The following is a 60,948-nucleotide window of genomic DNA, read 5'->3' on the forward strand; positions in this document are numbered from 1 at the left end:
GTGGTGGGATTCCTCCTGGTGGCTCATGTCTGTGTGAAGATGCATGCAATAAATAATACCTAGATCGGGGCCTCCCTGGTGGCGCAAGTGGTTGAGAGTCCGCCTGCCGATGCAGGGGATACGGGTTCGTGCCCCGGTCTGGGAGGATCCCATATGCCGCGGAGCGGCTGGGCCCGTGAGCCATGGCCGCTGAGCCTGCGCGTCCGGAGCCTGTGCTCCGCAACGGGGGAGGCCACAACAGTGAGAGGCCCGCATACCGCAAAAAAAATAATAATAATAATAATACCTAGATCGTCTCAGAGGAGGGCAGCCTCTGGATGAGTTTGTCTGAGCCGCCTGCACCTGGTGCTTACAGGGTCCTGCGACCTGCAAGGGATTTCAGAGGACTGAAGGGCAGAACACCTGGTAAGTGAATCTCTGTCCTGTGCTTTGTGTATATCCACGTTTGTTTCAAGGGCACACACACACACACACACACACACACACACACCCCACACTACCTTCCATTTCTGCTGTCAGAGAGGGATCGGGTGTCCTGGGAGCTTTGGGTTTCTCAACCACGTCCACATCTGAGGAGAGTGGGGTCCTCCCGTGAAGGGTCCCCCAGTCCTGACTCCCCAGACTACACGTCAGTCTCAGTCAACTTCTCACTGGCTCTCCAAGCATCTCAGAACCAAGAGGCAACTCTTGACCAGTGACCCTGGCCTACTTCACATTCTCCCCCAGCGACACCAGCCTCCTCTGCATTACCACCTCCACTGCACAACTTCACGTTTCCCTCTCCATGCCAGCCAGGAGGCCAGCAGAGTCATTTTGCTCTACCCGGACTTCCCCTGGGCATCCTTCAGAATCGCTGTGCTCATCAACAATATACCATGTTTTTTTTTTACTCCCATCACTTAGGAATTCATGCCCAGCTCTCCGAGAGCCACCCGTGTCACCCAGCTACTCTCCAGCCATCCCCAGATTTCTGTGTGAGTCAGTCCATCACTCAGGAAACCCCTGTCGGCTCAGACCTCGGGGGTTACTCCTTTTGCTCCCCCATTTATACAGCAGTGCCTCCCCGACGTCCTCCAGTTCCCATGCTTATCTTTCCCACTTGACACACCCGGGACCTCACAGCCACGCTCCATAATTCTCCTTTTACTTCAAGATGTGACCAAGGTTTGGGCCAACATAAGCCAGTGTCATGCCTATTTCTCCATGTTCCCGTCACAGTCACACACCCACCTGCAGAAGGAACTCTCCTGCATCCCGCCCTCACACACACTTGCTCTCAGAGGAGACCCAGCTCATGGCTGACTTCACCACCCTGGCCTTTGTCACCCTTCCTCTGTGCAGTGGGACCCTCCTGCCTGCCGACGTCCTGGCTTCTGGGGTCCATGCCAGCGTGACTCCCCAGCTTGCCTGTGTCCTTTTGGGTGACACTGCAGATGATGGGGACCCTGTATCCCCAGTGTACCTGCGTCACTGCTGCAATGATCCCCTCACTTACATATGAGCAACTGGTAGAAAACAAGACCATTACTGAATCACCCTCTTCCTTCACACCACCTCTCAGCCTCCCAGTGTGTCTCGACGATCTTAAACCATCTTTCCCTCCTCATTTGGTTTCTCGCTGTCTGGCCACTGCCCCCTCTTCTGTGCGCTGCCCTTTCCCCGCCTTTGCACCTCTCTGATGTCATCCATCACTGCTTTTGTTCTTCCTCTCCGGAGGCCGGGCTTTCCTCTGTGTTTTCCCAGGAAAGGGGCTAAAAGCCCAGCTCTCTTTTAGTGGCCCCTTCTGTCCTGCCTTCCTCTTCCCCTCTGTGTCTGCATCTCCTCTCCATTCTTCCTCCAGCTCCAGCCTCTCAGGGAACACGTTGTCTCTATTCATCTCTCTCTGAGTCCCTGTCTTAGGTTCATATCTCTTTCTTCTCTTTTCTCACTTTCTAGCAACTCTCTCATCGTTTTACTCCCTTTCTACCCTTCCCTTCTCCAACCTTCCGAGGCCCCCCTTTCTCTCCCCCGTTCTTGCTCCCTCCATCTCTTGCTCTCTAATCCTTTCCCCCATTTATCACTCACCCACCCCATACCCCAGGTCTTCTAGTCCCTGTTCTCCTTAGTCCCCTTTCCCAAGTCCCACCCCTTGTTCTTTCAATAAAGCCCCACCCTCTTATTTCCTTCCTCCACCCCATGACCCTGATCCATCTCCAGATCCATAGGTATCTTTATGCCCTTTATCTCCCACATTTGTATTCACCCTGGTCCTCCCTCCACCCATCTTTGGCCTTTATCCAACCCCACCCTGACTTTCATCTCTGCACCAGCTCTTTTCCCCATGAGCTCCATCCCCTCAGGAGCCAACCATCCCACTCTGCCTCAACCTTGTAGGGTCTTCCCCCCACTGTATGGTCTGTCTCCCAGCCCAGCTCAGACCCCCTACTAATTCCACATCTTCTGCCACCTCCCCTTTTGCTCTCTGTCCCTGGGCCACCTTTCTGCCCTGTCCCTTTTATCTATCATACCAGCTACACACTGTCCCCTCCTAACCCCATGTATACATTTCCGCTCAGTACTAAAATTCCTGAGAGTTAAAATCTCTGTTTTCTGAACGCTGACTGAAGCTGAGTATCACCACCGTGGAATGCATCTGAAAGACAAGGGGGAATGTAAAATCCTATCGGACAATTTAAAACTATCCGTCCATTTTATGATTACTATGATGAGTAGTCAGTTTTAAACTTTGAGCTCATTGGGAAGATCAGTTCCTCTCACGCTGTCAGCTCCTCAGGGACCCTTTCCCTGCGCCCAGGGCACCACACTGAAGAGATGGGCCCTCTCGGGCTTCCCTGGTGGCTCAGTGGTTGAGAGTCCGCCTGCCGATGCAGGGGACATGGGTTCGTGCCCTGGTCCGGGAAGATCCCACATGCCGCGGAGCGGCTGGGCCCGTGAGCCATGGCCGCTGAGCCTGCGCGTCCGGAGCCTGTGCTCCGCAGTGGGAGGGGCCACAACAGTGAGAGGCCCGCGTACCGCAAGAAAAAAAGAGAAGAGATGGGCCCTCTCAGCAGACACATGGAAGGCTATCACTGGTCTCTGGGTCCAGGGCCATGAATTCCCAGACACACTTTTTCGTAATATGTTCTCAAGATGGAGCTTTTACCCAGGATTCACAATTTGGGCAAACTTAAAACGTCCTTCCTTTTCAGCTACTGAAGTACTTGCATGAACAGCAATAACTATAGCACGTTGCTTGTACAGCGCTGTAGCCTGAAGACAGGAAATAGTACAGAAAGTATGTACCTAAAGCTTTTGCAGGATATCCATGGTTCTGCAGTTTGATTGGCGAGGACAAAGGATCATGTGGTTCCTCCTTTTCTCTAAATCTTCCTTCATTTTCTAAATATGCCCAAATAAGATATTTTCCTAAAAGACTCCTAAAAGAGGAAATGAAATAACTGAAAACTATTATATTCTTAAAGGTTATATTCTTTTTTTTTTTTGGTTATATTCTTATTATGAATTTTATGATTTGTTATGAAAGCTAGCAAACCACATAATGGTACAAGTAGTGGAATTAATGCTACTGCTCTATTGCTATCGTTTAATTATTTATAATCATTTGCTCGAGAAAAAATGATGTTTCATCCAAAGTTATCACTTTTGTATTAACCATCTATTTATTTCCTTAGTTTTGATTTCTTTGAACCTTCTTGTTTTTAATACAGTTGACCATGTTCACAATAATTATTAAAATAGGACTGTGTCTTGCTCCTTTATAGCAAATATACGTTTATATTTCAAGTGACTGATAGACTTTCAACCAACAGAGCCCACAAGAAGATATTCACTCAACCGTCCTGTAGTGACAACTTTTAAATTTTGCCAACTTTTAAATTTTTATTTTTCTAAGGCCTGTAGGCTTTTGCCAATGTTTCATGATGACTTTTAGAAGCAACCAGTAAAGTGAAATACAGGCCTTGTTCATACCCCTGATGAGGTGCGACACTGACAGCATGTTCACATATTGGCAGGTCAGGCCAAGTGTGGCTGAAAATAACCGAGAGAAAAGCGCTTGGTTCTTAGGACAAACAAGGCCATTGTAAGCTTTTGCTTATGTGTGAATACATGACACAGGAGTTTCTTAAAATAATTCTCATCTTTAACACCAGAGGGACACGGCTATAGTTCTCCCTATTCTTTATTCTATTTTACTTATTTTATTTACTTACTTATTTATTTATTTATTTTTGGCCACGCCTCATGGCATGTGGGATCTTAGCTCCCCGACCAGGGATCGAACTCACACCCCCTGCAGTGGAAGCTCGAGTCTTAACCACTGGAACACCAGGGAAGTCCCCTATTTTACTTATTTTAAACAATGCTCCGTCTCATTTACCTTTTTTTTAAAAAAATAAATTTATTTATTTTATTTTTGGCTGCATTGGGTCTCCGCTGTGGTGTGCGGGCTTCTCACTGAGGTGGCTTCTCTTGTAGTAGAGCACGGGCTTCAGTAGTTGTGGTGTGTGGGCCTAGCTGCTCCGCAGCATGTGGGATCCTCCCTGACCAGAGATCGAACCCGTGTCCCCTGCATTGGCAGGCAGACTCCCAACCACTGCGCCACCAGGGAAGCCCCTCATTTACCTTTGATCGTCGACTCCCACCCTCATCCCCACTCTCACTAATATTTCGAGTCCCAGTGTGTTGCCCCCTTTCGGAGCCTCCTCAGCCCCCAGACAGCCATGGAGGAGACATGCACTTTTCCAGCACGCGCTCCACGGGCCAGGCTCTGGTATGGGTCTCAGAGGAGGCAGGTGAGGCCATAAAGGACCCTGGCCTTCAGCTCCTCCTCTGTCAAATGCAGTGATTAGTTCTGATCACTCAGAGCTGCTGTGAGGATTCAGAAAGATGATCCATGTGAGGGGACAGGGTGATGCTGGTGCAGGGTCACCTAATCCCCACATTTGTTCAGACACAGACCTGCTCCCTCAGCTCCACTGCCACAACAAATCAAAAATCTGATATTCCACTGAACTTGTCTGACTTTCATTAAAATAAAAATAGTAATAATAATACCTAATTGTTTTTTTCCAGCCTTTACTCCATTTTACCTGCATTCAAGTATTCAACCGTCATATGAACCACCTTACAGATGGGGAAACTGGGACACAGACGGAAGTCCCTTGCCCAAGGTCATGCAGCCAGGGAGTGGCAGAGCTGAGATTTGAATCCTAACACTTGCACTCTAAACCACAGTGATGAAAATGATAGCAATAAAACTGCCAGCCAGTGTTTCCAGCGTCTGTTACAACTGTCTTCAGTCTATCTGCCAAACATATCTGATAAAGAACTTGTATCCAGCATATATAAAAAACTCTCAAGATTCAATAATAAGAAAAGAAGCCAATTTAAAAACGGACAAAAGATTTGAATATTGTATATCTTCACTAATTAATATCTGTTGATTGTAAATAAGTGCGTGGAAAGAGGTTCAATGCAAATTAAACCACAATGAGAAACCAGTAAACACCCAATAGAATGGCTAAAACCTAAAAGACTGGCCGTACCAAGTGTTGGTGAAGACACGGAGGAGCTGGAAGCCTTGTGCACTTCTGGTTGGAAGGCAAAATGGTGCATCCTCTTTGGAAAGTGGTTTGACGGTTTCTTAAAAAGTTAATAATATACTCATCATTCAGTCCAGCAATTGCACTCCTGTATGTTTACCCAAGAGAAACGAAAACATATGCCCACACAAAGACTTGTCCATGTCTGTAGCAGTTTTATTTGTAATCCAGCCCTCAGGTCTCTTCCATGGAGGCCACCAAACACATGTCTGTATTAATGCCTGGAATGCTCTAGAAGGACCTCTACCTAAAGGAATTCTTTCCCACCCCAGGCCCCAATTTTTCTTTTTTTTTTTTTTGCCAACTTTTAACTTTTAATTTTTCTAAAAAGCCTTTTTGAGAACAAAAGGATTAGATAAGGACCTACGCAGTTAGACAGGTCTGGGTTCAAATCCCTGCTCAGCCGTTATTACCTGAGGGGCACCTTGGGCAAATGCCTCCTTCCTCTGAGACTCAAGTCTCCTCAGCTTTAAAATAGGGATGTGATAGTAAGAGTGTTTGCATCTTCCAAGGGCTGTTGTGATAACCTCATTGCTGGGCTCTAGAACCGGCTGCTCCACCTTGGTCAAGATCCCCGAGGGCCTCTGCCCTTCCACAGGCCTGGGTGAGGAGGGAGAGAGTGAGTGAGAGAACTCAGCCTCCCTCCCTCCGAACCCCTCTCTGGCTCCCTAGTGCCATACTCTCCGCCAAGGTCATCCACAGCCTTCTGTAATTAATTCACCACATGTTTACTGAGAGCCTGCTATGTGCCAGGCACCGTACCAGGCGCTGCTCCTGCCCTCTCAGAGCTGCTGTCTGGTGAGAGAAGCTCACTGAGAAAGGAGGTGGGACCAGGGGAGGGAGGTGAGGGGGGAAGATCCGTAGAGTGCAGGGGGCTGTCCATTTGGTTGCTAGTGTGAGGCATGGCATCGAAGGTCAGGACTCGGTGAGGAAGAACACGGAGGCGGGGTGGGGGCTGTAGCGGAGATGGCTGGGGGAGGGTCCAGCAAGAAGACAATTCTAAAGACTTTCTCCATCTTCTCTCCACCACCCCTCTTTTCCAGCCAGTAGGGCTGGAATCCCTCCTCTGCTCATCGTCTCATTCAGTTGCTCTCCAACCCTACCCAACCCACGCACAAAGACACCTCCCACCCATTCTTCCTTGGCCGTCTCTCCAGGCGGAAGCTACAGCCTGCAGGTGCCTCCTCTCTTGTCTCCCACTTCCTTTCAGTCCCCTCAGTCTATTTCCCACCCACAGCCAGGGGGAAGTCTCGCCTCCGCATAAAATCCCCTGGCAGCTTCCCATGGCTTAGAATAAAACCCAAACACCTGGCCTACAAGGCCCTGCGGGGTCGGCCCCTGCCCACGTCTCCCACCCCCTCTCCCATCTCTCCCCTCCAGCCACACTGGGCTCCTTGTCACATCATGAAGACACCAAGTACATGCCCACCCCAGGACCTTTGCACTTGCAGTTCCCTTTGCCCACAGCTTCCTCATCCCCCTCAAGTTCTCTTTGCCTGGCTCGCTCCTGCTTTTTCACCATCTCGGGACGGCCCCCCAAATACCTCCACAGACCGACTAAGCTGGCGCGCCTCCTGCTGTCTCTCCGCACCCTGCACCCTTTCCAGGCAAAGTCACTCCCCTCCCTGGACTGTCAGCTCTCTGAGAACAGACCTCGACTATCTGTTCGCTGCCTGGAATGGGGCCTGGCACACAGTAGGCGCTCAGTGTACGTGCTGAATGCAGACAGGACTGAGCTCCAGTCGCGGGCGCTCACGTCTGGAGCCGCAGACCTTCTGTAGACCTGCCCTCTGCTCAGAGAGAAGACCCAGATGGCAGTCAGGGCTGAGGCCCATCGGGGGCACCCCAGCCTCTCCTTCCCAAGGCAGTGGGCCCCGCCAGCAGAAATCCCCATGGCCTACGGGCAGGGCAGACATCAGTTCAAATACCGGTGCCTGGGGGCTTCCCTGGTGGTGCAGCAGTTGGGGGTCCGCCTGCCGATGCAGGGGACACGGGTTCGTGCCCTGGTCTGGGAAGATCCCACATTCCGCGGAGCGGCTAGGCCCATGAGCCACAACTACTGAGCCTGAGCGTCCGGAGCCTGTGCTCCGCAACGGGAGAGGCCACAGCGGTGAGAGGCCCGCGTACCGCAAAAAAAAAAAAAAAAAAATACCGGTGCCTGAACAGGGTTACCACATGACCCCAAACTCATTTATTTCCCAAGAGACTAACTTATCAAAATGTGTACTTTATACCTGGCAGTTGATTGCATGTCAGTTACATCTTGAGAAAACTCTTACACTCATACACACACCTTTATGCACTAAAATGGCTAAAATAAAAACTAAGAACCCATAATAACAAAACGTTGACAAGGATGTAGTACAGCTTGAACTCTCCCATAGGTTGCTGTGGTCACACAAGACCTGCACAGGAATGTTCACAGCAGCCCTCTTCATTAGAACCAAAAAGTGGAAACAACCCCCATGTTCGTCAACGGATAAACAATATGGGGTATATCCATCCGTGGAATATTACGGGGTCATAAAAAGAATGAAATACTGACACATGCTACAACATGGATGAACCTCAAAAACCATCTGCTAAGTGAGAAAAGCGAGTCACAAAAGGACACGTGCTGAATTGTATGATTCATTTATATAACATGTTGAGAATAGGCCAATCCATAGAGACAGAAAACAGATTAGTGGCTGCCAGGGGCCAGGAGAGGAGGAAATGGGGAGTGGCTGCTCATAGACACGGGGTTTCTTTTTCCGGTGATGAAATGTTCTGGAATTAGATGGTGGGGTTGGTTGCACAACCTTGTGCATGTACAAAAAACCACTGGATTGTACCCTTTAAATGGATGAATTGCATGTGAATTATATCTCAATAAAGCCGTTGCAAAAAGAAAATCCTGGTGCCACCAATTATCTCACAGCTGTGTGTCCTTGGGAAAGTCCCCTGAGCTTTCTGAGCCCAGGATCTGCCTCTCTCACTCAAAGGATTGACCAACTCACAGCCGGTAAACAGCCCTGCACGGTAACCATCCAGGCTGTCGGTGAATAACGGCCCCACCGGGGCTGGAGGATGGGCTGCCTATAGACACAGAGGCCGAGGATGAACTCAGCTCACAGGCAGTGCCCGGGGTTGGGGAGGCACCCGATGACACACAGACATCACCCTGAAGCCCTCGAGAAAGTGACAGGGTGGATGTGATCACCATGCGTGACTTCCTTCACCTGGGGACATTGCCAAGTCTTGAATGTCGTTCTTCTGTGTGTGAGTGTGTGTGTTTCTGTTTAGAAAGAAAAACACACGCTCATTATAGAAAATTCTGAGATCTATGAAGAAGAGAATTGAAACCTCAGCAACTCCGCCCTCCAGACAGAACCACCGTTGACCCCCAGGGCACACATGTCCCTCTCGGTGAAGGCAAAGATGGATAAAGGTGGAGGAACTTTTTACCCAAATGGGAGCGTACTTTTTTTTTTCTCAGGCTGACCTGTGAGCCGCTTCTTGCACATGTTGGCTCCTTTTCAAGTCAACCTGTGAGCATCAGGTTTATCCATGAAAATATTCATTGATTGACTGCAAATCAAGAGATGCTCACTGGGGGGAACAACAATAACACAGCAGTGGAAAAAGTTAAAAATTATGAATGAAATGCCCTCCACTTCACCAGCACATCAACCTACCCCCAGAGACAATCATGATGAGCAGTGGGTATACTTCTTACAGATCCTTCTTTTTCTTTTCTCTCTCTCTGTTTTTTTAAATAAATTTATTTATTTTATTTATTTATTTTTGGTTGCGTTGGGTCTTCATTGCTGCATGCAGGCTTTCTCTAGTTGCGGCGAGCAGGGGCTACTCTTCGTTGCAGTGCGTGGGCTTCTCATCGTGGCTTCTCTTGTTGTGGAGCACGGGCTCTAGGTGCGCAGGCTCAGTAGTTGTGGTGCATGGGCTTAGTTGCTCCACGTCATGTGGGATCTTCCCGGACCAGGGCTCGAACCCGTGTCCCCTTCACTGGCAAGTGGATTCTCAACCACTGAGCCACCAGGGAAGACCTTTTTTTTTCTTTTCTTTTCTTTCTCTCTTTCCTGTCAACAACTATTCAGTGAGGACTAACCACTCATGCCTTCATTCATTTCATCATTCGAGAAATATTTGAAGTGCTTTTCGTGTGCCAGACATTTGTCTTTCTCCACCCATGTGCTACCTACACAATATATATTTTAAAGATTGTATGGACATTTATAGTAGCTGCAAAGTTCTCAGGATACGCAAGGACCCAGTTAACACATTCAGTCTCCTGGCGCTGGGCATTTGGGTTGTTTACGGCATCCTGTTATTCTGAAAAGCTCAGGGCGTAATGTGTTTATGTACTTTTTATTTGATGATTGGGTCAAAAGTTGAACACGTTTTACTGCTGTGCAAAATGAGGGCTAGAGAGGACAGGGACTCATCCAGGGTCACAGAGTGAGGTATTGGTGGCACTTGGACCCACAAGGCAAGGACCGAGTTTCTTAGTAAATCCCTAGCCCAGCCCCAGCTCATCTCCCTAAGGTAAAAATGAGTTTCCTTGGGGGATTCCCACCCTAAGCACCCTCCTGGGTGATACACGGCGTTCCTTTCTCCTTGCTGTCACCTTTTCAGCACCTCTAAAATGTTTCTTCAGGCCACAGCTCCAGCTAAATAGAATCGGGTTTGGGACCACTGGTTCCCCTCACCTGAGGCCCTTCCAGCTTGTACCCACAGAGGGATGGGGAACATAGGACTTCACAGAGAGTCTTCAGCTCCCCTGGGCCCTGCCATCTGGCCATTCAAGGCTCCAGGGGAGGGAATTCCCTGGTGGTCCAGTGGCTAAGACTCTGCACTCCGAATGCAGAGGGCCCTGGTTCGATCCCTGGTCAGGGAACTAGATCTCACATGCTACAACCAAGAGTTTGCATGCGGCAACTAAAGATCCTGCATAGCGCAACTAAGACCTGGCGCAGCCAAATAAATAAATAAATATATATATATATTTTAAAAAAATAAACAAAAACTTTGCAATATCTTATTTATTTATTTATTTATTTATTTATTTATTGGCTGCGTTGGGTCTTCGTTGCTGTGCATGGGTTTTCTCTAGTTGTGGTGACCAGGGGGCTACTCTTTGTTGCGGTGCACAGCCTTCTCATTGAGGTGGCTTCTCTTTGTTGCGGGGCACGGGCTCTAGGCACACGGGCTGCAGTAGTTGTGGCTCATGGGCTCTAGAGCGCAGGCTAAGTAGTTGTGGCGCACGGGCTTAGTTGCTCCGCAGCATGTGGGATCTTCCAGGCCCAGGGCTTGAACCAGTGTCCCCTTCATTGGCAGGCGGATTCTTAACCACTGCGTCACCAGGGAAGTCCCAATAATAGCCAATGTTTACAGAGGCTTTCCTCTATGCCGGGCCTGAGGCCAAGCAATTTATAAATATTCATTCATTTAATCTGTACAACAACCCCCAGAAGAAGGGGCTGTCCTTCAGATGAGGAAATGGACACAGAGAGGTTGAGCAACATGCTCTAGATCACACAGCAGGTAGACCATGGAGGAGACATGTGAACCTAGGCAGTCTGGCTCCAGAGCCTTATACCTGTATGACCTACGGTTGTTCTGCGGATGAAATCAGGTAATCTGTGCAAAACAGATAGTGAACTGTCATGAGCTGTTTATTGTTGTTATTATTATCATTGTTATTATTATTATCTGCCCGACTGGTTGCTCTTTGCCTCACTGAGTCTTTTTTTCCCTCAGTTGCTGAAAAATCCGGACAAGGCGCTGTCCTGGCCCCGCTCCCTCGTTCCCAAATCTCTCTCCACTGCATCCTTTCCTCTGCCTCATCTGACACCAAGAGGGCAGGGAGTCTGTACTGCCGGTTTTGCTCCCTACACAGCTGCCCATGGGATCTTCCCAAAGAATGTATTCATTCATGTTCCTCCCCTGCTCAAACCCTCCCACCCCTCCTGAGTGCCCCCAGGGTAAGTCCACAATTGCCCCCCAGGGACTTCCCTGGTGGTCCAGTGGTTAAGAATCCGCCTTCCAATGCAGGGGACACGGGTGTGATCCCTGGTCGGGGAACCAAGATCCCATATCCTGTGGGGCAACTAAGCGGGAGCGCCACAACTATTGAGCCTGCGTGCCCCCAAAGAGAGAGAAGCCCACGTGCTGCAACTGAAGACCCGACACAGCCCCCAAATTAAAAATTAAATAAATAAATAAATAAATAAAAATCTTAAAAAAAAAAAAAATTTGCCCCCCAGGCCTACATGGCCCTGGTCCTAATCCCAGCAGACCTCTCTCACCTGGCTCCTTCTATCCCCCTGCCCCTCTCACACAGTAACTTCTGAGATCTGGGGTGGGCAGAGATTTTGCCTAAAGACCTCTCTCTTCCAAGAACCACAGAGACAAAATCCGACTCCTCAGATCTCCTCCTAAGGGTCCCCCTCCTCCAGGCCAGCTTCCCAACTCTCCCTCAGGGTTTGTTGGGTGAATAATAAAAAGTCCCCAAATCCATTGAAGGCCCTGAGAAAGACTTGTCACACCCTTGGCTGTAACCACCTGCAGGGGGTTAAATTGGGTCTCCCCCACCACCACCCGCTGTCACCAAAAAAAAGATATGTTCAAGTCCTAACCCCCAGATGTGTAAATATGACCTTATTTGAAAATCATGCTCTTGTAGATGTAATCAAACTAAGATGAGGTCATCCTGGATTAGGGTGGGCTTTAGATCCAGTGACTGGTGTCCTTATAAGAAGAGTGGGCTCACACTCAGAGAAATAAAGGCACAGAAGGCGGCCACGTGAACATGGAGGCAGAGACCAGTGACGCGGCTACAAGCCAAGGCTACCTGGAGCCTCCAGAAGCTGGAAGAGGCAAGGAAGGAGTCTCCCCCTAGAGCCTTGGGAGGGGGTATGGCTCAGCTGAGGCTTGACTTTGGACTTCTAGCCTCCAGAACTGTGACGGAATAAAGTTCTGCTGTGTTAAGCCACCCAACTTGCAGTAGTTTTTTATGGCAGCCACAGGAAACTAATTTTTCACCCAACTGTGGGCACCCAGAGTGGGTCTAAGGCCCTAGGTACAGAGGGAAGTCAGACCAAACAAGCTCTTGCCAGGTGGGTGGTCCTGCCCTCATGGAGCTCCTAGTCTGGAAACTTCTCCTGGTCTTCAGGGACCACACAGGATACCCCACCCCACTGGGTACCGTTGGGGACTGAACTCTCTTTTCCTGGTCCTACACCACCCCTTTATCTACGCACACCTTTGGCTGCCTACCTGGCTGGAGAAGGATGTGTGGTGTTTCTAGAAGACATGTTAAAGGACAGAACGGGCCCCTCTATGTGAGAGAGTCTAGGCAGGCGAGTGTAGTAGGTAGAGACCCAGACGCTGTTCTACTTCAATTAAAAAATTTTTAATTACACCCACTGCAAAGGGAGAAGGAACAAAATGACAACAGTAATAAAAGAACTCAGGGTTTCAATCCCAGCTCTGCCGCTTCCTTGCTGTGTGACCCTGGACAAGTTACTTAACCTCTTTGGGTCTTGGTTTCCTCTTTCTTGAGTCAGCTGTGAAGGTTTAATGAGTTAGTCTATACGAGGCACTCAGCACAGGGCCTGGCACATAGAAAGTGCCCCGTAAGAATGGTGACAACGTTGTACTTCCTAGGGGCACACATATATTCATTCATCATTCATTCAGCAAAGTTTTACTGAGTGTGCTCCTCCTGTGAGAGGGACTTGAGGCACTGGGAGACTGGACTATGAACAAAGCAGACAAAATTTCCACCTGCGTGGAGCTGCCATTCTAGTGGGGAAGACTGTCAACAGAGAAACTGTGGATAGTGAAATATATGGATTGACAGATGGTGACAAGTGCTATGGAGAAAGAAAAACAAAACAAAACAGGGCAGGGCATGGGGGCTGGAATGTAAAGGGGAGAGGGATGGTGGGGGAAACCAGTCACGTGAGCTTCTCTGGGGGCTGAGTCTTCCTGGCAGAGGAACAGCAAGTGCAAAGGCCCTGAGGTGGCAGAGGACCCCTCGTGACTGGAGGAAGTGAGGCGGGTAGGGAAGGGGATGAGGCAGAGGTGATGGGGCCGGATCGTGCAGGCCCCTGTGGGCCAAGGTGAGGACTCTGGCTTTTCCTGTGAGTGCGATTGGAGCCATATGTGCATGTAAATATTTATTGTTTTAATCTAGAAGATACAAACGAAGCCCTTCACAGCGGCACGCTGGAGACAGTAAAGGCATCAGGATAGGGTGTGTTGATCACATATCACTTGAGCCTCACATCTAATCTTCTCATTTTTCCTTTTTTAATGAAAGAATAAATTTTCCTAACATTTGTGAAATTGACAATTTGAAAGCAAAAAAAGAGCAAGGAAGACCCAGATCCCTGCTCGCCAGAGTACCCCTCCATCCCAGCTCAAGGGACATCCATGAGTAAGCCACCAGATCACTAATGGGGCCCAGATGTGCCCAGAGGTGGCCCTGGCCCCAGACCTGCCTGCCTGGACACTTGCACGGAGACCAGCTTTACAGCCAGTTTATTTCCTGGACTCCTTTTAAAGAAAAACCCAGGGGAGGATCTAAGGGCCTGGCCAGACCCTTCTCCTCCCCACCCAATCTCTCCCAACCCACAGCTCTGAGCTGCTGCCCAGACAGAGGAGGGTAGTTCTTCCCTACAGTAGAGAGCAAACCAGTAAAAATAGAAGGAATGATGGAGCTAGAAAAATCACCATTTGGCAACCACCATAATAACAATTGATGTAGGCAGAAAACACCAGCGAGGGCTAAACCTCGTGGGTGGAAGTTTGAGGAGTAACGTGATATTCACGTGGCCTTGGAAGGTCTCCCCACAAGATACGGATTAAGTACAAAAGGGGAAAAAGAGGGACTTTATCCAGGCGAAACCTGGCAGACACCACCTTAACCAAGTGGTCAAAGTTGACGTCACCAGGAATGGGACAAACTGACGTCATGTGCCCCATGATACGTTGCACTGAGAAGGATACAGCCCCTCCACTGTGGTTCTGCCAAAAGTGCACAGCTCGGATCTCATCATGAGGAAGCATTGGGAAAATCCAAACTGGGGGACGTTCTATAAAATACCTGGCCTGAACTCTTCAAAAATATCAGAGTCACAGGGGCTTCCCTGGTGGCACAGTGGTTAAGAATCCACCTGCCAATGCAGGGGACACAAGTTCGAGCCCTGGTCTGGGAAGATCCCACATGCCGCGGAGCAACTAAACCCGTGCGCCACAACTACCGAACCCGCGAGCCACAGCTACTGATCCCGCGTGCCACACTACTGAAGCCCACAGGCCCCAGAGCCTGGTCTCCGCAACAAGAGAAGCCACCGCAATGAGAAGCCCATGCACTGTAATGAAGAGTAGCCCCTGCCCGCCACAACTAGCGAAAGCCTGTGCACAGCAACGAAGACCCAATGCAGCCAAAAATAAATAAATAAATTTATTTAAAAAAAAAAAAGTCAGACTCACAAAAGACCAAGGAAGGAGCTGTTCCAGAATAAGAGAGACTAAAGAGGACAAGTAAATGTAACGTGGGATCTGGATCTCTCCCCACCCCCTAAAGTGTTACGGAGGGCATCACTGGGGCAGTTGGGGAAACTTGAGTATGACTGTGGATTGGATAATAGCATTGCACCAACGCTAAACTTCCCGATTTTGATCACTGAACTGTGGTCATATGAAAGAACGTTCTTATCCTTAAGAAATACCCGCTGAAATACTTCGTGGTAAGGGGGCATCATGCCTACAACTTACTCACAAATGGTTCAAAAAAAAAAAAATGTGGGTATGTGTATGTGCGTATACAGAGAGAGAAAATGCAGACTTGCATTTGATAAGATGCCAATCGAAAGATTCCAGTTTATTGTACTTTTCTTGCAACTTTTCTGTCAGGTTGAAACTATGGCAAAATCAAAAGTTTTAAAGAAATCTAAAAAACCGAGCTCCCTGCTCTCTCCTGCCCGCCTCCACCCACCCCATTCTACCCCTTGCACCCGCCTAGAGATGGCTTTGGTTGTTTTATTGTAAATCCTTCCAGAGTTTCTGTATGCAAATACAAACAAGAATGAATAACAGGCTCAATTCCACCCTTCTTCCCACAAAAGGGAGCATGGTCTGCATGTTATTTTTCTCACTTAGCTAAATGTGGCTGAGTGGGGGCTTGTCCACATCAGAACACAGGAACCATCCTTCTTTTTATCCCCACCCCCGCTACCGGGTCCAACATCTCCTTTAAATAATCCCTAGTAACGCGCACCCACCAGCGCTCAGGTGTGCCTGGCACAGAGCTGGAGGCGCAGCGGCCACAGATTCTTCAATCCAACCATCCCCGGAGGCCTCCACCCCTCTGGGCCAGGCCAGCAGTCATCCCTCTACCTTGGGCCTTTCACTGGCTCCCAGCTCTGACTTGGCTAACTCCATTCTCCACCAGGATGGGGGGAATCAGTGTAAAAGTAAAGCAGGCCTCATGGCTCCCCTGCTTAAAATGTCCCCGTGGCTGCCCTCTGGGCTCAACAAAATACAACTCCTCGCCACCTGCACAAGTGCTGCAGGATCTGGACCAGCTCATCAATACCACCTGGGCCCCCCAGACTCTCTGCCACCCTGGTCCTTTTCGGCATCGTGGCAAGCTCATTCTAGCCCCGGAGCCTTTGCACTTGTTGCTCCCGTGAGAGGCTGGAGCTCTCTCCTCCTCCAGGTCTCCGCTGCAATGGGCGCTGGGCTGCAGCTCTCCCGCCTTATCGGAGGGTGCCCTACCCCATCTCTCTCTAGTAGGCGCTCTCTTTAATTCCAACTTGGCACATCACTGTAGGAAAGCGGCTTATTTAATCACTTGTTTGTTTTCTGTCTCTCCTGCTAAAACATTAGTTCCCTGAGTGCAGGGACTATCTCTCTGTTCAGGGCTGTAATCCCAGGGCCTAGAACAGGGCCTGGCACACACGGGGCTCATCAAAACCGATTGGATGGACATCCCTTTACAGTCTCCGGGGAGGAAGGCGCCGTCATCACCCTATTTTAGGGGCAGCAACTGGGGGTCCGAGAGCAAGGCGGAGAGCCTTGCTCCAAGGCCTTGCGAGCCAAGGGCATGAGCCTGGTACCTGACCCCCAGAATGATCGGAGCCTCGTGCACCCACGTTGAATGCCAGCTGGGAGTTTCCACGAGGCCCATCCCTCTGGGAGTGTGTGAAATCAATTATACATTCACCATCAATGTCAGCACCTACTACGGGTGGATGTATGACACCCAGGGACGTGGGACACAGTAGGCCTTCAGCAAATTGACGCCCAAACCCCCAGCCCCCCACCGACTCCCTAACTTCCCTTCAGGGAGGCCAGCTACAATTTGGCGATTGTTAGAGAACTTTTTTTTTTCTTTTGGGAGGAAAGCTGCAAGTCATTAAGGGCTGCTCCTGGCCTGTGGGTCACCATTTCCTGTTTAGAAGAAAGAATCATCTCTCCTTTGGAACATGAAGCTCCCCCGCCCCCGGCCTGACTCTGGGGCTCTGGGACGCCCGCTCAGCTCCCCGCAGGAAACTGGCACCTTCGGCACCTTTTGTGCTCAAAAAGGACACTCATTTTCTCCTGGCCCCAGGAGGGCCCCAGAGGTGAGGTCACCATGACAGCCTGCCGTGAGTGAATTATCTCAGGCCGGGACGGGACGCAAGCTGACCGTCTTCCCGTCCTGTCCTGTCCTCGAGCAGGAAGCAGAATGACCCCTACCCTTTGGCCTGGCTTCTCACCCTCCCGACTCCAGCCAGCCAATTTCCTTGCATCAAAGGCCATTTGGTACCCAGAGGCCAGACAGAGGTGTGGGTCTGACAGGGAGGCCGGAGCGGGGCCTGGAGCCCTTGGAAACAGGAAGGACGTCCTCCGTCCCCTTCTTGCTCATTGCATTCCACTCCCTCATCTGGGGGCAGCAGCCGCTCCCTCCCCGAAAGACCTGCAGCGCTGGGGAAGGCCCCACAGCAGGCCTAGTTGATAAGACCCAGGGAGCTGGCTTCTCACCCTGTGGGCCTGGTCGGCTTCAAAACGGGAGCACGAGAGAATGAGTGAGGGCCGCAGTGTAGAGACTATTAAGAAATCTGCACACGCAGCCCTACTGCTCACTGGCTCACAGGTGTTTCCCAACCTCCGCATCGGACAGGACATCCAGGCTCCGAGGAGAACCCATCTGCACAAACAGGGTCCCTGACAAACCCAGAGGTCCAAAGCCATGTGATGTTTAAGAGGCCAAGGCTTAGGGCTGTGTCAGGAGTATCCGAGCTCCACGAACCCCTGCCCCCTCCTCCCTCCCTAAAGGCCCCTTAGAATACCCACTCCACATAAAACCAAGTAGACTTTTTTATATATAAATTAACCACTTTATTGAATATCAATAAACCGTACATATAACTATACAAAACGTTTCCTTAGTACAAAATGTCGCTTGCAATATAAATACCAGTGTACCTTTAAAAATGTAAACATCTTCCTCCCGGGCCCACCTGTCGGGCCCCCGAAAATAGTTCCGGGAGACACATCAGTGGAGCCGAAGCACCCCACTTGGGCCCCGGACAAGTGAAGGCAATTATTCACAGTCCCTTTGGAGACGTTGTTAAATTGCCCGTGAAACAGGTGCCACCATGACAAACAGGAGGCTGAAATAGCTGCCCAGGCCCTGGGGCATCCTGGGGTCTAGACGGTGTCCTTGTGTCAGGGACCACCCCCGCGAGTGCACCTGGGGGTGGATGTTTGCATAGTTAGTTGCACCTTCTGGAGGGGGTGGCCTGAGGGTTCCTGTAGGGGAGGCTGGGGTCCCCTGAGTGGGATGGGAGCTTCTCATCAGTCTGCTGGCTTTTGTCCTGGAGCTCAAAGCAGCTGTATCCAAACAGCTCTGGATACACAAACCCACGCAGAAAGGCCAACTCCAGAACACTCTGGAGCAGCGGCTGCCAGGAGGGGGTCTCTGCTGCAAGCCACCCTCCCATCAGCCATCCACAGAAAGGCCCCCCTGAGCCCGGTGAGGCGCTCAGAGCAGAGGACTGGGAAATGGTCCTCAGAGTCCTGGGGGGCCAACGCAGCCAGAAGGCGGAGCTCAGGAGGGAAATCTGGCAGGGAGAAGGATGCCGGGTCCTTCCTTCTGGAGTTGGGGGAGGGCCCGGAGAGGCGCAAGGAGCCTTGAGAGTCAGCGGGGCCCCCCTGAGCAGCCTGACTCTTGGTGCTTGTGGAGCAGGGACATTCGGGAGAAGGTTCTGGAGCACGTCTTGCACTGGTACTTTTTGACATCCGAGTGGGTCTGGAGATGGGCCCGCAGGTTGGAGCGGTCAGCGAAGGCACGGCTGCAGTGGGGACAGGAGAAGGGCTTTTCGCCTGGGGAGACAAGACAGGAGGGAGCTGAGTGAGACTCAGCCACTTGGGAGAACAGCTGATGTCTACTGATATCCCCACCCACCCCCGGCTCACCCCAACCTTGAGGAACTCCCGCGACCCAGAAAAGCCAGGCCATACAGTGTCCAAAGGCCTGGATTTGGCAGGGAGCGCTGCTGCTTCCCACCGTGTGGCCCTGAGCACGTCAGCTGGCTTCTCTTGAGCCTCCATTTGCTCATCTGTAAAATGGAGCTGTTCATCCCCCACTCATAGAGGCTGGTGATTGAGAGAAGGTTGAATCAAGTACTTCTGCCCTGCCAGCAGGAAGTGCTCAACAATGATGACAGTGATGGCAACTGTGTTTGCTGAACACTTTGTGCCAGGGACAGTGGAAGCATTTTACACTATCTCATTTAACCCCACCTTTGTCCTGAGTTTAGAGACGGTAAGTCTGAGGCACAGGGAATATGCAGCATCTCAGCAAGAACCAAATAGCCCGACTCCAGTGCCCTTGATTTTTTCTTTTTTCTTTTTTTTAAAGAATTATTTATTTATTTATCGGCTGTTTTGGGGTCTTCGTTGCTGCACGTGGGCTTTTCTCTAGTTGCAGCGAGTGGGGGCTACTCTTTGTTGTGGTGCGTGGGCTTCTCATTGCGGTGGCTTCTCTTGTTGCGGAGCACGGGCTCTAGGCGCAGGGGCTTCAGTAGTTGTGGCGCACGGGCCTAGTTGCTCCACGGCATGTGGGATCTTCCTGGACCAGGGATCGAACCCGTGTCCCCTGCACTGGCAGGCGGATTCTTAACCACTGCGCCACCAGGGAAGCCCAGCGCCCTTGATTTTAACCACGACACAGACTGCCCCTCAGTTAAGGGGGCTGTAATGGGTGTTCCTTATTAACTCCTGGATTTACTTCCTCTTGGGGACAAAGCTTAAGAGTCAGCCTTAAAGGCCCACCCCACCCCCACCCCCCAGCAGGTCACTCCTTTATCCTGCTTCCCCATCAACTTGGATCACACTCAGGGTAGTTTCAAGTCTGTCGGTCCCCCAATCAGACTGAGTCCCATGAGGGCAGGATCCCCCCCACCGCCGACCCAGAATCCATTCCAAGCCCAAGGCCCAGAACCCCCAAGAGGCTACAGAAACCTTTTACCTTATGACTTATTTTTTTTTAAAAAACCCCACCTGTGAGGGCCTCCCTGGTGGCGCAGTGGTTGAGAGTCCGCCTGCCGATGCAGGGGATACGGGTTCGTGCCCCGGTCTGGGAGGATCCCATATGCCGCGGAGCGGCTGGGCCCGTGAGCCATGGCCGCTGGGCCTGCGCATCCGGAGCCTGTGCTCCGCAACGGGAGAGGCCACAACAGTGAGAGGCCCACATACCGCAAAAAGAAAAAAAAACAAAAAACAAAAAAACCAAAAAAAAAAAAACCCCACCTGTGGCCCTCATTCACCTGCCGGGCCAGGCTGTATTGAGAAGAGTCTTGCACTTGGGGCTGGGTACACAGTGAGAGCTCAATAAATGCTTGTACAACAATAAGTCTTTTTTTTTATAAAGGTCTCAGAAGAGCCTGACTCCTCAATCACCACCAGAAAACACCATTCACCAACTTTTCATAATTCCTGCCCCAATCAAGAGACTATAACTCACATTCCAGAAACGTCAAATGCTGTTTCGCTTTTTCCTGGGGCTGCAGCATTTCCCAAATAAAGTCAGAAGGGTAACGCATTAAACAAATACTAATCAGGCTCCTACCACAGGCCAGGCACTATTCTGTAATACTGAATAGTCTTTTCCAGAAGAAACTACATTCTCCTATCCTTCCATTCCCAGCCTTATATGCCCCTAGGCCAAGGCCCTCTAGTTAAATCCCAGTGCTGGAATTGAGAGCTGGGAATGAATGAATTCCAGCTGCCTCCTGGGTGCCTGGGGCACTACCCTGAGCAGGGAGGGCGGGGTCCAGAAGTCAGATGCCTGCGGCCCACTGTGGAACCACGTTCATGGGCTCAGTCTCCTGGGGCAGATATACAAGGAAACAGGCCACGGGCAGAGAGCGGGGACCTAGCCAGAGGATTGGGGAAGGGACACCTGAGTAACCTGCTCTGCCGTATTGAGCTGCCTCTGCACACCAGGCCCGAAGGGTTTGATGACCGCAGTCTACAAGGTCCAAGGGAACTTCCTCCTCACACACTCCCTTGTGAACTCAGGGCCCACGCTATGCAGGTCTGGAAAACGGGATGGAGTCCTGTAATCCCCACTGCCCCCTCACCCCCTTGGCTGAAGTGAAGGAGCCCTGGCTCCAGCCCATGGTCTGTGACTTGGGAAAGTGACTTCCTTGTCCATGCCTCAGTTTTCACACCTGTAAGATGGGGGTTATGATGGCACCTCTCTTAGGACTGCTGGCGGATTTACCTACCGCCTTGACACAGATGAAGGAAGCTCTGAGCACCACGCCTCCCCCCACCCTCCCGCACTGCCAAGTGCTCAGTGGACGTTATCTTTATGTTTCTTATGATTAGACACAAACCTGAACAAAGGGGCAGGCTTGATGGGGCGTGAGGGGTGCAGCAGGGGGCAGCAGACCTCCACCCCTCGCGGAATCCCCCTCCCACCCCAGCCACGTCTCTATGGTGCTCCTGGAGTGTGAAATCGGCAACAGATCGGCGGGACAAAGGCCGCCGAGGGGGGCAGTGTACATGCGATACTCCCTGGATTAACGCGGCCTGACACTGCGGGCCAGCAGCTGCGGCCCGGAACAGGTGCTGGGCACCGCTGCCCCGTGCACCTGCTCCACCCCCCAGCCCTGCCCCCTGGGCGCACCATTAAGGCACACAATGGGAGCTGATGAGGGTGGCACTGGTGCATTTCAACAGGCTTTTTGTGTCTGAGCCATGCCTTTACATTAAAATAATGTCCGAGTGGGAGGGGAAGGAAGCTGGGGGGCCCAGGGGAGCATCTGAGGGCTTCCACTCCACCCAAATAGAGACCCTATCAGCTGGGCAGGCACCCAGGACAGAGGCCAGGCAGTTGGACCCTTCCATGTTAAAATCAGGGCTGTCTGTGCACCAAGTAAGAGACATGGGTAGTAGCCACAGTCTGCAAGGTGTGGAGGATGCCCCCGTCCCCCCTAGGAGTAACGATGACACCAGTAATGCCTGCAAAATGCCAGGCTTCACAATCCACCTCACTGACCCTCACGGCTCACTCAGAGGTCAGCCACCGGATGAGGAAATGCCAGAACTGAGTCTCCAACCTGGCCAACCTGACCCCCAAAAACCAACAGTCATGACCCTTAAACCCTCTTCTCCCTCAACAGACACTCTCCAAAGAGCAGCCCCAAGCAGGGTGGCCTCCACCATCCATGTTCTGAAAAGGTGGAGTGGCTACCTTTTCTGCATTTCCAGAAAGCTAGAGACTAGAACAGGCTCCATTTCATAATTTTCTATACATTCAGTATTGCATTTTTTGAAACACCAAGACATAATTGTGTTTTCTGCCAGCAAAGGTGTTCCCGGGTCTGCATGATAGGATTAAGATTATCTATTCAGCAGTGTGAATGGGGGTGGGGAGAGCAGATCTGAGAACCATGATGATATTATAAAGCGATTAAGGAGCCACTGAATCTAGACAGCCCCCTATGAAATGCTACCATAACCCACCCTATATGATTATATTATAATCGGAGAGGCTCAGAGCATTAAATCACTTGCTCAAAGACACACAGCCTGGAAGCAGAACGCACACCAACTATGATTCTTGTGTGTACTGATCGTGTACCAAGCACTGTCCCAGGTGATTTCTGTATGCTTTCTTTCATTTAACCAGAGCAAAAACCCCACAAGGTGTTTCTATGCTCATTTCACAGAGGAGGGTACTGAGGATAGGAGAGGTGAAACCGCGGCCCAAAGTTTGGGAAGATCCCAGAGCAGGATCCAGAGGCAGGTGGGGAGTCTGACAACATCCTGTCTGGCTGGGGGGCGGGTGGGGGAAGTGGAGCAGGGTGAGCCCCTTCACACCTGGCCCCAACAGCAAGGTGTCGGCTACACCTTTCCCATACCCAGCTCCAACCCATTTGGCTGAGGAACTGAGCCTGCAGAGGGACGTGTAAAATTATCTCCTTAGCCCATCTGCTTAGCTGGTGAATGAACGAATGTTTCTGCCAAACTTTTCGGAGCCAGGCCCCTGAACTCTTGAGCTAGGAGTCAGGAGACTGGGCGGCGGGGTGGGGGTGGGGGTCAGTTTCCACAATCTGAAAATAACAGCAGCCCATCTTACAAGTGCCGGTAGCAAAAGCAGTGGGACAGTGAGAAGAGCAGCCAGCCTGCAGGGGTACTCACCAGTGTGGGTCCGGACGTGGCCCTGCAGCAGCCAGGGCCTGGAGAAGGCCTTCCCGCAGGTGCTACAGACGCAAGGCAGCGTGTGGCTTCTGATGTGCATCTTAAGGGCACCCAAGCTGATGTACTCCTTGTTGCAGTATTTGCAGTTGAAGGCCTTGCGAGACTGGGGGTCCTTGGCCACGGAGAGCCCAGCCAGCTGCTTGGGCAACTGGCCCAAGCCTGGGAAGGCAGCATAGCCCTCGGCCTCCAGGGAGGAGGCTGAGGTGGAAGAGAAGGACGAAGGAGCCGGTGAGGGTGGGCTGGGGGGCTGGGAGCCTTTCCCGCTGTCCTCGTCAGACAGGGAGGTCAGCTCGACGGCCTTGGGGATCTCCTGGGGCAGAAGAGAGGCCCAGCCAATCGGCTGGGCTTGCGGTGCCAGGAGAGAGTCCCAGATGAGCGTAGGCAGTGAGGCCGTGGGATTGAGGACCTCGGGTGGCGGGATGGCTGCCAGCAGGTGGGCCTGGTCGTAGGGCTGTTGAAAAGTGAACTCTGTGGGGAGACAGGGAAAAGCGCAAGGTCAGGGATTAGGTCATTCAGTCAGTCAGCAAACATGAGCCTGATGTGGGCCAGGGGCTGAGTGGGGCTCGCACTCAGTGCTTAGTAGATGAATAAAAAAGATTCATGACCAGGACAGCCAAGTTCCTGCCCTGGCAGAGCCCCCTGCTCAGCCAGGTCACCTGGTTCTCCCACCTCAACCTCCAGATCTTACAGGAAGGACCCCCCCCCTTCCCCAGCTCCAACTCAAGGAGGTCATTCTCAGGTCTCCTTCCTCCTGCGGTGCCCAAGTCCCCAGCCTGAGACAAGACCCCCAGCTCCCTGGCCCCTAATCTCCCCAGCTGCCGAGGCACCACCCCTGTCCCCCTTGATACACATCTCTTCTCCCACCCCCTCCCCCAAATCCTCTGGACTCCGGACTCTTTCCAGCCCCTGGCCGGCGTCTATCCAGACACAAGCCGCCTCCTCTCACTTCTGTGCTCTCGGGGCGCCCCGCTTCTCGGCGGCTAATTAGTCCCCTCAGCCCAAGACCACCGGCCTCTAAAAGCCCTCTCCCAACCTCCCGGATCCACCTGCCCCGGCCTATTCACACCCAGACTGTTATCTTTTGACTCGACTTTGGCCCCTCGACTTTGGCCCCTCGATTTTGTCCCCAAGCGCCCTGCCTCTCAAGTTCCCCCCTTGCAGCCTTCGCCTGCCTCCCCCTAACTCCCTGGGGTCCGGCACCCCGTCCACTCACCTGGAGAAGAGTCGTGGAGCTCGCTGTAATTGGGTCTCCGGCGGGAGCAGGCGGACTTCCTGACGAGGAAAGAGCGCGGCATGGTGGCCGAAGCAGCGGGGGTAGCCGGGTCGTGCAGGGATCCCAAAACTCTCCACCCGCGAGGCCGTGCAGCTGCGCTGGGAGTGGAGCCTGGCCGCCAACTGCCTTAAGTACGCCAGCCGCGGGTGGGCGGGGCCGACTACGGCTGCGCCCCTTTGTCACCTCCGCGCCAATCGAGGCGCGCCTTCGCCGGAGGCCACGCCCCAAGCAGGTGCGCCGGGGTCTGGCGGGGCTCGCGCCGCGTGGCGTTGGGAGCCGGGAGGGGCCGCTCGGGCGCTGCGCCTCGGGGCTGCACTCATCACCCGGCTGCGGGCTGCCGGGGGCGGGGCTCCGGGAACCCCGGACTAGGCGGGACCCCCTTCGGGACCTGAGCTCCAGCCAGCTCGACGCGGCACGGTCCCCCGCCTCTGGCGCCCCCTGGCGCCGCGCGCCGCGAGTCTGGACACCTGACGTTCCGATAGTGCCACCTCCTCGGGTTTGGGAAGGGGGTGCCTTCGCCCGGAAGGTGACTCGCAAAGAGTGTGGGAATGAAAGGGACAGTACACAGTTCGGGGACGGGGAAGAGCAATGGATTTCTGCACGTGGTTGCTGACTGTGCAGTGCCACAGCCTTTTTTGCAAAGCAAACAGGCATCATCTAGAAAAATGCATTCGTTCCCTCAGTGTTTACTGAGTGCCCACTAACATGCCAGGCACTGTTACCGGAGTTGGGGATACAGCCCCGAACAAAACACTCGGGATCTCTGCCGAAGGGTAGCTCCCTGCCCGGCGGAGGAGACAGACGAAGTAAACAGACAATTCCAATGCAAAGGGAAGTGTGCTTTGATGGGGGGAGACCACAGGGCACTGTGACAGGCAAGAGGTGGGTCACTTGACAGGGGGTCGGGGGGGCCACTTACCAGAGGAAGTGAAGAAATACCGAGGGGAAAGGCCTGAGGTTAGAATCAGTAACTATTTCAGAGCCACTGAGAGCAGTTCTCAGGGCTGGGGGTGGGGTGGGCAGGGCTGATGGGTCAGATCTGCCTGGCCTCCAGGGCCTGGAGGAGTTTGGACTTTGCCCCAAGGGCACTGGGGAGCCAAGGAAGAATTTTCAGCTGAGGAGGGACCTGTTTAGAATGGTTGAGAAAGAGTACTCTGGGCAGGTGGGAGAAAGAAGTGGGGAAGGGTGGGGCTGAGGTGGTCGCTTCACTTGTCTGGGGTCGTCAATACTGTGTCTAAAGGACCTAAGGCTGCGCTCCAAGGGAGGCACTGACTGATTCATTGTGGGGTGGGCCCAGGGGAGGGACACTTCATCCTCAGCTCTCCTGTGAGCCCACCAAGTTTGAGGGCCAGGCCCCGCCTGGAGTGGGGTTGTGGCACAGAAATAAATCCACAGGTCTTGCCCATGGGTTTCTACCTGTGAAGCAAGGACAATGAAAACCTGTAAGTCCCTCCACTCACCACCTAGAATGAGGGCAGGGAAAACCGTCTATTTTGGTCATCAGGTGCTGGGGATAACAGCTGTGAACAAGACAATCCTTACCATGTTCTAACTGGTGAGGGGACGGTAAGGTGGGGGAGACAGGCCATGCACAGTCATTACGAAGAATATAGCCTCTTCTACATCTGTTTACTTTCAATCACGATTTTCCACATGCATCCAGAGGGAGGAGTAAGGCTGTGTCCCTCTGCTCAAAACCTCCCATGTTCCTATCTCACCCAGAGCAAAAACCAAAGTCTTCACCACGGCCCCCCACCCTGCTGATCTGACCTCTGCTGATCTTGTCTTGAGCCACCCTCCTCCTTCCCCCTGCACAATGATCCCCCCTTCTTTCTGTTCCTCCACATCCCAGCCCTTGCCTACCACAGGACCTTGGCACCTGCCGTTCATCTTCCCTGCCCCCTAAATCTCTCTCCCCAGATCTTCACCATGTCGGCTCCTTTGCTGTCTTTGTTTCAGCATTAATTTCACCAACTGCTCAGCCTCATTAGTAATGAGAGAAATGCAAATTGAAACCACAGTGAGATACCATTTCACACCATCAGAAAGATAAAAAGTTAAAATTTGGTCACTAGCAAGTGTTGAGGGTATGAGGGCAGCAGGACTTGCGTTCCATGCTGGCGAGAGTGTCCCAGGTACACGCCACTTTGGAAAAGTTTGGCATCAGCTAATAACAGGTGACTCTCCTCCTAGCAATTCTACTTCCAGGCCACCTGCATCCCAGAGGTTCTCAGCCCTGGCCGCAGATTAGATTCCCTCAGGGAACACCCTAGCCTGGGCCCCACCCCCAGAGCCATCCTGATTTGATTAGTCTGGGTGGGACCCTCTGGTATTAGTATTTTAAAAAACGCCTCAGGTGATTCCAGTGAGCAGCCAAGGTTGAAAACTGCTGCCCAGCCCTAATCCCAGAAGAAACAAGAGAATATTCATTGCACCGTTGTTCCTAATAGCAAAACAAAAACAAAAAACAAAAAAAAGTGGAAACAACCCTAATGTTCTAATATCTATCAACAGTACAAAGGATTAATAAACTGCGGTTCATTCCCATAATGGAACATATACAGCAATAAAAGCAAACTGCAACTCCATGCAACAACAGGGATAAATCTCAAAAACATAATGTTAAGCAAAAAGAACCAACTCAAATGCATACGGTTAGTTGGATTTACATAAGGTTCAAAAGCAAGCAAACGAAACCCTTTATTGTCTAGAAATGTATATGGAGGCAGTAAAACTATAAAGAAAAGCAAGGGAATGTTTAATACAAAATTCTGGAGAGTGGTTAGCTGGGGGAGAAGGTGCTTCTAGAGAGTTCTTGATAATGTTGTTTTAAGCACAGAAAGATATTTATTAGTAGTCTTGAAACTGTACAATAGACAATTTAAACACTTTTGGTAAGAATGATATATTTAACACAAATTTTATGTCACCTCAAGGGAGGCTTCCCTGATCATCCCAGCCAGAGTAGCACCCTGCCCCACTCACAACATCACTGTTTATTCCATTACCCTATTCAATTATCTTCAAAGCACTTAGTAGGGGCTCGAGTACTTGGTGAATGACTGATGACTGGCTGTACCTCCTCCTGGGTCACCCTGTGCGAGTTACCCAGTCTCTCTGAGCCTCAATTTCCTCAACTGTAAAAGGTGGGTGTTCTGTCTCCTGGAGATGTCGGGATGGGCAGAGTCCAGAGGCTGGTACTCAAAACACCATTGCCTGGGCCTGCCGCTCTCCATTTTCCTTCGGTCGGCCACCTGCGCCCTGGAGGAGGTGTAAGGTGGGGGAGGGGCCTTTCTCAGATCTGGGCTGTCCCCTCCCTTCCGACTGAACTGTCTCGGCGGTTTCTCCTCCCGGGTCACCCTCACAACCCTCCCTCCAAGAGGCGGCGGAGACAGCGAGGTGGGAGGGGGCTTTGGGCGAGGCGAGGCCCTGGACAGCGAGCCACCTCCCGGAGGTGCGGTCCCGGCCTCCTCCCGGCGAGGCGACACTTTTGATGCTGTGGTGTCAGGTCCTCCCGGAAATGGACTGGCTCTGCAGCTGGGCTGCAGCGGACACGGCCGGCCCGCCCTGCCCTGCCCACCGCCCTACGCCCCGGGGCGCGGCCCTGCGGCGCCCTCTGCTGGCCGTCACGTGGGGCCGGGTGCACACGCCTTCAACGAGGAAGAAAACTGGTACAGCTGCCTTGGAGAGCAGTTTGGGAATATCTAATGCGGCCAGCAAAGGCCTCTGAGAGAAGATAAATTTGAATAAAGGCCTGCAGTTTCCACGGGTGTCCATCCCCCACTAAAAGGACGATAACTAAAAATGTGATTTACAACCCAAGCAAACAAAAAAGAAAGCGTCCCTCCATCCCAGATCTCCATTTCCCTCTGCAAAGGTAACTAAACATTTTTACCAGTGTCTTGTATGACCTTCCAGAGATGGTTTTTATAGAGACAAGGAGATATATGCATATGTGAGTATAATATGTACCTCCCTTTTTTATGTAACACAAATGGGAGCCTATACGCTAGCCTACTTGCTTTCCTCCCAAGTAACTATACTGCGTGTCTTGATGTTGTTCCATATCATAACATGTAGCTCCCATCATCTGTTGCAGGGCTGCAGACTTTTTCATTGCATGGATTATACCATAATCACACAATTTATCTAACAAGGGGACTTGTGATAGGCATTTAGATTAGAATATAATTTTTTGCTACTACAAACAAGGTGGCAATTTCAATGAATGTCTTGTACACACATCTTTGACCTGAAGTGCAAAGATATGTTACAAAAAATGTTGAGGGAATTCCCTGGCGGTCCAGTGGTTAGGACTCTGCGTTCTCACTGCCGAGGGCCCGGGTTCAATCCCTGGTCGGGGAGCTAAGATCCCAAAAGCCATGTGGTGTGGCCAAAAAAAAAAAAAAAAAAAAAAAAGTTGATACATTTGTCCAAATGTCCTCTAACGAGGTTAAACTAAATTATACTTACCAGCAGGGAGATGGGGGCCCTTCTCAAAACCTGGTGGAGGCAGGGTATTGTCAAATTTTTTTATCTTTTCCCATCTGATAAGGGAAAGTGAGATCTAGTTACAATTTGCATGTACATGATTGGAGCATTTCTTACATACTCCAAAGCCATTTCCTTTTCTCCATGTCCTGAACTATCCCTGTGAGTCTGTCCTTTGGTCACTGAGTTGATGAACTTCCTAACTGATAAATACTCTTTGTATATTACGCCAACTGGCCCTGTTGATTATTAGATCATTAATCGGTGAGTGGATCAATCAGAGCAGATCAATCAGAGAGTTAATCTCGACCGGGAAGAAGACATTGTCCATGGGAAGTTCAATGAATGAATCAAGGCTCAACCTCCACCCTTATCCTTGATTTAAAAAAACAAAACCTCTTGAGTGTCTCCCACTTGCCTGAATGCAAATAGTGATTCAGCCTCGGGCCTTGAGTCAGAAGGCGCTCTGTCACCATCCCAGGATACAAAAGGCTTTCAAGGGGAGTTTTTGGGTCCAAGTCCATTGGGCGTGGCCGAGTTGGGGGCTCTAAGAAAAGATGGATAAGCCCTTTTTGTTCCCATTTACTGAGCACCTGCTCTGTGCCAGGCTCTGTGCAGGAGCCTCACCCACATAGGTGTCCCTTTAGCATCCCCAAGTGATATTTGACACTCCTGCACTGGAGCCAAGGCCCACATAGGACCAGTTGATACATTACAGTGCAGTCAGATTAGCCACCTGTCAGAAAGAAGGAAACTCTAGATGTAATGGATGTGGAATCATATCAAGACATGAAGTGGTAAAAAGCAAGGTGCAGAACAGCATGCACAATGTGATGCCATTTGCATATAAAGAGGGAGAAATATGTGGGTATTTCTTAGAGACACAGAAACAACCATTGGAGGGAGAACTGGAAACTGGTCACAGGCGATTGTCTCTGAGGAGGGGATCTGGGTGGCAGCCGGGCAGGAGTGGGAGGGAGGTTCTTTACTACCTGCCCTTTCCTGCGTCTTAAATTTTTTTTTAATCATTTGCAAGTATTAACCACATTAATTATTTTTCTGGGGGGGGCCATGCCTCACTGCATGTGGGATCTTAGTTCCCCGAACAGGAGTAGCACCCGTGCCCCCTGAAGTGGAAGCGCAGAGTCTTACCCACTGGACCGCCAGGGAAGTCCCTAACCTCATTAATTCTTTTTTAAAAATTAATTAATTTAATTTATTTATTTTTGGTTGCATTGGGTCTTCATTGCAGCGAGCGGGGGCTATTCTTCTCCGCTGCAGGGCACAGGCTTCTCATTGCGGTGGCTTCTCATTGTGGAGCATGGGCTCTAGGCACACGGGCTTCAGTAGTTGCAGCACATGGGCTTCAGTAGTTGTGGCTCGTGGGCTCTAGAGCGCAGGCTCAGTAGTTGCAGCACACGGGCTTAGTTGCTCCGTGGCATGTGGAATCTTCCCAGACCAGGGCTCGAACCCGTGTCCCCTGCATCAGCAGGCGGATTCCCAATCACTGCCACCAGGGGAGCCCTAACCTCATTAATTCTTAATAGGGTAGCAAAAGTTGTCCATCATGGAGGACCTGTTAAATATATAAGTCCAATCAACGGAATATTTTGCAGCTGTTGAAATGTTGAAGCCTGTCTATGTACATATAAACGCTCCAAGGCTCCCATTTCTCTCATAGGAAAAGCCAAAATATTCACAACACCATGAGGCTCTGCGGGACTGGGCCCCTTGTGGCTCCTCTGAATTCACCTCCCGGATGAGGCTCCAGCCACCACGGACCACACCAGGAATGCGCCAGCCTCAGCACCTTTGCATGTGATGTTCCCTTTCTGTGGAATATCTCCCCCTCCCCCCACCCAAACGGCCACCAGGCTCACCTCCTCACCTCAGGGAAGTCTCCTCTGGCACCACTTCATCCCCCCTCTCCCCAGCCTCTCACACTCCTTACCCCCTCTCCTTGTTTGACTTTTCTCCCCAGCACTCAGCAAATATCTTACATCATGTATATTTTACTTATTTTACTGACCGCCCTTCAGACCAGAAGTTAGCAAACTACAGCCCCCAGGGCAAATCCAACCTGTGGTTTGTTTTTGTATGGCTATTGAGCTAAGAACAGCTTTTACTGACAAACAGTAGCTATCAGTTTGAGAAAAGGGAGTTCTACCTGGGCAGGAAGTATCTGTCTCCTTCGCTGCTGTGATCTAAGCCTGGTTTATAGTAGGTGCTCAACAAATATTAGCTGAATGGATGAAAGAACTCATATACTTTTTTTTTTTTTTTGGCCACGCTGCGCAGCTTGCAGGATCTTAGTTCCCTGACCAGGAATTGAACCTGGGCCCCCTGCAGTAGAAGCGCCGAGTCCTAACCACTGGACTGCCAGGACTTAAAAGTGGAATTCCCGTTTTTAAGTGAAAAAAATTCATGTGAACAGAATATCTCAGAGGCTGCCTGTTGTGCAGAACTTAATAAATTATAAGTTTAGGTCCAGACTGTACAATTAGACCCAAGACTCTGGTTACTTCTGAGGAGGGAAGCAGACAGGGGTGGGAAGGAGATTTCTTTTTCTCCAAACCGTTTCTGAAGGGTATGAATGTTTTATTTCAGATGCATGTGTCACCATTTCAAATAAAATACTTTTTCATGAAAAAAAAGCCCAACCACAAAACCCAGACAAATACTGACTGCCTGCCGCTGAGACCCAGTTTCTTCATCTAGTAAATTGGGGTAAATAAGTAGGGTGACCAACCGTCCTGGCTTGTCCAGGACTGAGGGAGTCCTGGGACGGTCCCAGGCAGCTGGGAAGCGGGGGTCTCCCTGGGTAAAAGGCAGTTGTCCAAGGCCTTGAGGGTGGTGGGTGCTGAGTGGCGCCCTGAAGCTAGACCTCTCCACACCTGCTGGGCCAGCATCCCACCTGGAGGTCCACTGATGTTCCAGACCTGACGCAAGTCCCTGGATCTCGCTAAGGTGCAGAGTGCATCTTGCCTGGCTAATCGCATCTTGCCTGGCTAATCGTGCGTTTGCCACAGGGGCTGACATCCGTTATCTCTTAGACTATCTAATTTGTCTTGGCAGCCTCGCCCCTCGGACTGCACTGATATCGCCCTGTTATCTCCACTTCCTGGCAGAAGGCTGAGCCTGTTTCCACATAAGGCCCCAGGGCCTCCTCTCTCCCCACCTGTGCCCACCTTTCGCACCTGGAGACCTTTGTGCATCTCTGGACCACTGAGTGTGGCAGATATTGCCAAGGAGGGGAAAGTGAGAACAAACTATTTCCTTAGGTCAAAGCTACCTTACGTCTCGACTCAAAATAAAATCCAAACCCTGCTCTTGGCTCACAAGATGCTACCTAACCTGGGGCTCAGCTCCTCCTCTGTGCCTGCTGTTCACCCGCTCCAGCCTCAGTGACCTTCCTGCTTCCTCTTCATACAAGTTCTTTCCCATAGCAGGGCCGTTGCCCTTGCCGTGCCCTCTGCCCACAACGGCCTTCCCCAGATCTTCCCAGAGCTGTTCTCAGTTCATACATCACCTCCCAGATGCTAATGTCATCTCCCTTTCCCACTGCCGCCACATTGGTCCATATGACCTCCACAGCAAGCCCTGAGTGGTAGGCAAGACCATCAGCCTCTTTTTATAGATAAGGAAACCCGAGGCTCAGAGAGGTGACATGCTAACATGCTCAAGTCACAGTGAGCAAGTGATGGAATGTCCCTGGCCTAGCAGGCTAGGATATTGTAATAAATCAGCCAGACACAAACAAGCCCCTATGCTCAAGGAGCTCACAGGTGAGGGAGGAAGAATGGTAACGGGCAATTCGCCAACCCTGAGGGACCCAGGTGAGTCAGAGGAGTGAGATTCTGACCGACTCCAGGCTGAGGTCACAAGGATGGGCAGGTGAGAAAGGGAAGTGAGAAGACATTCCAGGCGGCAGTGACCGCTGACAACCATGATTAAGAAGCCCAGGGGCAGACGAGTGTTCCAGGATGAGAAATCAGTTCAGATGGCAGAGGCTCCGGGGCCGAGAGAGCCCCAGGCCCCTTGAGCCCACCTCCCCCATGAGGCTCCAGCCACAACAGACCACACCAGGCATGCTCCGGTCTCAGCGACTTGGCATGTGGTGTTCCCATTCTGTAGAATGTCTTCCCCGCAGGTGGCCCTTGCAGTTTTTGAGATTGCCAGTCTTTTTTAAAATTAGAAATGTTCAAATGTAGTTTAGAAAACTATGGTTTGTTTTTAATATTTTTATTTAACACATTAACACTTTTAAGACATATACGCACATTACTGCAAAGCACAAAGGCGGGGTCCCGCCTAGCCCTACCACCTGTGGTTGTGTGACCCTGGATAGGTCCCTTCCTTTGAACTACAACTACCACGTAGGTTGGGACCTAGAACCTGGACAAGCCACCCCAGAAGCCCTCCTAGCAGGCACGTGTACACAGACACACAGACACACAGACACACACACTCACACCCTCTATCTTGATTTCACCTGGCTGTTCTCACTGATCTTGGAGATAGGGTTGCCAAATAAAATACAGACACCCTATTAAACTAGAATTTCATATAAACAACAAATAAGCTTTTAGTATCAGACTGCATGGAACAGAATTAATTCTTTACCTGAAATTCAAAATTAACTGGATCTCTTGTATTTTTATTTGCTAAGTCTGGCAGCCCTACTTGGAGACTGGCTCCGACCAGCACTTAGAGCACAATCTATATAACCAGTCCCCTGCTGATGATGGGCAATGAGGTTGCTTCTCATCTTCTGCTTACGGGGAACAATAGTCCCATGATAATCCTTGCACAAAGGACACTGACCTCATCTACAATTGTATCTGTAGGGTGTGTTCCTAAAAGTCGCTTAGTCATTCTCTGCCTGAATTCCTGTGGCCAGGCTGTCAGGGGCTCCATGCCTCAGACCAGCTCCCTCTCAGTCTCCCCAGAGAGCCGCAACCCTTCTCTATCCCAGTCTCTCCCTCCACCTTGTTCTTTCTCCTTGTCTCGCTCCATCTCTGTCTCTTTCCCTCTCTGTCTCTCTGGGAGTCTCTTTCTGACTCTGTCTCTCTCTCTCACTGTCTCACCTTGGCCATGTCTCTCCCTGTGAGTCTCTTTCTGACTCTGTCTCTCTCACTGTCTCAACTTGGGCACGTCTCTCCCTGTGAGTCTCTTTCTGACTCTGTCTCTCTCACTGTCTCACCTTGGGCACGTCTCTCTCTGTGTCCCCGGGCTCTGCCTGCCTCTGTCTCTTTCAGTCTTTCTCCCTATTTCTGCCTCTCTCAACCTGTCTCCATTTGACCTGGTAGCTCTGTATATAAAATGCTTAGATGAGCAGGCAAGACATATTTGGAAGGATGCTCACTCTAGCACAGTCCATAACAGTTGTGAAAAGTAATAAAGGGAAACCTCACTAAAATGGAGTTGGGAGGCCGAAGGGGGAGCTCTCATGCACATGCCACTAGAAGTCAATACAAATCCCAACAGGGGATGTACCTTGCCTCTCCGGCAGGAAGTGACACTATTTTACTAGTACTCGCAGGAGGAAGAAAGATTTTCTCCTTGCTTGACAATAGCTCGGCCATTGAGAGACTGTCACAATGCAGCCAATGACAAGGTACTATACTTTGAACTCCCAGTTTCCTCCAATGGACTTTTTGTTTATAACAGCCCCTCCCAACTTCCCCTTCTCCTCTATAAAAGAGTTTCCTCTCCTTTGTCCAGACTCGCATGTGGTTTGCCACAGCTGCATGTCCCGATTGCAATTCTTTGCTGCTCCTGGATAAACTCATTTTGTTGGTAAAATAACTGGCTGTATTATTGTTTTAGGTTGACACAGTCAAACGGCAAACAACCTAAGTACCCACTGATAAAGTATGGTCCATCCTCACCAGGAGCATGAGTTATTAAAAATGACACCACAATGACAGGAAGGATGTTGAGAAATATATTGTGGAGGAAAAATGCAGGTTATAGACCAGAAGTAAAACATTTGCCCATTTTAAGTTTCAATCAAAAATATGGTGATCCAAGGACATATAAGTATTTCATTGAAGAAATGATCCCTGGCTCTCTGTGGGGTGGGATGAGGAGTGGTTTCCACTTTCTTTTTCAGATTTTTCTGCTTTACCTGTCTTCTGTTATTTTTTAAAACAGTAAGCGCTAACATTTTTAACATTGTGCATATTTGCTTTATCGTTTTATGTATGTACTTATACACAGGCATGTATTATTTTCTTCTGAACCGTTTGAGAGTAATCTGATATGCTCTTCTGTGCATATCTCCTAAGAATAAGGACATTCTCTGTGTGACTGTGGTGTAATTATCAAAATCAGGAAATCTAACACTGATAAAATACTATTACTCGTTCCACAATCCATATTCAAATGTCAGCAATTGGCCCATTAACATCCTTTAGGGCAACCCCTATCCCACCAAGAATCCAACCCGGGATCATGCAGCTGGTTGCTTGCCTCTTTAGTCTTCTTTAATCTGACCTTGACATTTTTCAAGAGTTTCAAAAAATGTCCCTCAGTTTAGATGACTTGCCTGATGTTTCCTTATAATTAGACTCAGGTTAAACGTTTTTCTGCCAGGAACCTCGGAAGTGCTGCGTCCTCGAGTGCATCCCATCAAGTCACCCACGGCTTGTCCCATTATCGGGGATACTAAGTCTGATCCCTCGGTAAAGGTGTCTGCTAGGTTTCTCCACTACAAAGTTACTAATTTTCCCTTTGTAAATAATTTGTGGGGTCATCATGTGAGACCAAACAGATAGTCTAGATGATTTTTATAAGCAGAAGAGTTATCACTAAAGTCTTGTAAGAACTGAGCTCGTCCGCCTGGTTCTAACCATCAACCGAGCGGCTGCCCCACCCTAGCTGCAAGAGACGGTGTTGTAACACTAGCCTGTGTACAGAATAGAATTTGCTACGCTAGCCTAAGGATGCGTTTTACCTGAGGCTCTTTTTAAGATACAGATCCCCAGGCCCCACCCACATCTGCCAATCAGAATCTCTGAGAAGAGCCTGAGAATCTATCTTGGAGCAACCGCCTCCCAGGGAATTCATGTCTTCAGGGCAGGTTTGGGAAACACGTCACTTAATAGTAGTACTTAGTTATCAAACATTCACAGCTGCTAGCTGCTTGGCTGAGGCTGAGCACTGCTGGGTGGTCTAAGAATGGAGGAGAAAAACAGTAGTGGCACTGGTAGTTCACATTTATTAACACTTATTTTGTGCCAGGCCCCGTTCTAATGCTGGATGTGGATTATTTCACTAGATTTCCCACAACTCTGTGAGGAAGGCGCGTTTATTAACCCCATGTTACGGATGAGGAAACCAAGGCACAAAGAGATTAGAATAAGTTGTTCAAGGGAATTCCCTGGCAGTCCAGTGGCTAGGGCTCTGCGCTTTCACTGCTCAGGGCCCGAGTCTGATCCCTGGTCGGGGGACTAAGATCCCACAAGCTGCATGGCGCGGCCAAACCAAAAAAAAAACTGTCCAAGGTCACCCAACTAGTAGTGTAGATGCTGGGGACTGTGCAGTATGCCTGAGACCATGCGTCTGTTCACACCTCTATGCTGTACCACCGAGGTGTTCCTGTTCCGCTCGGGCAAATTAGTCACCCTTTCCCTCCTCCACTCCATCATGTGTGTAATGGTGGGGCTGGTTAAGAGGATTCAATCAGATTGACTTTTCTGGAGTATCCTGAATGCCTGGTTTTGGTCACCTTTCAGGAGAGAAAGGAGAGAGGATTAAATAAAAATTATTTGAGGGCAGGCGCTGTGTCAGGAACCCAGGATGAGAATGAGTATCTATTGTCGTTATTCCTGTACTCATTAACGCCCAGTTGAGCCTCATATGGGACATTCAGCAGATACTGCGGAAGGCCAGGGGATATTGAGAGAGGAAAAAAGGCAAGAGAGCTTCCAGGAATCACGTCGAGGGCCTGGGCAGGTCAGGTCCCCACCAGGCAGCAGCCATCTTACCTGCCCCCAGTCTCGCCCCCTCTGCCCGGCAAGTCCTGGCTCCTGCGCTTCCGGTTTGAGGACCCGCCTCCCCGCGCTCGACAGCGGGGCCAGCTTCTTTCAGGCTCTTTTCGCCACCGTACCGGCCCCTAATTCTGGGCTGGAAGAGTCGCCACGGAAAGGAAGTATCATTGTAAAAGGGCTCCCTTTAGTTCCATTTCAATTCTAGGAATATTTACTGAGTATAGTCGGGGTCAAGTATGGAGGACAGTGGTGCACCAGACAGGTATGGTCCTTGCCCTCAAGAGCTTATTAGTGTGCGAGGCAGCCATTAAAACAAGTAACTGCAGAAATGATGATTTAATGACAAGGTGTGAGCTGCCTGGCATATAGCAGATGTTCAGGACATTTATTCTGCTAATATACATTGACTAGGGTTTCCAGACTTAATGGATAAAAATACAGGACACCTAATTAAATATGAATTTCAAACAAACAACAAATAATTTTTTAATATGAATATTCCTGGTGTTCACTTCCTAACTTGGGCAAATTACACTCCCATGCAATATTACAGGAAAGGGAGAAGGCACAGGTAGAGAAGGGATAAAAGGTCTAGATGCTTCTGTAAGCCTTTGGACTTCTGGCTTCTAGTTTCTTTATAAAGTAGGAGGCATTTACTATTTATGAAATAGCTACCATTTATTAATCCCCTACCACGAGCACTTAACAGTCTGTAATTATACATTTGATTAGTGTATAAATCCCCAGTGGCTAGCACAATCCTGGCTCATAACGGGTGCTTAGTAAACACCATATATGCCTGAATATAAGGAAATCAAAAAAGTTTTTTGGCCAAATTGAATGTGAGAGCTTTTAGCACCAAAGATGAAATACCTCTAATGCCTACTTATTTTTAATTATACTATATTTAAAACAAGTGTAGAAATATATTGTCTAGTCATACATTTTAAGAAATACTTTGGTCCACATCCATCTTTGACATCAGAGTAACTGACAACATCAGAGTAACTTTTAGTTATTTAAGTGTCCCAGGCACATCCTAGTCCTATTTGAGTTGCTTGAGGGCTGGCACTTCCTGTATCTTGTGCATGATGCTAGAACTTGAAGTCTTATCCCAAGGCCTAGGTACCCATTCCTAAAACATCTGATTCCCCGACAGCTGCTCCTCTTGGAGTCTTCCCTTCAATCCAGAAAGATAACTCCACCCCCCAGTCATTCAAGCCCCAAACCTTGGTCATTCTCTCATGGCAACTCCTCTCTTGCTTTCACACCTTACCCTCAAAAAATATCTGACGGGGGCCTCCCGGGTGGCGCGGTGGTTGGGAGTCCGCCTGCCGAAGCAGCGGACGCGGGTTCGTGCCCCGGTCCAGGAGGATCCTGCGTGCCGCGGAGCGGCTGGGCCCGTGAGCCGTGGCTGCTGGGCCTGCGCGTCTGGAGCCTGTGCTCCGCGGCGGGAGGGGCCGCAGCGGTGGGAGGCCCGCGTACCAGCGGGGGCGGGGGGGGCGGAATTTGACGGAATCAGACAACTTCAGCACCCCTATGGCTACATGGCCCCAAGCGGCCGCTGTCTCCTGCCCAGAACCGCCAACAGCAGCCTCCCTGGTCTCTGCTTCCCCTCTTTCCCCGCTGTTGTCCCTTCTCCAAATGTAGGAGACAGATCCTATTAAAACCTATTTAAATCGGGAGGGGGAAGTATTTTCCAGACATCCTACAGCCAATGGCAGAGTGCAGAACGGAAACACGCCCATGACCTCAGATCTTCACGTGTGGAACCCTCTACTATGACGTCTCAGGGCTGCCGCTAAGGCACCTGAAGTCGTTTCATGGAACACGGCCACTTCTTGCCTCACGGGAGCTCCCAACATGGTGGGGGGGGGGTGTGGTTCGGCGGGGAAGGGGGTTCGTTCTCCAGACAAGACAGGCCCGGTGAAGCCAGCCGGCGAAGTGTCAGAGCTGAGATCAGAGCCAGATGGGACTCACTAGTGACAGACAAGAACTTCCCCTTAAAGAGAGCAACAATCTTCCGGAGGCCCCCCAGGCCCAGACTTCAGCAAGTGGTGGTTAATGAAAATAGGCATTACAGCTTACCAGTTGGATAAATTATGAAATTTATTTATATTTCACCTTTTAAAAGCCAGAACATAACAAATGTCACTTTCTGGAAAGTCGTCTTATTAGAAATACATGAAGTGCACTTAATACAAGGAACTCAGTTTCTTGGTATCACCAGTGAGACCACCATCATCAGGTCCCACAAATGAACCTTTTGTCAAATTTCCCTCTAAACTTAGACTGAGATGAACTTCTTCCAGAAATTACAGTGAAGAAGCTGACCATAACATCGGGGCCCTCCCAAGCAACAGCACATTAGAAAATGTTACTTTGCCCCCAAAGGGCCCGTCTTTGCTGGGCCCTGGGCACGTGCAGCTCTCGCTGGCAGGTAGCGTGAGGCCCACAGCGCAGTGCACAGGCCCAGAGCCCCTTGTCATCTGAAACCTCAGCCACTGACCGGAAACAATGTCCATATTCAGACAAGAGAGCTAACAAGGAAAAATGAACCTAAACCCAGGTGCCTTTTGGTGGATCAGAAGCTCTGCTCTTACAGATCAGACAGCCCTTAGCCTCGTATTTATTAATATTCGTGAAACAGTTGAACTTCAGGCTTTCAGGGGTATTAGCAAAGCGAGTTTCCAGTGGACAGCTTCCCTTACCAACTGCTCCCAGGAAGTGTGCTGTGCCTTCTGAGCAGCGTGTCTCGTCAGAGACAGCGGCGGCGATACCCCATCTCCCCAACCCCTCCGCTTTAGAAGGCAGGTCTTCACACACCGACTTACGTGTTGAAGCCAGTTTTATAAGGAAACCATTCGTGATAGAAAAGCAACACGCAGTTTAATCTAAATTACCAAATAAAAGAACTAGTATCCACCGGAGCCCCCAAACTTCTTATTCATCTGAGGACTCCTTTTTGTGCTTCAAGGACAGGAACATAACCAGGCTCCCCAACAGAGAAGCAAACATAACCAAGTCACCGGAAAATACTTCATTAGTTTGAAAATCAGAACCAAAAAGCTATGGCCTTCCCACCTCACTTAGCTGACCCTCCTCCCCACTTATGGATAAATGGAGTTTAACTTTCCTAAGCCAGAAACACTTACTTTCACTAAAAATATGCAGTTTTACCTTTATCCTAAAAAGGCACCATGCAGGCATTTAAGATTGAACCAGTTAATCCTAAGGGTGTGCAGGAATGGTAGGAAAATATCACTAAGCAAAACTTCCAGCACCAGACCATGTTAAGTCCAGAACACTCACGCCAACAGGACGTGTGAAATGTTTCCCATGAGGTAACTCCAGCTTCTGGCAGCTGCTGCCAAGGACCAACTAACAGGAACTTGCACAGCACAGAAGGAGCTCCATCACTGATCAGATGCATTATTGCCAGAGCTCACACACCCCGGGGACAAGGAGAGGAGACGCTTGTCTCATCTGTGCTATTCATGACCCAGAAAAGGTCCTGGCTGGCTCAGAGGACCTGAGAGGTCAACATCGAACACGAGGCTCAAATGTGAAACAAGGACAGGTGGAGAAGCTGGGTTCCCTTCCAAAAAAGGAGGCAGAAGCTGCAGGACGTGGCTGAGGAGCAAGACCAGACATGTGACAAGCAGGGTAAACAGTAGGGGAAGAGCCCAAAGGAAGGAGGGCTCTGATCTGGGGACCTGTTCCCCGTCGGAAGTGACCCTGTCTTAATACCACGGCTCACTTCCAGGTCTATTGTACATTTAGGTGGAGGAGTCACACGTTTCCCGCTGAACACGTAATGGAAGCTCTGGAACACGAGCCCCAGCAGAGCCTGCTCACTGGTCGATGATGGAGCGCTGCAGCACCTGGTTCATCATGTCCTCCTCATCCACGTCGTAATCCTATGGGCAAAAAAGACGCTCAGCCAACTGTGCGCAGCTGCAAGAACTCACTTTCAGTCGGAGAAGCAGGGCATGTGAGCGGTGGCTCTGGAGAGGGGCCAGAGGCCAGGGGCCAGCTCCACGGTCTGCGATGCCGGCTGCATGATTCTGGGAAAGTGCTTGACCTCTCTCTGCCTTGGCTGCCTCATCCTGACGCTGACCATGACGACGGCTCCCTCAGACGGGAGGGTGGGGACCAGAGAGCACCTGAGTGAAGCCTGACACAGACCAAGCGTTCAGACCTGGAGCGCTCTGAAGTGAAAGCCGCCTTTTTGACTTAATGAGGCAAAGCTATCTACTTGGGAATTGTATTCATCTTTAACGAAACGACAGTTATGTCGAAGTCTTGAGTTTTAGACACTCTGTTAGGCCGAGAGTAAAATACTCTTGGACAACTCAGGAAGGAGTCATGCTTTCCTTCTCAAGTCCTGAAACAGTCATTACGACTGAATACTAGAGGCTTGCCTGGTGGCGCAGTGCTTAAGAATCTGCCTGTTAACGCAGGGGCCATGAGTTCGAGCCCTGGTCCAGGAAGATCCCACATGCCGCAGAGCAACTAAGTCCGTGCGCCACAACTACTGAGCCTGCGCTCTAGAGCCCGCGAGTCTGAGCCTGCGTGCCACAACTACTGAAGCCTGCACGCCTAGAGCCCGTGCTCCTCAACAAGAGAAGCCACTGCAATATGAAGCCCACGCACTGCAACGAAGAGTAGCCCCCGTCACCTCAACTAGAGAAAACCCGAGTGCAGCAACGAAGACTTGATGCAGCAAAAAAACAAACAAACAAGAAAACTGAATACTATTCTAAAATCCTAACTTGACATCTGTATATGTAAATAAAAGGTTTACTTTAAACAGTTGGCCAGATTTATCTGCCACTATAATGCCAAGACAACAGTGTACTCTTCAAAACCACTCAGCTCTAGAGAAAGGATGTAAACCTGATGACCACATTTGGCTAGCTGGTGTGTTTCGTTTGACCTGAAGTACTTTAAAACAAACTTGGGATACGTCATATGAAATTCTGCATTTCCAGCTTCTTGGGGTTGGGGCGGGAGGAGCCTGGCAATGCTGTGTCTGTCTTTCCACACAACAACAATCAGCTGGCGTTGCTGGCTGCACTACCTGGGTCACACACCGCCCAGCTTGCAATTCCTTAGCAGAATCACTTCCATTACTTGCCTGGTTCCCGTGGGCACCTGAGCTTAAGGATCCTAAACCAGGTTCCATAACAGGAAGAAAACACATACCGAAGTAGACAAAAGTTTTGGAGAACATAAAATAAAAGCAAGTTTACTATATCTCAGTCTAGATGACTAGCCAGTTCATCTTCTTAAATACCACACAGCTGTCATTCCAGGGAGCCCATCACGTAAGTGACAAAACTCACCAAGGGGGCCCACAGTTCTCCAGGTAAGAGAAGGGAGGGAGCTGTGCCATCCCCCGGGGGAAGGAGTTAGAGCCCAGGCTCCAGACTCACCACGAAAGTGTCGTAAGAAAACTGGTGCCGGCGCTGGATGTGCTCTATGAAGTTGGCGCTGCGGTAGTTAGGGTCTCCCCAGGGCATCGAGGCACATATCGGACAAACCTGCCAATAAAGAAGCACAGTATTAGGTACTGGATGTCTGAGCTGACGTTAGCCCTCTGTGGCCTGTGTCCTGCCACCTTTCTTCCAGGACAGCTTCCCTGACCACCAGTCCAGGGTCTGGTCACATCTTCAAGTGCACATTCACATCCCAGAAGACACTGTCAGTCTCCTACTCGAGTCAAAAGGCTTAGGCCATGATACCACCCATTTTTGATCCCCGCCTGAGGTGAGAACATTGTGTCAGCCTAGGAGGAGCCTAGACTACGACCTTCCAACCCAGCACACAAAATGATCTAAAAGCACAAAGAAAACCAAGGAAATGACAGATGAGCGACATCCCAAGGAAGTAAAACACAGCCTTATGTGCTATTTTTATAAAGTAAATGCTCAGATGAGGAGGCTCAGGCTAAAGAGCCTTCATACAAGAGGATGATTTGGGCTTTGAAGAGCGGGAGGTATCTGGAAAGACGAAGGGTACATGGCAAGCAGCCAATTAGTCTGGCTAGAATGGAAAACTCACGGCGAGGGGCAGAGAGGAGTGGGAGCGGGGAGATGCAGGCATAAGCGGTCTGGCTTGACGATGGAACCCCACCATCTACAAGGAAGCTATGTGACAAAGGGGGTTGACATGAGATAAGTGTGAAATGGTGAAGGAGCTAGGCAGGCGGCTGGCGCTGTGGAGGAGAGCATGATCAGAACCAGAGTCTGGGGAGGAGGAGGCTTCCAAAGGGAAGGGCTGAAACACTGACATTTCAGGAGTTCTGCAGACGGAGAGGGGCAGAATAGAGGACCAAGGGCTGAAGGAAGTGAGGCTTCAACAGAGACAAAATAATCAGAGGGATTTCAGGAGGCCAGAGGAGGGAAAAAAGGGACGAAAAATTAGGTTGCAGTACCAGATACCACAGAGTAGTTTAGCAATATCTATCAAAATTATGAGTGTACTTAACCTTTGACCGAATTAATCCATAGCTAAGACTTTATTACTATTCTTTTTTTATTAGGACGTGGGATTCACTGATGGGCCTCAGTGAGGAAGGGACAGGGCCACGGTCTCACGAGTGCCTCTGTCCAGGGGCCACGATTAGGGATGTATTTGACCCCAGAGCCATCTGGGATGAGCCACTTCTCAGCCGCCACGTCTTCAGATTCATCTGCATTAAACTTAGTAAATCCCCACTCCTTGGAGATGCAGATTTCCTGGTGGCCAGGGAACCTGAACTTGGCCCTACATAGGGCCTCAATCACATGCTCCTTGTTCTGCAGCTTGGTGTGGATGGGCATGATGACTTCGCCAACGGAAGACTCTGGCTACTGTGCCCGAGGGCCTTCCCAAGGCACCCTGTATACCTGTCTGGAGCCTAGACTGGGGACGGCCTGAGGCCAGACACGAATGTCCACTGGAAAGGGCTGTCTCCAAGGTCCCTTAGGGCAACCTGTACAGGCAACAGGCTGCATACACTACCAAGGAGGCTGCTCTTTGCAGCCATTGCACACCGGGCCCCCACGGAGAAAAGAGCACGGTCGGCTTAACTGGCTGCAGGCTAAGACTTTATTTTTCAGACATACGTAAATATAGGCAAAGGTATGTTAAAATCTATGACAGCCTTTACAAATGTACTATGAAAAACTTCAGAACTATAGGAAAGTAGATAATAGTTTGATAAACCATCCCTTATCCCCAACACCTAGATTTAAGTTTGGTATACTTACTTCAGCAAAAAATGAAGCATTTAAAAATAAGACACATGGGCCTCCCTGGTGGCGCAGTGGTTAAGAGTCCGCCTGCCGATGCAGGGGATGCGGGTTCGTGCCCCGGTCTGGGAGGATCCCATATGCCGCGGAGCGGCTGGGCCCGTGAGCCATGGCCGCTGGGCCTGCGCATCCGGAGCCTGTGCTCCGCAACGGGAGAGGCCACAACAGTGAGAGGCCCACATACCGCAAAAAGAAAAAAAAAAAAAAAAAAAAAGACACAACAATTCACCCTGAACTGTTTCAAAACAGTCCTAAAAATATGTTTCCCTTTACAAATACAGTACTATTTATTATCTCACCCATCGATCGACAATTTTTTTAGTAGGATTTAATATCCAGTCTTTAATCAAATTTTCTGATTCCGTCTGGAAGTAACCTTGACGTTTATCAATAAGGAACCAGTTAAATCATGGTACAGACAAGTAATGGAAAACTGAGCAGCTCATTAAAAAAGAATCAGATCTACATGTACCGATGTGGACAGACGTCAACAACATTGGTTACAGTGTGTAGAAATGCGCTGTCACTTGCATCCAAAGGGGGACAAAAAAGGAGGACACACATGAATCATACATTTGAAAGCTAGAAATGTCTCTGGATGACATAATTTTGTATTTTCCTCACACACAGTTGAGCACTACTCAGAGGCTAATGAGCACTCGACAGAGGTGTCTCTGATGCTGTTAAGAGAACTGGTTTAGGAGCCAGGACACTGGGCTCCAGTACTGGTTCTGCACTAACCAGCTTAACAGTGTGGGCAATCCACTTAGCGTGGGTGGTACGCTAGTTTCTTCACTTATTCACTTCCAGAAATGGGAGCAGGGGAGACAGTGGGAGGAAATGAATTTGAGTAGCTCTATCATTTAACATCCGTTTTAGTTTTCATAATTAATAAAACAGTTGAGCTTATCTGGCTAACTTTAAAACGGAAAATGGGTAGTGGGGGCAGGTGGTGGTGTGTGTCTCTGTGTCTAAAGCTCATTTGCTCTTTCAATTAGTAATTAGTTATTAAGAACCATAACTGAAACATCCTGAAGAAGCAGCTGAAAACTTGGCTTTGGGGTGTTTTTCATAGAACATATCATGCTTAGTGCAGACAAAGAATGTGTACTGAGCAGCTATTCTGGAATCACAGGAAAAGAAAATGTCTGGCCTCAGGCCATCCTCAGTCTAGGCTCCAGACAGGTATACAGGGTGCCTTGGGAAGGCCCTCGGGCACAGTAGCCAGAGTCCACATTGGCGAAGTCATCATGCCCATCCACACCAAGCTGCAGAACAAGGAGCATGTGATTGAGGCCCTATGTAGGGCCAAGTTCAGGTGCCCTGGCCGCCAGAAAATCTGCATCTCCAAGGAGTGGGGATTTACTAAGTTTAATGAAGATGAATCTCAAGACATGGCGGCTGAGAAGTGGCTCATCCCAGATGGCTCTGGGGTGTGATGGCCATTCCAGATTGGCATCTGCCTCAGAAACCTCAACACTCATCTATGTAATAAAGATACAGATCTCAGAAGGATGGGTATTAGTATCAAATGATGAGGTTGTTTATTTTTGAGAGAAAATATTCAATTCTGTGTGACTGATCTCATGAAAAAAGGTTGGCAGGCATGGTATGGTGTTTTACTTTTACACTGGGTTTACTTCTATTATACAAAAATGACAAGTGGTAATATAATGCATTTATCACATCCAAACATAAACTACATTGCAAGAATATAAAAAATACTTGAATAACTGATGGTATAGAGGGAACCAGGAGTCTAGGGGAAGGGGCCACAGTCCACTTCTTTTTTTTTTTTTTTTTTTTTTTGCGGTACGCGGGCCTCTCACTGCTGTGATCTCTCCCGTTGTGGAGCGCAGGCTCCGGATGCGCAGGCTCAGCGGCCATGGCTCACGGGCCCAGCCGCTCCGCGGCATGCGGGATCTTCCCGGACCGGGGCACGAACCCGTGTCCCCTGCATCGGCAGGCGGACTCTCAACCACTGCGCCACCAGGGAAGCCCCACAGTCCACTTCTTATACAAGGAACTGACTACATACAAAGAAACAAATTTTAAAAGTTGCAGCGAGGTGAGAGAAAACAAGGACTTAAGAAGACCAGCTGGGCCCATGGCGAATGTGATGCCAGCAGTGGATGCTGGACTCTAAAGGGATAAAGGAGAGACTACGGAAGAGACAGCGGCAGCTGACAAACCAAAGCTTGAAGGAGAAGAGAAACTGCAGGTTACATAGAGGAAACAGTGGATCAAATATTCCTCCCACCAATTAGACAGGGAAGATCGGGCGTGTCTGAAGGAAAGCAAGTGTTAGGAGCGGGTAGAGAGAAAAGCTGAAGGTGACAGGAGAAACACGGTGGGGAGAGGAAGCCTCCGGAGCGGGGCAAGGCCCTAGTCTCAGTCCTCCGCCTGGATCTGAGGATGCGGGCAGAGAAGAGGCAGACTTGCAAAGGAGCCTTTTCCTCAGCACAAGGGAATGATAAGGACACAGAAGGAGGGGTGCACGCTCAAGTGTTCACAGGAACCTGGCGGGAAAGGCCAACAAGCAAAGCAGGATGTCTGTGAGCCACCCCATCTAGAGGGGCCAGCACTACTCAGAGCCAGCCAACTCTTGCCGGAACTTCTAATTTCTCAAATGTAGAGCATCAAGATTGAGAAATCTACTAACTTTTAAAGTTTGGGGAAATGAAAATGTGTATGGGCCCGACAGGCTGCCAGTCTGTGACCTCAGAGATAGATCAGAGAGCTCCTGAGACAGAACGAACAGAGAAGAAAGGAACACACACCTGGTACTTGGAACTTGGTGAAAAGCAGGACTCACCATTATCTGTGGAAAAGATGGGGACAGTCCATGCCAGGAACTTAATGAAAAGAGAGTGCCCAGAATAGCCACCAGACAGTGTGTGTGTGTGCCTAGCGGCAATAGGGCCTGGCTGAAAACAGGGTGCTCGCTGGGCCAAGCCAGCCCAGTTCCCTAGTTTGGGGAGTTAGGAAAAGCAGAGAGAGGGGGGATTCATCTGTGGAATCTGTCACAGCACAACATTAAGAGTCCAGGGAGCCCAGTGTAAAAAGTAGCTGTACTGACCAGAATTTGGACTTGGCAAGGAGTTCAATAAAAAGATTCAAGGTATTCTCAAACAGACCAGCTGAATCTTAAGATTTAAGACAGAAAAACACAGAGTGCCATCAGGCCTAATTCTACTAGCAAAAGCTCATGCAAATTCTCAAGTCTGTGCACCATCTTTTACAGCAGTGGAGCTGAAGATCTGCTCATAAAACTAGCTACATAGTTCAACAGAAGCAGTGTGAGATAAATGGGAAAACAAACAAAACTATAGAGAAAGTTGTATTAAGACCCAGTCTGTCAATCACATTAAGAGGGAAGGGTAACACTGCTGAGATGGACCAAATTCAAACTTTTTTTTTTTTTTAAAGAAAACTACATGTCAGCCTTGATATATAAATTAAATATCAAAGGACTGATAAACACTTTCCTAATAATTTCATCTACATTCTCCTTCCCCACAACTATGAAGAAGCTACTGAAATGGAAAATGGCAGCTTTATGCAGACACCAGGGGATCCAAGTTAACATTACCAACAATGGGAACACCAAACATCGCATGACCCGCCTGATGTACACCCGGACGATGTAGCATCCCTGCATGTAATCATGAAGAAACAGACAAACCCAAATTGAAGGACATTCTACAAAACAACTGGCCTGTCCTCTTTAAAAATGTCAAGGTCATGAAAGACAAAGAAAAACTGAGGACTAAAGAGACATGACACCTAAATAAAACACACAGATCCAGGATTTTGGGGCCAGGGGAGATTGCTATGAAGGACACTACAATTGTTAAAATTTAAACATGAGTTCCAAAGTAGGTATTAGATTGTGTCAATGTTACAATTCCTGAATGTGAAAATCAAACTCAAAAAAATGTGGTTTTCTAAGAAGACATTCCTTCTTCTTAGGAGACATGTGCTGAATTATTTAGGGACAAAGTGTCATGATATTTGTAACTTATTCTCAAATGGTTAGCATAAAATATGTATATAGAGTATGGTTAAGCAAATATGGTAAAATCTTATTAATCTGTGACTCTAGGTGAAGGGTACACAGAGTTCATTTAACTAACCCTGCAAATTTTTCTGTTAAGTTTGACTTTTTTTCCCATAAAAATTCAAAAAACAACAACAAAAGCCCACATAACAAAACAAAAAACTCAAAAGAGTTACTCTTACCACAGATTTAGTGTCCGTGCTATGGAACAACTTGCAGTGTTCTACAAGTCCTTCTTGATCAAAATTCTTCTCGGGACAGTAAGGACAAGGAAAAGTGTAACGGTTTGGGACATTTCTGGAAGATGAAAGGCAGGAAAAAAGAAGAAACCCCTCTATGAGTACCTTTCCACAAAATTTCAATCACTGTACCCTCCCAAAAGGAGCGAAGTTCACTCAATGTGTTATGACAGGGGTTCTGATGATCACTTATGCATCAGGTCAAATGACTGAAAATAACAGATCAGCTAATATTTGAAGTGAACATGAGAGTCCTTCTCCACACCGACCCCAAAACAAAACCTTACGTCAGCTTTAGCCAGCATAACAATTATACCTCCACTTTCCAGAACTCATGAAGAAAGACGTCCACCTAAGAGAGTGACAGAGTCATTTACCTTGGCTGAAGGGACACATCCTTGGTGGTGGCCTTCACACCTTCCATGATGTAATTCTGGTATTTGGAACAGGTAGCCACATGCGCACGGATCTTGGATAGGAAGAACTTAAGTAGGAAGAATCAGAGCCCACAAGTTAGTCAGGAACTTGTACCCAGTCTAACATAGTCCCAAAGTGAAGGCAAGATGAAAACTAGACCTGTATCACCCTGGCAAATAATCTCACCAGACTCCTGGCTATGCTGATGGGACTGAAACTCTGACTGTTGCAGGGTTTCTGTTAATACCAAGGCTGATGTTTTACTTGACCAAACGAGGATATCTGCTTCCACTCTAAAATCACTCTCAGAGAGGTTTGCTTTATTCATGATATGCTCTCTGCTCACAGAGACACTCCAAACCCAGTGAAGTTTTTAAAGTTTTCCACACTAGCACTTAAACTAATCTCCTTACACAAGTCAAGAACCACATTCCATTATAAGTGCGGCAAAGAAAAGTGATGATTTACGTAAAAGGGATAAAGGCTAGTAATCCTAGTTAAACAATTATATCCTATCACCAGATTGTGATAAATGATCTTACCCAAAAAACCCAGAATCTGAATTCTATTTCTCTAATAAAATCTAGTCTTTGCAAGATGGAAAGAGAAAAGAAAACCCACAGAAGAGTGCTTCATCACAGGTGATCTAAAAAGAAAGAAAAAGTGTAAGGAATGAAGGAAGAGGAGGTAACGGGAAGATAAACATTTCTGGAGGTATAATACGATACAATGACTCATCTTTAAATGAAGAAAATCAAACGCATACAGAAATTTTTAAAAACTCATCATGCATACATAAAGATGAAGGTAACAGGAAACTTTATTTCAGTATCTTAAGTTTCTAAATCAAAAGAAACTACAAGGAAAAATATGTTTCAGTATTGGAGCTCTGGCTTACCATGATGCTTCTTTCTGTCTTATCTCCAGCTAAAGAACTTGACCTCAAGCTGTCTATCAAAGAGCTCCCAATTATAAGGGATGGGAAAGAGCCCTACTCAGAACTGCAGCCACTGTGTACCCCTAGTGCTAAATCACTCTGAAGGGAAAGAAATGGTAAGGTATATCCATTTTATGGCTATCCACATTAAGGTGTTAAAGTAATGAGACTAAAATGCGAGGATGTCAAATAAGTCATTAAGTAAAAAAAAAGTTTTCAAAAGTGAAAAGAACTTGTAGAAATATATACTATAGTATGATCTTATTTTGTAGAAACCCCACACGTTTGTTTGGCAATGGGCAGAAAGATGTTTTGCAGCCTTCTAAATTGAAGGTTTTTTTTTTTTTTTTTTTTTGCGGTACGTGGGCCTCTCACTGTTGTGGCCTCTCCCGTTGCAGAGCACAGGCTCCGGATGCACAGGCTCAGCGGCCATGGCTCACGGGCCCAGCCGCTCCGCGGCATGTGGGATCTTCCCGGACCAGGGCACGAACCCGTGTCCCCTGCATCGGCAGGCAGACTCTCAACCACTGCGCCACCAGGGAAGCCCTGAAGCATTTTTAAAGAGGTAATCTCTGGAGTGGGGAACAAGCCTACATTAGTTTATATTTTTGTGTTGTCTGGAATTAATAAAATCATAATGATTTAAAAACCAATAATGCTGTGTATATATCTCTGAAAATAAAATGTTGTAACCTGTGCAGTTACAACAGATGTTAAAATAAATATTCTTGACTCTAATATGGTCATACAAAAGAGTATGGACGCATTTCAAATGTTAGATATTGCTATTACAATCAAATGACTTCATATTGACCTTTGCACTACAATTCCTCCTTGCCAAGTGCTAAAAAGTTGAACAAGTTTTATATCTTCAGTAATATACATTATAAAATTTCCCCTCAGGACTTCCCTGGTGTTCCAGTAGTTAAGACTCCATGCTTCCACTACATGGGGCGCGCGTTCCATCCATGGGGTTGGGGAACTAAGATCCTGCATGCCAGGTGGCGTGGCCCCCCCCCAAAAAAATTTCCCCTCAAACTCATTGCAGCAGGTAACTTTGAGTCACTGACTTCATTTTATATTTTAAAAAATTAAGAAATATCATTGTCATTATATTCTAATTAAAACTGTGTATGCTGCTTTGGGAAAATGGGTCTTTTGCAGGAAAAAACTGGGACAACTGATTTCTATGGCTTTCAAAGCTAAACTATGTAATATACCAAACCAATTCTTAAAGGAAAAAATCCCCCACCACAACCAATTAAGGTTACCAAAATGCAACAGCACAGCCACTGCCAAAGATAACCAGCATGCACACGTGCTGTTAGTCACTTAGTCGCGCGAAACAACGTGGCAACAGATCTATATTTTACCCATCTTATAGAAAGACATTGACTCTTCCGTTTTACTTCCACATACATTTTTACGGCAGCCATGGCAAGAAGTCTCTGTGCTCTCAATCTGCCGCTCGAGCTCCACGGCTCGGAGGCCAGGTGCCAGAGTGCTGCGACACACCCCACAGACAGGCTTCTTCGGCTTCAGACATTCCTGCAGGCATGCAGAGCAAAAGCTAGAACAAGACATACAGAGAACCTGCGTCATGCGTCGTGGAGACAACAAAAATGGATAAAGTTTTAAAATGACATCAATGAATAAAAAACAACTTGCTCCCTGCTCTTGATTCAAATACTGAGTCCTTCTGGGCAAGAAAAAGGGGGGGAGGGTGTTCCTTGCAACGAACACACAGGTCCAGTAACAGAAATAAATGCAAACTCCCATGACATGGAAGAGGGTGCTACGGTGCAGTCTTCAGACTTTAGCCCCTGCCGCTGAGGGATCTTGGTGGGGTCTCCTGAACTTCAGTTTCTCCCCTGTGAAGTGGAGATTGTAGTACCTACTTCTAGGATTGCTGGGAGGATGGATTATGCATAGCAGACTCTTACTACAGGGTCTAGCACATATGAAATGCACCACAAACAGAGGCGGCTATCATTAGAGGTGAATGCAAAGCACTATGGAAACACAAAGTCAAGGGCAACAGTGGTGATCCAAGAAGGACAGAGCTGCTAAGACATCAGAGGCGGCATCCGCGAAGGAGCCTTAAAAGAAAGAGTTCAGTGGTACAGGAGGGGAAGAATATTCCAGGCCCTTAGACTTAGACTTTTATTTCCTCAGATGCATCGTGAGTGTTTAACACCTTTCCTCATAAGCAGTAGGGAGCCAGGTGTTTAAAACAAGGTAGCAACCAGACCCAATTCAAGTTTTAGAAAAATAACTCTGGCGTTATCATGGACAATAGAGTTGCCAGTTTTAAACATTTTTTAGATGAGGAAAGACAGAAAAGACTTGATGTAGAAACCAAACAGAGGGCCAAAGGCAAGAAACTGTGAGGCAATAAAGAATTCAGGAAATGATTCAGGGGTAGAATCAGTAGGACTTGGTAATTTATTGAATTTGGAAAAGAAAAGAAGTCAAAGATGACCAACTTTCTGTCTGAAGCCTAGACAGGTGGTGATACTCAGATACGGTACAGAGAAGGAAGGAATAATAAAGCATGAAAATACCCTGGCTACGTACTCAACCTGACAGACAAGATAACAAAATCTGCCAGGAAGAACTCAGGACATATAACCAAAGGTAATCTGTGCATCTGACCATTTTTTACTGTCTCTAAAAATTTTCTTCCTTTTTGTTATTTAGCTAGATGTTAAATGCTGCTAGACAAAATTCTACACCAGGATGGGAGAAGGTGAGGAGGTCTAATGATTCACAACCGAGGTCACAGTGGTGAACTAAACAAAATTCCTGTCATCATGATGCTTATATTCCAGAGTAGGGGAAAACACAAGTGTTAACTTCAGATAGTAATTAAATATATGAAGGAAATAAAACAAGGCAAAGAGATCAGCGGCGGGGGAAGGGGGTCATAGAAAGCTTCTTTAAGGGGGTAACAGTTGAGCTGAGACCTAAAATTATGAGGAGAGCCGCACAGACGTGGATGAAAAGAGTTCCACAGAGATGACACCAAGTGCAAAGCGGGAACCAAAAGGTAGAGAGGAAGGTCTCTGAGGCCATGATGTGGTAGACCACGGGGAGAGGATAAGTGATGAGGTTAAAGAGGCAGATGGGGCCTTATGGCCATCACTTGTTGTACCTCTTCTCAAAGGCAGATCAATAGAGTAACCCGAGAGAGCACAGAAGATCCCAGAGAGCATAATGAAATCAAACCCAGCTTGTAGATAAAAGCGGCTCAAAGCCTCCCTTCAAGCATACACCGAGATTCAGCTCAGAGGTCAATGTTCACAAGCCACTCTGTGCCTGAGTCATGCCCGACGAACAAGCCTGCTTTTAAATGGCCCCTGTGTCTTGGACTGGCTTTTAGTTTCCATTTCCTATTTATGGGCGTTTTTCTTGTTCAGCCTTCTAGATGCTCCACTTCCTGTTATAATGTTACTTAGAAAATCCTTCTCTTGGGCACTAGCCACCTGCCATTCTCCAGCTGTATTTCACTAAGTTGGAGGGGGATGCAAAATTCAGGGCTTGAAATAAAGTTTTATAAAAATTCAATGCCCCACGCAGCCGGAGCTGCAGTGATGCTCAGTTCCAAGCACAAAAGTTAGCAAAAATCAACCAGGCAGAGCAAAAAGCACTTGGCTGGAGCTAAGGGAGACTTGGCTGCCCTCACAGAGGTGTAGCCATCTGTCTTTAATCAGCACTGAACAGATGAACACACGGAGCTGGTATGGTGAGTATAGAAAAGAGCCAAGGTTTGAATCCCAGTACTGCCCCCTGACCTCTGACCTAGGAAAGGTCCATCTGGCTCAAAGAAACCTCAAATTTTGCTGCTCTTCAGTTGGCAAATTGTGCTGGGTCAATCCTCTTTATAAATGTTAACTGTAAATGAAATCCATTGAATTAATCCAAAATTAGGTAAACATAATAAGGAGGACTGATCCAAGGAAAAGAGGGCTCAACCAGAAAGCTACCTAGGCTCCAACTCAACTTTCACAAAGTTTGCTTCCACCACTAATTTCTTAGTTCATTCGTTCCTTACTTGATCACTCCCCCTCCCCCCACCCCAGGTTTGATCTCTATAATACCTTCCCATTGCACAATGAGTTTTGACAAAAGTTTGAGCATTATTAGTACTTACTTATCATCAACTCACTGGACTGTGAACTCCGAGGGCAGAATCACCTTGTTTCCTACTGTGCCCCCAAATCTGGCACATAGTGAGCACACAAATATTTTAGCCAGTTGAACATAAGATTGGAAGATGGCTGCTCAGACACTACGCTGGGCACTTGGGACAGAAAGAGGCGCAAAACAGACACGATCACTGCCCTCGTGATCCCTAAGTTTTGCTCTGTGCAAGGTTGGGGAAAGAAGCTCCAGGAAAGAAGCAGGGAGGTAATTTAAATGGGGATGGTGACAAGGGAGGTAACTTAAACTGGGACTTGAAGTCTGGAAAGGATCTGGGAGAGTGACGGGGGAGGTGCAAATGGGGCAAGAGTTCCAGGCTAATTGAACTGCAAACAGGAACAGCCTGAAGCTAGAAAGAGCTTGGTGCAGTTGAAGAAGCAAACAGCAGTCAGTGTGCCTGAAGAGCCCTTGCCAGGTGCCAACTGTTCTCTGAACTGGCAAACAGACACCTGCAGTCCATCTGGGGAGAGTAGACAATGGTGAACCTGCCCTAAGTGAGCCTCAGTGCCCTCACCTGCAAGATGGCCTCCAACCCTCTTCCCCTGCAGTAGTGCTGCAGAAGTAAGAATGCCCATGAGGTCCAGTAGGTGCCTATTGTGCCTACTGACCAACAGAGGGGTCCTAAGACCAATACCAAGATGATGCCCGTGAGTGACGAGCACTGGGGAAGGCCACAGAGGAAAATCCAACTCCCAGTAGCAAGAGGAAGGTAGCCACATTCTCTACAGTTCTTTCAACTTAAGCGTCTGATGTGTGTCTGATGGAGCAAGGCTTAGATTCAAACCCAGCCAACCTCAAAGCACCTACCCCAGAACCTATACTGGACATTTTCACACACATCTCCTTCAGTCGTCATAAGCAGTCTATTAGCAATATGGAGGCTTTATAATTTCAAATACAATGAAACAAACCTCGTACCCAAGTAGGAATGCTAACAATCCCTATCTGCCAACTCCCCACCTCTTTCACAGTGAAGGACAGACTGGTCAGATCTACATCAAGATTTCCCTTTTGTTCTTTTGGTCTAGTCCGGCGTTTCCCCAACTGTAGTGAACATGAGCATTACTTGGCACAGCTGGACACATGACGCCATCAACAGTGTACTTCAGGGGCCACGTACAGACTATTTAAGGGAAACTGGCTCCCCAAGAGCCGACTTTAGACTCTACCAAACCCCCAGCAGGGAGCGACTCCACCACCGCGCGTGGAAGGAGCCTGGCAGGCTGCCTGTAACACAGCAGGCGCTCAACAAAAGAGCAGGATACTTGGGAGTAAGCAGGGCGGAAGAGAAGACCACCCCGCCAACTTCCACGGGCCTCCAGGAACTCCATGGCCTCCCGCTCCCGCCTCGAGACCCTCCCTGCCGAGGCCTCGCTCCTCGGCTCCATTTTCCTCCCAGTCAGGCACCCCCCTAACCGGCCCCTGACCCTCCACTTACACGTGTCCACAGGGCACCTGCACCGGCTTCTCGTACACCTCTAGGCACACGGGACACGTGAAACGGCCCAGGGGGTCGGCCTCCGCCGCAGGCCCTGCCAGCTGCGAACCACCATCACGCTCCTGCAGTTGCGCCGCCATCTTGCCGCCGCTGAGCGCAGAGGAACGGCGGCCGAGAAGGAGGAGCCTTAGGGGGCGGGGAGAGGGCGGGGCTTATGGAACGTGCGTCGGGCTGAGGGCGGGGCTTATGGAACGTGCGTCGGGCTGGGGGCGTGTCTTATGGAACGTGCGTCGGGCTGGGGGCGGGGCTAGTGGGTGGGCCGCGCCTCCTGGCCTCTCTGACGGGAGGGAGGGAGGGAAATCTGGAAACTGTGGAGCCAGATCCAGAGACTGGCTTTGTGGAACAGGCTTTGTGCTTCAGCCACTGTTTCCCAAATTTAAATCGTTATTACTATTACTTAAAATTTACTTATGCACTATTACTGAATCTTTCTCTTCAATCGAGTTGTTCTTTCTTTAAACTTCAGCAAACAAATTTTAAAGGGAGATCTGTTATCACTCCCAAGCTACAAATAGAAAATCAGTATCACATTTCTACAGGACACTGGAAAAATAAATGGAAACAATACAATCTTATAAATTCATGCTGGATACTGTTGCCGCTGAAAAGGGAGATTAAGCATGATTAGAGAGGTGCTGGAGACAGACTACCACCACACTGAGACTTCCTAGTGAAAGCAGAAGTAATCTCTATCTCCCTTAGAGTCAAACTATTTAAAATTGTGTCCACATGCCTCCTGGCCATGGGGTCCAGCTCCAGCTCTGTATAAGATGGGGAGCCTCGGGTTTGAAGAGAGAGACTAAACCTCAATCTTGAAAGGAGCAGGCCTAAAACACAGATGCTTTGAATCTCAACTTTCTCCACTTTTCACTGCACCAAATTGGCTCTTGTATATAGCCCACTTAACAAAAGCTACATCTTTTTAAAAGGCAGGCTCTGCTAACAAGTCTGTGTGGTTTTCTTAACCAGGAAAGTCAATGATCAATTAAACTCCACCCTGAAAGGCTACAAAGCCCTCACAGTAAGGAGTCTGCACAGGACAAATAAACCACGTTTGCTAAACCAGATTAATTGAATGCAAATTTGCGCCTCATTTGTCCCATTCTCAGTCCTCTGGGTTGATTTTGCTTGACCTGCTGGCAGCAGGAGGATTATTTTTAGCTTGCCATGTGGGCATCTTTTCACAAACGAATAACCTGGCGGGTAGGCAGCAACCCTAGAGGGCCAATGCTTATGTTTTACCATTTCTTTTTCTTGTTCCTATGCCAGGCACCTGTGTATCTGACCTGTTCCCAGCCAAGAGTGCCCTTTCTCCTCTCCAGGGATGGGGGTGCTTTAGTGCGGGCAGAGGTGTGTTGTGGGTATTTATAAGCCCTTGTGTTGGCTTGTTGTTTTTTGGTGTTTTTTTTGCGGTACGCGGGCCTCTCACTGTTGTGGCCTCTCCCGTTGCGGAGCACAGGCTCCGCAGGCCCAGCGGCCATGGCTCACGGGCCCAGCCGCCCTGCGGCATGTGGGATCTTCCCGGACCGGGGGCACGAACCCGTGTCCCTTGCATCGGCAGGCGGACTCTCAACCACTGCGCCACCAGGGAAGCCCTATGTGTTGGCTTTGTAGCTGCTACCAGACCCTGTGTTGAGAGCGGAGAGGACGGTGAGGGCAGCGGAGTCCCAGACCCGGGCTTCAAATCCACTGAGTGCCTCCAGTTTGGGCTCTTGAAATGAACTTTCCATGAGCTCGTACACTTAGTCACAGAGACAGGAGGACAGGATTGAAATAGTACTATATTAAGAGTGAACTTTTTGTGTGCTTATTATTCTAAGCACTTTACATGAATGAATCCTCAGAGCAAGCTGTGACTTAGGTTCTACTACTCACATTTTACAACTATGCAAATCGAAGCACAGAGAGATTAAATTACCTTTTAACACAGATGGAAAACTGGAGGTAGGATTTGAACCCATGCAGTCTGGCTGTGGTACCTGTGCATTTAAGAGTGCCAGTCGTTCTTAAACTCTTACGTGCATCAGAGCCACCTGGAGGGCTTCTGAAAACAAGAGTTGCTGGGGAAGACCCCCAGAGTTCCTGATTCAGCAGGTCAGTAAATCTAGGGTGTGGCCTGAGGATTTGCATTTCTAACATTTTTTCCAGGTGATGCAGCCACTGCTGGACAGGACTGTACTTTGAGAACCACTAACCTACATTATACGCCCCGCCCCCCCGCCCCTGGCCCCCAACCCCAGCCCTGGTCAATGTTGAGACTAGACTAAATGTGCAATATCCCTTCCTTTTTTTCTGGGCATTCTCCGTGAAAATGTCCCCACTCTCCCTTTCTTAGCTTGCAAATGTATTGCCAGCCCTCCCTCATTCCTCACAATCACACTGACTGTTTTTCAAAAACAATCAACCTAATAATGTGTGTCAAATGAATGGATCTTTCTCCTCCCATTTTCCCTTAATGTTCTTGAGGAAAGTGTTTCCCACAATCATCTCTTCCTCTTTAGTTTTTGGCAGCCTCTCTCAGATGGCCTACATCATCTAAGACACTCTTGGGGTTCTGATGAGAGCCTGGAGTGGGGAAGGGGTCCTGCTCAAAGGCTTTGCAAACTTGATTTTTACTGCCAAGGGAGACTCATTCATTCAGGCAACAAAGAGTCCCTGTGGACCTACTTTGTGCTGGGCCCTCTGGTGCCGGGGGTACGGTGTGAAGGAGAAAGACATGGTCTCTAATAGGCAGTGAGGTAGACGGGTGGCGACAGATGGTTTAAAAAATTATTCAGCTAAATAGTGATCCAAAGGAAAATCAATGGGAAATCTGCTCCTGTAATCTTTTGTTATGCCATGATCCAGTCCTGCCATGCCCACACTTCTTGCCCACAGAAACTGTGACATAGTGTGTGTTGCTTAAGCTGCTAAGCTTGTGGTCTTTTGTTATACAGCAACGGATAACTAATACAACCTCTTCGTGGGAGATTTGCCTATAATTATCCAATTTACAAGAGCACATATCTTTTGATTTATCTTTTCTATTTTTAGGACTTTCTCCCACAGAATTGCATCATCCAATACTGTGGCTATTTACATTAAAAAATGTAAATTGAAAAACAAAATTAAAAATTCAATTCTTCAGGCTCACTAGTCATATTTTTAGAGCTCAAGAGCCCACGTAGCTAGTGGTTATATACTGGACACAGCAGATAGAGGACATTTCCGTCATCACAGAAAGTTCTGTGGACGGTGCTGCTATAGACCAACTCACACTGACATGTAGGAAAGGTACGTACACACAAATGTCCAGGACAGCATTGGTCATAATAGCAAAGTGATTTAATACAACAGATATAATTACTGATATGGTAACTCCATGAGGAAAGGGATTTTTGCCCATTTTGTTTACTACTGTATATTCTAAAACAGTAATTCAGCTTCTACAACAGTACCTAGAGCATGGTAGGTAACTCCATAAGTATTCGTTAAATGAATATACAGCTGATAAGGAATGATCTTTGAAATATAGTTTTGATTAAAATAACACCAGGATGCTGAGTAATGCAACTAATATGTGTATATGTTTGTGTATGATGAATAGATGTCTCTGGGACGTAGGGTGACCAACTATCCTAATTTGCCTGGGGCTGAGGGGTTTCCCAGGATGTGAGGCTTTCAGTGCTAAAGCTGGGAAAGTCCCAGGCAGAGCAGGATGAGTTGATTACCCTACTGGAAGGATTCCAGAGAATCTAGTACAAGTGGCTATTATCAGGAAGTGAAACTGAGGGCCTGGGGCCTAGGTTCTGGGCCTGGAGCAAGACTTACTTGTCATTCTCTTCCCTATCAAGTTCATGCATTACTTTTTAAGTAAAAAAATAAACAATGGTGTATTAGGTCCTGTGGGAGAATAGTTGAGATAAATTAGACATGACCTCAAATCAAGAAACCCTGAGTCCCCTCAACCTCAGGTCACATTTAAAATTTATTACTATGCTTATCTAAAGTAGGAAGAATTTACACCATTATGCATTTCTACATTTATTAATTTATGGGTAGATAATTTCATCCAGTTCTTCAAGATTGCCAAACTGGGGACTTCCCTGGTGGTGCAGTGGTTAAGAAACCGCCTGCCAATGCAGGGGACACAGGTTCGATCCCTGGTCCAGGAAGATCCCACATGCCGCGGAGCAACTCAGCCCGTGCGCCACAACTACTGAGCCTGCGCTCTAGAGCCCACGAGCCACAACTACTGAGCCCACGTGCCACAACTACTGAAGCCCGCGAACCCTAGAGCCTGTGCTCCGCAACAAGAGAAGCCACCACAATGAGAAGACCCTGCACCGCAACGAAGAGTAGCCCCCGCTTGCCGCAACTAGAGAAAGCCCGTGCGCAGCGACGAAGACCCAAAAATAAATAAAATTAAATCTTTAAAAAAAAAAAAAAAGATTGCCAAACTGGTAAGAGAGCCAGGAGGAATTCCCATCTGCACCACTAGGGGGCGCAGGAGTATCTCACAGGCTCACCTGGCCTGGCTCAACTAGGTGATCATGGCTTCCCTTGTTCTTTACAGTTCCATAAATGTTTACTGCCCCTACCTCTATGGCTTACTGTACTTAGCATGGAAGTAAAAACCAAAATGAAAAAAAAAAAAAAAGACTGGGGGAAAAAAAGGGACATAGTCTCAGATTGCAAGGAGTTTTAACATGAGTGACATTGGCATGTAAATGTCTATTTAGGGACTTCCCTGGTAGCGCGGTGGTTAAGAATCCACCTGCCAATGCAGGGGACATGGGTTCGAGCCTTGGTCTGGGAAGATCCCACATGCTGCGGAGCAACTAAGCCCGTGCGCCACAACTACTGGGCCTGCGCTCTAGAGCCCGTGTGCCACAACTACTGAAGCCTGTGCTCCTAGAACACGTGCTCTGCAACAAAAGAAGCCACTGAAATGAGAAGCCCGTGCACCACAACGAAGAGTAGCCCCCGCCCACCACAACTAGAGAAAGCCCGTGCACAGGAACGAAGACCCAACGCAGCCAAAAACAAATAAATAAGTAAATTAATAATAAATAAATAAATGTCTATTTAACCAATAACTTCTAGGTGTCAGGTATCCTGATAGGTGTTGGAATTATGGCAGAGAATGATTTGGATATAAACAGGGAAGACACGGGGGATGACCAC

The 60,948-nt window shown here is 48.9% G+C and overlaps 2 protein-coding genes and 2 non-coding genes across 4 annotated transcripts; 1 reads left to right on the forward strand and 3 right to left on the reverse strand.

Moving 5' to 3' along the window:
• The first annotated feature begins 10,427 nt into the window (after positions 1-10,427).
• Positions 10,428-10,500, forward strand: TRNAR-CCG (transfer RNA arginine (anticodon CCG)). The gene has a single exon. It is a non-coding gene; the product is annotated as a tRNA-Arg (tRNA).
• A 7,516-nt stretch (positions 10,501-18,016) lies between these two features.
• Positions 18,017-24,735, reverse strand: SNAI1 (snail family transcriptional repressor 1). Its single transcript, XM_060078072.1, has 3 exons — positions 24,586-24,735; positions 23,313-23,840; positions 18,017-18,983 (listed from the first exon to the last, which is right to left on the reverse strand). The coding sequence occupies exons 1-3, from the start codon at positions 24,665-24,667 to the stop codon at positions 18,799-18,801; spliced, it is 795 nt and encodes a 264-aa protein (XP_059934055.1). The 5' UTR covers positions 24,668-24,735; the 3' UTR covers positions 18,017-18,798.
• Positions 24,736-39,221: 14,486 nt separating this feature from the next.
• On the reverse strand, positions 39,222-55,889 carry RNF114 (ring finger protein 114). The gene is made up of 6 exons (XM_060078045.1): positions 55,723-55,889; positions 51,501-51,651; positions 49,105-49,211; positions 48,671-48,785; positions 42,569-42,676; positions 39,222-41,050 (listed from the first exon to the last, which is right to left on the reverse strand). The coding sequence occupies exons 1-6, from the start codon at positions 55,860-55,862 to the stop codon at positions 40,985-40,987; spliced, it is 687 nt and encodes a 228-aa protein (XP_059934028.1). The 5' UTR covers positions 55,863-55,889; the 3' UTR covers positions 39,222-40,984.
• Positions 44,082-44,216, reverse strand: LOC132477231 (small nucleolar RNA SNORA70). Its single transcript, XR_009530247.1, has one exon. It is a non-coding gene; the product is annotated as a small nucleolar RNA SNORA70 (small nucleolar RNA).
• Positions 55,890-60,948: the final 5,059 nt, after the last annotated feature.

This window comes from Mesoplodon densirostris, chromosome 16 (genome assembly GCF_025265405.1).
Source record: "Mesoplodon densirostris isolate mMesDen1 chromosome 16, mMesDen1 primary haplotype, whole genome shotgun sequence".
Lineage (NCBI taxonomy): Eukaryota > Metazoa > Chordata > Mammalia > Artiodactyla > Ziphiidae > Mesoplodon > Mesoplodon densirostris.

Excerpts from the sequence above, each read along its gene's own strand:
- SNAI1 (XM_060078072.1), bottom strand. The coding sequence starts at position 24,667 with ATGCCGCGCTCTTTCCTCGTCAGGAAGTCCGCCTGCTCCCGCCGGAGA. Across the intron at positions 23,841-24,585 it reads GCTCCACGACTCTTCTCCAG|AGTTCACTTTTCAACAGCCC; the intron begins GTGAGTGGACGG and ends GTCTCCCCACAG. Across the intron at positions 18,984-23,312 it reads CCACGTCCGGACCCACACTG|GCGAAAAGCCCTTCTCCTGT; the intron begins GTGAGTACCCCT and ends TTGTCTCCCCAG.
- RNF114 (XM_060078045.1), bottom strand. The coding sequence starts at position 55,862 with ATGGCGGCGCAACTGCAGGAGCGTGATGGTGGTTCGCAGCTGGCAGGG. Across the intron at positions 49,212-51,500 it reads GCCATGGCTGCCGTAAAAAT|TTCTTCCTATCCAAGATCCG; the intron begins GTATGTGGAAGT and ends TTCCTACTTAAG. Across the intron at positions 48,786-49,104 it reads GATGTGTCCCTTCAGCCAAG|AAATGTCCCAAACCGTTACA; the intron begins GTAAATGACTCT and ends TTCATCTTCCAG.